We start from the raw sequence: 72089 nt of genomic DNA, 5'->3' as shown, positions 1-72089 counted from the left end.
ACACTGGCAATTAAACATGCCACACGACCACCTGTTCTAATGGAAGGTAAGGAAGCTTTTTGCAGTGCGATTGCAGTCTTGACAGTTTCATGGAGCTTTGACAACGTGCAGTTAATTAAAGTGTTCAGGAGTTAGTCTACCCGAGCCTTATTAGCGACACAACGTGAACCGCCTGAAAACAAGGGGAAAATACAAAACTGATTTATACCTCCAACACGTACACGTAATCTCCCACGGCTATTATGCAATGTGCAGCAATATGCACTGGCGAATTGAGTTATGCTAAATATTGACCGTTGAATATATTAAATTATTGTAATACTTAAAGCGTGTTTGATTTGTGTATACTGATCGTTATTAAAACTGAAATAACGTTCATATATAATTCGTGTTTTATAATGAATTGGACCGTGAGTATGTATTTAATAGGAAATTGTGTCTACTTGTGTAAAGCATAGTAGACCCTTACTCATAATCACCAAACTGATTCCATTATATGCAAGAACGTGTTCGTGGATATGCAAAACGTAATTATGCGTTGCACAGGTGAAATTAAATATTGCAGGCGGTTACGCAAATGGTTGATTTTGATCGTAAAATAAACTGCAATATTGATATTCGACGTACACAAATGGGTTTTGTACGCTGTATATGGTATTCATAACATCATGCATTACAGTTTTCGAGTGAACAGGAACATCATAGAACTTTGATCTTGAAGTTTGACCTTGATTTTTTAGCCAAAAAGAACAATATAATGACTGCGACTGGTTATGAACAATAAATATCATTTTAAAAAGTTATTCGGCGTATTTATAACCTGATTTTTAAATAAATATAGAAAATTTTCGTTTTTTATGTAATTAAATTAAAACAGATGTTTAAGTACTGTTCGAAAATACATATTTCAATACGTGAGATCACTACCTATGTGTCCTCACTTTACCTATTATGAATTTATTAATTTGCCATCGAAACAAGTTGATATTTGATTTAGACGCAGTTTTCTTTCCACACATTCCAATAACCCTGTTACATCCGTGTCATGCGAAAGTTGGTCTTATGGCATATGCGGCCAGCTTAGTTTAAGCCGAGCCTGCACACTTGCGCAGTTTCATCATGGACTACGCCTTCCTTTATAAAAATATCACGCAAGGTTTCGTGGTTTGCCCTGAGTAACCTCATCAGTATGCATATCCTGACAAGCCTGTGCCGATGTGCTGGCTGGGTTGGAGTTACCTAGCAGCATATTTCATAAAACCGATGTCCGCATGACGCGGGTCTTTAAAAATCTTATTGAGTCTTGTAAATGGAATATCCAACCAATAATCTTTCTTTTCAATCTGTGTTGTTTATAGCAATGACAAATGTCGGTAGCCTATTTTGGCTTGCATGAAAGATTTTCAGACAGACAGACCGCGTCAGTCAAACATGTGTAGCTAGATTATTAAACGATTTCGCTCCTATTTTGGACACTTTACTATTTTGGTGGTTTTGGCTCACTATATAAGACAATTAGCATTTACCGATAGGTTTTAATTAATTTCTTTCCCTAAAATTCGTGTTATTTGAAAGCAATACTGTGTTATGATTTACTAACCCAGCACTGACAATGATACGCCTTGGAAATAGGGATGGAACTTAACACTTATAAGTTGTTGCATTTGGGCACAACTGTATGGGTGATAAGTTGGTTCCTTTTTCCTAGTTCCTTATTCCTTTTTCGAATAAGAAATAAGGAACAGTTCCTTACTCCTTATTCACACGTAACATATTTGTTATAGGCTTTTAAAGAACAATAATGCAAACATTTCTGAAGTAAATCAAAACAAAATAACTCGAATACATTTACTTAATGTATTACGTTACATATTCATGTTTCTTCTTCGCGCTTGCATAGGATTTCTTGTTTAAACCGAACCGATATTTTCTAATTCGAATACTAATTTGACATGAACAAAACCTAAAGCCTATACTCTTATTTTACATGTATATTTTACATGTATGTGATTAAAAAATCAATCTTGTACATTCAAACATGTTTGTTTGTTTATAATCCAGTTCCTTATTCGAGGCTGAATAAGGAAAAAGGAACCAGTTTCTACTTTGTTTTATTTAATAATAACATAGTTCCTTATTCGGTTTGAATAAGGAATAAGGAACTGGTCCCTTATTCCTTATTCAAATCGAATAAGGACCTGGAATTTTCATACTAAACAAAATATTAAAATGAACCAAAGTGACCAATAAATCAATGAAAATCATTGTAAATGTAGGTTGGGTATCAAAAAACATTAATTGCAGCATATCTCTATTAAGTATCATTTAATGATAACATAGTTCCTTATTCTGTTCAAGTTTAAAGAAAATCGCACACAAATGTTACACACATCCTTTTCTGTGCAATTTAAAACAAAGTACACAAACTTCGGGCAAAGAATGCTCTTGCGAATTTAAATATTTACAGTTTCAGTTTATTGGCAAAATCAGCAAATACATGCTTTTGGCCAAATACTAAACAAATATACATAAAGATGACCACACAAATGAAATACTAAACAGAAAACAGTTCACATAAATGGATAATTAAATAAATATGTGAATACATAATTGGTTTTCAACGTTAACAAGAAGCAACAGAGTAGCTAGCAAGCAAGGTAATCATTTCGTTTTAACATAGCATTGTAAATAAATTTGGAAATATTTATCAAGTGTCTGGAGTAAGTACGGGACATCATAGATGTGAACTTGTTGACAGTATAAAATGACTGGTTAACATGATACTTAATTCTTAAATCTTGATAAAGCGTACATATACATAGGAAGTGATATTCTGTTTCAACCATGTTACTTTTACAGTTTGCATTTCCTGTTTTCTCTAGGAATGTTATTGTATCTGCCAGTTTCAATTTCTAAAGAATGAGCGCTTAGTCTAAATCTTGTTAGAGATTTTCTATGGCCATCATTATCAACACATTATATATATTTTTTTCAAATGTATAATCCTTTTTAAATTTAACATAATAATATCATGTGCACGATAGCACTTGGAGATAATTATTCTGTTAAATAGACAAACAGTGTGACTGATATATGCCGCAAAGGCACAAAATAGTGGAATCAACGTTTTCATGAGTAGTTTTTTGTTTGTTTTTTAAACAAAGAAATTATGTAATGATAAGCCATGTTTTGATGGGAGTGTTATAGTTATTTTTTGAACGGTAATTAAGACGAATGTATTTTCTCTGTCTCTGTGCATGCTGTGACGCTGTCAGCTTTATCATGAAATATTGCATTATGTTCTTATTAAATGATTCTATAAATATTTTGTATGTGTCTTACTCATCTCCACAATATTATTGTTATATTACCCAATTAATAAAATACAATTTAAATCACCTGAATGCTTCCTGAGTTGAGATCCTCACGATAAGAGAAGCACAACTAAAAATGGTCAATAACTTAAAAAATCTGTAAAGGTGATGTGTGATTCTTCTATTATTTACTTTGTCTTAATACCCTTTATAAATGTACAAAGTTCAATACCTCAATAACTAAAGGAGTTATAAACTTCCCATGTTAACTGACCAAATGGAAATCTTTACATTAAAAGCCATGTGATTCCCTTCAATACTTACCGAATTATACTCCGCACAAGAAGCGGGGCACACTCACGGACGAAATGACAATCGAAAGGACAAACGGGATGAAGGACGGACGGACGAGTCGATTACTATATGCTTCTAGTTTGAACCATAAAAATGGCAATATAGCCTACTCTGTTTGATAAATAGTATTAATATTGATTGTTGAAATATTTGTAACAATTACATTTTGCAACAAAAAAACGATTATTCATATAATCGAACTTATCCTTTGTATTAGTAATACAATACAACAACAAATACTATTTAATAATTAAAACTTTTATTTATTGCGGTAACATTGTTTGTTTTTGCTAAGACTAGCTACGTTTTCTTGAACTTTTATAAATGTTTCATTACATAATAAATGTTTATGTGAAGCCACCCACCATTTCAAGAAGAGGAACTGTTCCCTTCAGAACTCGTATGATAAACACTCTCTGATATATCATTATGTGTGAAAATAGAGCAAGAAGCTAAACATTTAGTTGGTCGTATTGCGGTCTTCTCAATTCTTTCTCTTCGTCTTGAGTATTTATCCCCACTTTTTTTGAAAAAAAGGTGGGGATATTGTGGTTATCTCCGCCGTCCGTCCGTCCGTCCGTCCGTCTGTCTGTCTGTCCGTCCGTCCTGGCCACTATCTCCTCCTACACTAAAAGCACTAGAACCTTGAAACTTACACACATGGTAGCTATGAGCATATGTGCGACCCTGCACTATTTGGAATTTTGATCTGACCCCTGGGTCAAAAGTTATAGCGGTTGGGGTGGGGCCGCGTCAGAAATTATCACTCATTTTTTTAGGTTATTTTACATTTACTTCTTTATTTCTACACCGATTCACTTCAAATTGATACTGGACCTCTCTTATGACAATACGGTCAATCTCAACCATGCATGGCCCCATTCCCAACCCTGGGGCACCCCGCCCACATAGGCCACACCCACCAAAAATTTCCATTTACTATATTTTTTTCATTTCTACACGGATTCACTTCAAATTGATACTGAACTTTTGTTATGACATTAGGGTCAATCTCAACTATGCATGGCCCCAATCCCAACCCTGGGGCGCCCGCCCACATAGGCCACACCCACCAAAAAATTCCATTTACTATAATTTTTTAATTTCTACACGGATTCACTTCAAATTGATACTGAACTTCTCTTATGACATTAGGGTCAATCTCAACTATGCATGGCCCCATAACCAACCCTGGGGCCCCGCCCACATAGACCACACCCACCCAAAATTGCCTTTACTATAATTTCTTCATTTCTACACCGATTCACTTCAAATTGATATTGAACTTCTCTTATGACAATACAGTCAATCTCAACTATGCATGGCCCCATTACCAACCCTGGGGCGCCCCGCCCACATAGACCACACCCGCCCAAAATTGCCTTTTACTATAATTTCTTCATTTCTACACTGATTCACTTCAAATTGATACTGAACTTCTCTTATGACAATACGGTCAATCTCAACTATGCATGGCACAATTACCAACCCTGGGGCGCCCTGCCCACATATGTCACACCCACCCAAAATTGCCTTTTACTATAACTTCTTCATTTCTACACCAATTCACTTCTAATTGATGATGAACTTCTCTTATGACAATACGGTCAATCTCAGCTATGCATGGCCCCATTACCAACCCTGGGGCACACCTAGGTCAAACATTCGGCGTGGGGATACGCGTCGGCCTCTGCCGCGCCATTTCTAGTTAAAGTTTGAAAAGCAGTTGTATTTTTGTTATATCCATTAAGTCCCTGTGCATTTGAAACAACAGCAGTAATTGCGGTAATTAAATAAACATTTAATGTGTGTTTATTATGCTAGTATCACATTAACATCTTGATGTTGATGAGCGATTTGACCAGATTTTTGTAACCGATGTGAGTCACTGGACGTTGCTATTAATTGATGCTTTTAGCAGTGTTTATTTCGTGGGATCATTGGTCCTAATTAATTTCTTGTTAGTTCTTATAATTGTATTATGACATTACGAGGAGAACGACATGGATCGTATATTTGTGGTAAAGACACACACAATCAGTAGTATGGCTCACACGGGTCAAAAATATTCCTCGGGTCGGCGTGTCAAAATTTTAATACCCGAGAAAATTGTATAGCATGTATTCTTAAATATTCAACTGTTTGTCAAGTATATTGTTTAGAATATTATACTTTTTATTGGTTTTATTTATTTCATTATAAATGAAATACCGAACTGCGTATAACTATTTATTATGTTTACACAGCGTTGTTTAACTAAATCAGCAATTGTAAGTATTACTTGAAATAGCGATATACAGTGCATGTATAAAAAACAACCTTTCAAGCAAACATTAAGCTTCTCTTATTTTGAGGGTAGAAGCCAAAATAACCTTCACTGCCTTTTCTACCTTGAAGTCGATATATTGTATTATACAGGTTTCGTTTTTTTCAACGTCGCCATTTTGGGATGTGAATAACAAATGCAACTCGACGTTTATGCTTTTGGTGCGTCACTTCTATATATTTATGGTTTTTTGTAATAAAAACACTGCTTAAAATGATAAAGGATGTGTTTTTACTTCACTTGTTTAAAGGAGATGATTTTACTACGCGTTCAACGTGTTATCTTGTACTTCGTAGCTAGTGACCCGAACCGGTATCGTTCGCAAAAACTTTTTTGACCCGCGGATTCGGTTTTTTTCGGGTACCCGTTTGAGCACTAATTAGTAGTGTCATGTTATAAAAAAAAACAACATGCGAACGACTTACTACAGACACGTTTTAGAGAAACTATCACAACCCAGACAAAGACAACCTAAAACTTGTTTTGCTTTGTTCTTATGTTGATGAATGTTAAAATTGTAAATGCTGTGCTATACCACGTATATATGCGATGTCTTCAATATTCTATTACAATTCGAAAATATTAGTAATGGAATTTCATTAATATAATAGTTGTGTTAACATGTGTACTCTTTGAAGAGGCTTAGTGTCTTAAAGGGACAACATAAAACACACATTCAACATTTCTGCGTGTTGTTTAAATCAAATTATTTTGAGTCGCGGCAATATCGTTAACGTTTGCAAATCGAAACTCATTCGTAAAGCGTAAATGACAGTGTTAAACGCTATTGCAAGACAATGTTTCGGAAGTACATGTTGATGCGGGTATCAATAGTGGAATATTATGAAACGACAGAGTTCTATCGGGTGATGAGTGCATTGATATGTTTTGTGTACCCAATAACTATAATTTTATACCCAAACCATTTTTCTAAATCAAATGGAACTATAATAGCTACGAACAGATATTAATGCACTTTTACTAACTAATATTACAAAATAAGGTCAGCATCAACCGCTTGTATCGATACATACCGGCAATTATCAGTCTGAGCGACGATATCGTCGTGTACGAAACTGGACACAGCGGATAGGTCACTATCTGAAACCAATTGGGAAATCAGAGAAGTGCCCTATGTCAATAAAGTAAATATGCAGTTGCATTTATTGTTCGAAATCATAAAACACAATAGCAAACGGGCTTTGGTTAAATTTGCCTTTTTATTCACTTGATTTAGTTTAATGTTTTGCCTACAGGCAAGAAGGTCTAGCGATCTAGCGAGCTAGCGCATCGAGCATAGTCGAGCTACGATCTAGCGATCGAGCGAGGCGAGCGAGCGAGAGAGCGAGCGAGCGAGCGAGCGAGCGAGCGAGAGAGCTATCTATCTATCTATCTATCTATCTATCTATCTATCTATCTATCTATCTATCTATCTAGCTATCTATCTATCTATCTATCTATCTATCGATCTATCTATCTATCTATCTATCTATCTATCTATCTATCTATCTATCTATCTATCTAGCTATCTATCTATCTATCTATCTATCTATCTATCTATCTATCTATCTATCTATCTATCTATCTATCTATCTATCTATCTATCTATCTATCTATCTATCTATCTATCTCTATCTATCTATCTATCTATCTATCTATCTATCTATCTATCTATCTATCTATCTATCTATCTATCTATCTATCTATCTATCTATCTATCTATCTATCTATCTATCTATCTATCTATCTATCTATCTATCTATCTATCTATCTATCTATCTATCTATCTATCTATCTATCTATCTATCTATCTATCTATCTATCTATCTACCTATCTATTTTCTATTTTTATCAAGCAATAAAGCAAACGCGTCTTCTCTTTCTCTCTTTCCCTCTCTCTCTCTCTCTCTCTCTCTCTCTCTCTCTCTCTCTCTCTCTCTCTCTCTCTCTCTCTCGTTTCAAAAGTAGGCACATATTAACACATATGACACAAGAATTAAAGCGTTGACGTTGGTGTTTTAAAAATATTTATGCAATTAACTTGACAGCGTTATATTTTGTAACTTAAAGAACATTTGCAAAAAAGTGAAGTAGTATTACCTGTGAAAGAATGCCGTGAGATTAAGTTTAGCATTTCTAGCATGTTTGTTGATGTTTTCTTGTATGTCTCATTTAAACTAATCCCGTCATCGATGTACACGTGTCTTCCATCACTTGAGAGCTGCTTTGGGATTGACATATCGTGCACGACATCTGTAGTATTCCATACAGTCAACACTTAGAACTGTCAAACACATCAAACGGATTCTAAAATCAGCAAATAAACAACATGTAGTAAGAAAATCAAGATTAATACACCTTTTTTTAAGACACCTGTGAATCTTGTTGATGACTTGAACACTTTTCGCGACTGAAAACGTTGTCAATAGTTATCTTGTCTAAATGAGTTTTCTTCGAGTACAACTAAATAGCCAATACTTGAAATGAATATATAATGATAATATGTAACGTGTTCCATTGAGCATGATTAAGGTTTACATCAATATGTCATATATTAAAAAATGAATACATTACATGACTTGCATAATGTTAAGCAAATATGATAGGTTACATAGAAAAGACACAGCTTCAATTAACTCTACAAACGTTCAAACTACATAAACAAATATATAGATAACAAGCAAATTCGTAGAATTGATATCCCCCGCAACATATGCGTTGTTTGAGGATGGGTGCAAATCGGACGGATGAACATACTGACAGATGGACGGACGGACGGAGGACAATAACTCAAAACTAAGACAGAGGAAGGTTCTTGAGCCTTCAAAATTTATTTAGGTGAATTAATAAGTCGTGCGTTTTCCACAAAAACATTCAATGTTTATATACACTCAATTTTCAGAGTGTTGCAGAGTGAACACGACATCTGTTATGTTAAAAAAGATATGGCTCCGGACACAACAGTGCCTATAGTAAAAAGCATTTTTTCAAGATACAAAGGGCCATAACTCTGTTTTTAACAGATGGTGTACAATGCCATTTGGCGTGCATCATCCTCTTATGCATATATATACGCATACGAAGTTTCAATGAAATCCGCCAAAGCACTTCCAAGATATGGCTCCGGACACAAAAGTGCCGGACGGACGGACGGACGGATGGATGGACGGACGGACGGACAGCCGGACGGACGGACGGACAACGCCAAAACAATATCCCTCCGCCTCTGGCGGGGGATAAAAAGGACGTCGAGATAGTAAAATGTATTTGAAACTTGTACAATTTATGCATTTTTGCATACGCCATTGATCCCAATAGTTTAAACGTGTATCATTAACATCTTACTTGGCCGTTAAAAAAGTTAATAAAATGTGTGTATCAAATTCAGATCGTATGAAATGTTTATCAGATCATGATTTAATTCATTAAACAAGTGGATTATAATTGATAGCTGCATGTTCAAAGGAAATTGTAACTAACAACAACAATTTGCGAGCTGACAAGGGCCGCGTATTTTAAATATGTGCTAGGATGCCAACATAAATTTGTTAAGTGTTAACAAAACAAACAATTTCCAGAAAACGATACTGAAATTCGACCCAAAAAGAAATGTCAAATACCATTTGTGAATGTGGAAAAAAGCAACACAACATAATACATGAACAATGACTGTATGAAACGTTTTGTTTCCTCAAAGTATTTATTCATTTGTAAACTAAATAGTGAGATCACCATTTCATAGTATAAAGGATAGTGATACTACATACCATAAAAAATTCAGTCAGCGCAATCAATTTCAATGTGCCTTAAAATAATAAAAGCAAGAAGTCACCAAACGGTTGAAACAATACTTCTGAATGCTTGTCCATCGTTTCGGTGAATTTTCAGGGCCATTACAATCACGAAACTATTAACAACCATTATAACTTAGCTATGTTCTTAACATCAATTCATTAAATGTAAATTAATATGCTTCATCCAGTTGGATCAAAGTCGTAGTTGCCCATTTCTCATAAGGAAACATTGCTTTAGTTTTTAAATTAAAAATATATACTCCGATTCCAGTCATTTAAATATATTCGTTCCATTTGAATATAGTTATCAATTCATTTAAATATAAATTAAGTATATTAATATTTAATCAAAGTGAATATCCACTTCCAAAAATTGGAGAGAAATGTATTTGAGTCCAATTTGTTTACAGTTATTATTGCATGTCTAAATTATGTGAAATGTGTTATGTAAAATAACCAATTGTAACCATTTCAAGAATATGTTACCGTTCGTTGACAAAAAAATACTTACTAGTATACTACATTAAACAAGGATATTTATCACTATTGAATAGGATTCGAAAATATTTTTAAAAAACACAAACGAATGACTGTGATCATTGTAATGCCAATAGATTGAATAATCTGCAAGCTCAAATGTTTTATGATGCATACTTTGACACGGTTTTGAGAAGCAATCTCGAAATATTTATGTTGTTTTGACTTCTTTTTTTTCTTTTTTTATGGTAGGTGTGCGATTATAGAGTACAACATTCGCTGTACTTTAGTGATTTGTATACTCTTAATCATCGCACCATCACTGTTTGTCGGTAGACGACATATCAGATCTGTTAATCTTGATTGCAACAATTCAACACTCTAAAAAGATTAAGTAGATCTACATCTTAATTTGTCAGATTGGAGATAATAACACTTTTGTGATCGCGCACTGTGATAGCCGATTTCCAATAGACTTTTATAACTTGATATTGTTGTCAACAACGAACTTATTATTCAACATTAAATCATATACCAGCATCTGCATATGTAAAAAATATAAAAGTACAATGAATAAATATATAAATATATATAATATATATAATATAAATAATAAAAATAAATTAAGAAATATGCAGAGTAAACGCCCAAAAGACTTCTGGAAATTTCTGAACAAAATTAATGAAAAAAAGTCCACAGAAATGCCAACATTAGAAGCCACGTATGAACACTTTAAACAAGCTAGCAATAACTATGATCATGACACGGATGAATCCAATATCCTAAATAACCCTAATATAGCTAATAACTCAGACAATATTCTTAACTCGCAAATCACCCCAGAAGAAATCACTAAATGCATCAAATCTCTAAAAAATGGTAAAGCAGCTGGAATAGATAACATTTTAAATGAATATATAAAAGCAACCAGCCATAAATTGTTACCCCTATATGTTAACCTTTTCAATCTGATTATGGACACGGGAATCCTGCCGATTAAATGGTCTCTTGGAACTATTATCACTATATATAAAAATAAAGGCGACCCACAAGCCCCTGAAAATTTCCGCCCAATAACCCTATTGAGTTGTGTAAGCAAACTCTTCACCTCTGTATTAAATAATAGGCTAAATAAATTTCTAGAAGATAATAATATACTTATTGAAAATCAGGCAGGATTTAGAAAAAGCTACTCAACACTAGATCACATTTTCACATTAAACTCAATTGTTGAAATATTAAGACTTAGACAACAAAAAAAGAAGTTATTTTGCTTGTTTATAGATTTTTCTCAAGCGTTCGATTCTGTTTGGCGGGTAGGGCTATGGCAAAAATTACTAGAAAATAATATCAATGGCAATTTTTTTAATATCATAAAAACATGTACTCTAATATCAAATCATGTATTTCCTTAAATGGTGAAAAATCCTCCTTTTTTGGATGCAATTGTGGAGTTAGGCAGGGTGAAAATCTCTCCCCTGTGCTGTTTTCACTATTCTTAAATGACTTAGAAGCATTTTTAGTAAATAGAGGTAACTCAGGAATAGATCTTCCACACACTGAAAATGAGGCAGAGCTCTTCTTGAACATCCTAATACTATTATACGCCGATGATACAGTATTGCTAGCAGAAGACTCCATTAAATTACAAAATTGCTTAAATGATTTTGTTCAATATTGTGATACTTGGAATCTGAATATAAACATAAGCAAGACTAAAGTTCTAATATTTGGGACAAGAGTTGACAGAAATTATTTCTTTAAAATTGGTGATACATCACTAGAAATTGTTAAAAGCTATAAATATTTAGGTACCTTTTTTGCAAAGTCTGGCAGTTTCCTCACAACCAGAAAACATCTTGCACAGCAGGCTAGAAAAGCTCTTTACTTACTGTATAAACGTATTTACAATTTAAATTTACCAATTGACCTAATATTCAAACTGTTTGATAATACTATAACACCAATTTTAACATACTATTCAGAAATTTGGGGATATGAAGATTGTACACTTGTAGAAAAAATCCACTGTAAATTCATTAGAAAAGTACTTTATCTCAGAAAAAGCACACCATTGTATATGTTGTACGCTGAATCAGGTCGGTACCCTATTGAAATCACTATTAAGATCAGAATGATAGGATATTGGAATAAACTTATTACAGGAAAACAAAGTAAAATAGTTTTTAGGATTTACAAATATATGCTTAATCTGCCAGATTTTGAGTCAAAATGGATAAAAAAAAAAGTTAAATCTAAACTAGTTGACACAGGGAGAAATGATATTTGGCTACATCAAAATGGTATAAGGGACACAACTGTTAAATATAAAATAAAAGATATCCTTTTAGGTCAAAATGTCCAAAGTTGGCATACATCTCTAGCTAACTCTAGTAAGGGTATAAATTACTCACTTATAAAAGACAATATGAATCTTGAAAGTTATTTGCTGAAATTAAGTAATAAAGAATCGATAAGTATGATAAGATTTAGAACTGGCAATCATTACTTCCCAATAGAAACCGGTAGATGGGAAAATATTGATATTTCAGAGAGAAAATGCACACTCTGTAATCTTAATGATGTAGGAGATGTATTCCAGTTTTTGCTGAAATGCCCATTCTTTGAGTCAGATAGATAAACATATATTAAGAAATATTACTTCTGCAGACCAAATATGTTAAAATATAAAGAATTACTATTAAGTTCTTCAACTATTGTATTAAAAAACACTTCCACATTCATGCAAATACTAATGAATACAGTTTCTAGATAATCTAATTATTTTCAAGTACTTAAAAATTACTTCACTAATTTATAAACATTGTTATATGTCTCTTCCATGCATATAGCAGCATATTATACAAGTTGAAATGAAAGAAAATGTCACACCGTGTTGTATAATATGATCATCTTTTCAAGTGCCTATGCACTACAACAATCCTATAGTTACAAGTATTGTAATATATTACTATGATTCTATTTTTTATATAATTTTGGCAAGAAAATGTCGCACTGTGTTGTATAACATGATCATCTTTTCAAGTGCCTAGGCACTACAACAATCCTATAGTTACAAGTGCTGTAATATACCTCTATGATACTATTGTTGATAAGTTTTGCTCCTAAACTTATGCGCATGCATAGCATGTATGTTTAACAGTGCATCCTTGTTATAGTGTAAGACACATATTAAGAACTACATGTACTAATTTTCTTTACCTATTGTGCATTCAGCCGCCGTTTGTTTTGTTGCAATATCGAGGTTGTAATATTTTGTACCATGTTCAATTACTTTTGTTGTACAGACATCATAACTACCTTTTCGGCAGTATCCTAGCTAGACTGCTACAAATTATCAATTACATGAGAATATTAAACTCACCCCATGTACAGGTCCAAATGTGGTGCCTCTGGTTAATCATTGAAGAATGTTCACAGATATATCCGGTAAAAATCACAAGATTATTCCACATGCTTTAAAAAAATCCTCCAAAATTGTTAAACAAGCGTGAATCGCATATGTCAACACATCTCTCATGCCTGTTACACTGACCTGATTAACTCACGTGACCATGCTTACGTCACCCGTCAATTACTTCTCCACGCGCTTGTAACCTATAGTCTGTTTCAATACTTGAGGTTACTATACATTTAAAATGTACTACGCCCATGTAAAAGTCCAATAACTAGGTCAAAAATCAACTGGACACCCCCCCCCTTTCCAATTCCGTAAATAATTATTACCTAGGAAAATGTATGTTACTTATCTTTCCTAGTAGATCTTATGTAACCATGTCATGTGAAAATTATGTTTATATGACAATATTGTTCTGTATACTCATATGTTGCAATTGTAACTTGAGTTAAATAAAGATATGTTCTGTTCTGTTCTGTTCTGCATGAAGCTCACAGTTTGTTGCTTAAATAAAAAAAAAGATTTGTGCAGTCTTGAAGTTGGTAACGACATTCTATTTAAAATTTTGAGCGGGTGTTTAAAATAAAGAACTTTTCACAAAAACCGCAACTTACACGTAATATTGTATTGTAAGGAAGAGATACAAAGAATGGCTACAAGCCTCTAGTTCTTTATAAGATGGTTATGTGTTGTATGTGGAAATTATATATTTAAGTTAATATCACTTAATTTCTAACATCACAAAACGACCTTTGCAGCATCAACTTATTTCAACAACCTTCAACTGCTAATTACTTCGATGATTTTGAACGAACTTTTATTGTATATTTCTTAGTAATGACGATTTCATAAAGTTTTATTGAATTGTTACCGGAAGCTGAGCTTCTTGTGACCACTATTAAACGCATTTTTTGTGTACGTGTATTCGTTATAAAGTTTCCTATTAAGTTGATATTAACTATAGCTATTAACTATATAGTATAGAAATTTATCGGATAAGAATTATAAGAATTAAACAAAAACAACTTATTGAACAAAATCATCAAAGTCCCACAACTTCGAGAAAAATACACTGACGTGGAATATCGAGCTGCCATGCACAAATCCTTTAACCTATAGAGCTTACTACGGTCCTCCATTGAATTTTGTCCTGGAAGGGGATTACTCTTGTTTTAGTGCACATCTTTTCTTGGTGATAAAACGTCCCATTTAATTTCATAGAAAATTATTGAAGATAAAATCAAATACAGGATAAAGGAACAGAGGAACGGATGCAAGTCTCAGTCGGCGACTGGACACTAACCCGAACCATACAGGTTCAATGGATGTACGTGTTTGTAAATTCGCTTTGATAGTATGTTCGATCATTCAAACACCATCAGAGCTCATCGCCGCACAATATAAGTTTAAACAATTTAAGATACAATACATTGTTTATCGCATTTTCCAGGGTGGTGATTTCAGCTTTATAAACAATAGGCGGGGAATGTTTATTTAATGGCCATTAGGTCCGGATTATTGCCCCTTTACTAGAGATCTGCTCTTTGAAGTTCCAAAGGCACTATCGATGATACAGAACTGAAGATGCCTGAGAAATACTGATGATAGACAAAACTACTTAATTTATTTACAAATGTGTGATAATAAATTTTTTTGAGATAATTATTTAAAACACTTTGATGCAAGTGATATGATAGTTCAACAATGAAACCCAGTCGTTATGACATAAGCTGAAAGAAGAACATCCGTGAAGAGGCTAGATTATTGCATTTTTGTTGAAAATTGAAATTTTAAGAAAAAGTATTTTTTGAACCGAATTTGTTTAGGCGATATTTGTACAAATTTTAATGAAATATTGTAATCAATGAACATTAAATTTTAGAATCTACCGAGGTTATTCACGATGACTTCATACAACAGACTACCAGTATAAAGATAAAGTGCAGTCGAACTAATCAGGGGATTTTTGAAAAGTTTGTCAGGCTGCGGATATGTTTGAAATATTCCCTTGTTTGAAATGCTTTAGCTTTTTAAGCACATATATGAATGTTTACAGTGGGTGTTTCGAAAATATTTTTAAAGCATTGTTATAAAAAACCGGATGGGTGAGTTATTGTAAATGGTTACCACAGCCGGATCTTGAGTAATGCGGAGTGTTTCTTTGCTGATGAGGACACATTCAGAGGTGTTGTTGTGTGTACTGGTCCTATCCACGTGCATACGTTCAATAAAAACATCAGCCGCTGCGCGATTCTGGTAAGCCCTCAACGTATCTTATACACAATGTATTATTTTTTTATTATATTGATTTTTTTAAATAATTATTTAATTTTATTGTATTATTTTGTTAAGTTATTATTATTATTATTATTATTATTATTATTATTATTTGTTTGTTTTTCATTTTATTTTGTGTATATCATAATGCTTTAAATAAGAATGATACCGTTTTAAACTCGTTAATATTGTTGCAGCTATATATTTCTCATAATATTGTTTCCAAGTTGCTAATGGCAAATATTTAAACAGGAATATAGCCTCAAAGAAAGGCTGTAATAAGTTAGATTATTACTGATTATATATCCTTATATTACTTTTTACATTTGATTTCGTATCACATAATTGTATTAACCATATTTAGAATAATTATAAGTTATTTAAGCTTCGTTTGATAATGTTATTATACATTTATTCAGTGTTAAAATATAACATTTGGAAATGTTAAACAAAAATAAGAATCTTTTACGAAGTACTTTATTTGTTTCCGAATTACGAGTTTCTAAGTTCTACTTTTTATCAACTCCACAGAAAACATTAAATAATAACTCAAAATTTAACATATCAGAAATAATTTTATTCTGATACAACGCAGAAATGCAATTACCAATTAGGAACAGAAACAATGTCCTTTAAAACAGCATGGAAGTACTAGTGTTACAGTTGCTCGGGAAAAACCACTTGTTATCGCCTGCTCGCTTCACTGGCATTTTAATGTGTGTTTGTTTCTCTGTAAATGAATTGTTCATGATTTAGTCTACCTGGTCGCCTATTGGCAACTGCGCGTGCCCAATTCGTAAATAAACGGCGATAAAAACGCAAATAAAATACCTGACAACATGAGGCTTCCTTCCAGATATTAATGGCTGAAGACATACATACGGTTAGTTAGTCCACCGGTGTCAAAATCCAAGAATTTATTTATGAATTAAATGATTGCATAAATCGAAAGGCATTATTAAAAGATCAAATACGATAGCATTTATCAAATTGTAACGGTTAGGAAGTTAAACATTACAAGGTCTTCTATTTAAATGTGTAAAAATGCTTTGTCCTTTATTTGTATGCGATTATACAAACACAAGCCATTACATATTTACACAAATTCATGTATTCTATATAAAATACATGTACTATATAATAACAAGATAATATAAAAAGACTTCGTTATAAAATATGTACAACACAATTATTGGATGAGTTTAATAACATAAGGTAAACAAATTATCACGAGTGACAAAAGTGTATATACGGTAATAAAATTATCAATCGATTTAAAACAAATTAACTTCTGTTTCTTCTTTGAACAATTCATTTCAATAGAATGCAACCTCGAATTTTTTAACTGACTTAACGAAGGATAAATCACCATTTGACCAAAATACATTCGTGCGATTTGTCTAGTAAATGATATTGTGTAAAAAAAACACTTTGAATATAATCTTTAGCAAACGTTAGTAAAATCATTTCTTATGGTATTTTAAATGGAAGAAACGTTCACTTTTTGTTAAAGAATCACTCTCTATACTTTGTAATATTTAATGTCCAAATTAAATATGCGCACTATAATTTTTATTTTATTTTTCATTTTGATCAATACGTATATATATAGGATCTGGCACGAGTTGTCATATCATACCGTATTTTATTAAACGAGTTCAGGAATTTTGTTAGTAAGCGAGCCTTTGGCGAGCTTACTAACGAATTTCCTGGACGAGTTTAATAAAAATATGTTATGATATGACAACGAGTGTCAGATCTTTTTTATCACATGCTTTTAAATGAGCAAATTAAATAAATATTTACGCAAACATAATTATAAATCCCGAATGTTGTTTACATTTCGTGACTTCATTTGACGTTGCAACGTCATTACAGCAAAATAACAAAATGCGATTGGTCAATAAACGTAAACTAAGCCAGTGAAAACGCTTAAAAATGTTGTATTACACATGTGTAATATAAAAAAATATGAAATGGTTATATTACATGGGAAACAGGATATGGCATGTGATCAAAACATTTCTGTCAAACGGACGTTTTTTATCGTAGGTAAAACGTTCTTAAAACTCTGAGTCATAAAAAAATTGTATAGTGTACTTTTTTATTATATTACAACGCATGTTTGTAAACAATACACGTTGAAATAATATTCTTCACTGTGAAACAGGGAAATTGAATTCTTAAACAAGTTGTTGTTTTACAGAGATTAGAAATTGAACGTAAAAATAATGCAAACAATACGGGAAATTCTTAACCAAACCGGTTTCACCGATGTATGGCTATTCCCAGAATTTTTAAACAAAGATCACTTTATCCTGTTTTTCAAAAACAGATTACGAGACCAGTATATCACTAACTGGAATGTCAGTGTGACGTCAATGATCCCATATAAGGAACTAAATCCAGTATTTGAAAGATCATCGTATCTTGATATTGTTGTAAATAAAAAATCATAAGAACATTATTGCTAAAATACGTTTGTCGTCTCACAAATTATCTATAGAAACGGACAGACACCAGAACATTGGTAGATATCAACGCAAATGTATATTGTGTAACCTAAATGACATCGAGCATGAATTTCACTTTGTTCTTAAATGTCCTTATTATAATGATGTTAGGAATGCATTTATTCCGAAATATTATAAATTCCGGCCAAATATGTTCAAGTTTATTAAACTACTTAATAGTTCAAACAAAACTGTATTATAAAAGCTAGCCATGTTTAGTTTCTAATGCTTTAAAATAAAATAAAATGTCATATATATTTAGTGTAAAATAGTAATACATTTTTTACAAAGAAAATAAGGTCAGAATTATGTAATTATTACTATATTTGTAAAAATATACGCATAACATTGTACGATCACTATGTATTAACCCCATCCATGTGCCATTCTCACGAAATATGTTCGCGAAATATGTTTATTTCGTGTTTATTTAGATTAACTGTTCTTTAAAATGATGTGTGTTTATTGTGTGTACTTCAACGCATGCTGTTATTTATTTATATGTACGTTAACGACGATGAGCTTAACATGCTTAAGTCAAAAATAAAATATTCTGTTCTGATCTGTTCTGTTATCAATCATTTGTAATTGAATTCCTTCAATCAACTTCTTATTCAATATAATATCCTACATATATATGTTGTGACAATAGCTTTTTCATGCAGTTAATTGTATAAAAAAACATGTTTTTACCTTCTATATTGTATCTTTATAAAATCGTGAATATTTTTTAATTTAATTTATCAATGAAATACTCTACAAAAAGTTAAAAATATATCTTAACTAATCGCACATAGGTCTTCCCAGTGCATAAATATATAAATTCATGTCAGACGTTTGCAGTCAATACCAATTACACAATGTTATTCAGTAGCAAATGTCAGACCATGTTTATCTGAACGACACTGGCAATTAAATATGCCACAGAACCACCTGTTCTAATGGAAGGTAAAGAAGATTTTTGCAGTGCGATTGCAGTCTTGACAGTTTCATGGAGCTTTGACGATGTGCATTCAATTAAAGTGTTCAGGATTTAGTCTACCCGAGCCTTATTAGCAACACAACGTGAACCGCCTGAAAATAAGGGAGAAAAATACAAATATATTGTATACCTTCAACACTTACACGTAATCATACACGGTCGTTAACAAACTGGCTAGATAGTTTTATGCACTTATGTTATGTTTATGATGACATGGGAGATTTATTTTCTTAAATATTTGAAAAAAAATGTTTATTTGTGTTCCTTTGAGTCAGAACCATTTATACTAAACACTGAGTGAAATGGTGTGCATATCTTGCCTTTTCATCGAAAGATAAGTAGAACAGACCTAACAACATAGTCATTCGGAAAAAACCATATATGCCATGATAATGACCCTGGATAAGATACACAAACACAAATATTGGTGTCGTATTAGTATTGTTCATTTAAAGAAACATAATATAATTTGAATATGACATTATTATTAATGAGTGAGTTTTTTGTCTATTTTTGTAAGGCAAAGTTGTCCTTTTTCGTAATTACCAACGGATGTTGGTGTTTGTGGACGTGTAATTAGTAATATTTTAAAGAATCGACATACATCCAGTCAAGTAATTAAAATAACCATAACAATGCAAACAAAAAACTGACAGTGGGATGAAATGAGATGACATGAGGTTGTCATTGGAACAAGCACACAAACTGAAATATAGTAAAATTATTATTATATTCATGCCTACGATAACGCCGTTTACCTTACGATTTACCGACATGATCGTTGAGCGGTGATGTATAATATCTTTAACTTAATTGTAATTATAATACTTTTACTTTGATATGAACTTATTGGTTATATACGCGATATTGTGTCTTTCAAAATCGAATACTAATTAGAGGGACGAAAAAAACGCAGGGTCAATCTGTCACTAGGTCGCTTACCTGTGAAATGGGGCGTTTTCAGTTTCAAACCCAGAGGCATGATTTAAAAAAAATATTTGTGTATAGGACCACAATGTCGTGTCACATACCAAATATCAAGCAGTGTGCTTTGCGGTTTTGGATAAGTTTTTTATCATTATGTTCTGTAAGTCAGTCAATATTAAACCTTTTTAACCCTACACCATCAAGCATTGCTGATTTTACTTCGTGGAATGATTTTTATAACATTAGTGGGAGACCACTATTTTTATGATGTAACATACCAATTATTATGCCTTTTGGTCTTGTTGTTTTCGATAATGTTTTAAAGTCATTTCAATATACAAGTCTATATTAATTATGTGACCCTAGAGGGGCATGATTTGACGACTTATCTACACAATATAACAGCGCTGGATTTTAAGATGAACAGTTTAAGGTTATCGTGTTACATACGTCTATTCAAATCAGATGCCCCCTCGTACTAGATTGAACCGAAGGGCATGATTTGATCAAACTTTGTAAGGACGACTGTCTGATGCTACATTCAAAATATCAAAGATCTTGGACTTGCGGTTTCAGTGAAGTAAATTATTTAAGTTATTTACTTTTAATGTCCATATAAACCGATTGACCCATGGAGTGTGGTCAGTTTTGATCCTAGAGCTATGATCCGAACGAACGTTGTAGAGGACCGCTATATGCTGTTGCACAGCAAATATGAAACCCTGACCTTTGCGGCTTAAGAGAAGATTTTTAAAATTATTTACTATACAAGTCTTTATAAATCATGTGATCCCTGGTGCTTTGCATGTTTTGACCCCAGAGCATGATCAGAACAGATTTTTGAAGGCCGTCTATCCTATCTTACATCCCAAAAGCTTTGAGATATTAAAAATTATTATTTACTGTTAAGGTTTTTATACAAAAAATATATTACTCTTCGGGCGTTGCTAGATTTGACAACTTGAACTTGATTTAAACAACGTAATAGCGGACCACTTTACAATTTTAAACAGCAAATATTAAACATATAATACATGCGGTTTCAGAGAAGATGTTTAAATCTTTTAAACCGTACCCGGGTAAATTGTAGTAAACTTAAGAGTACTCGGGGTATTTTTAAGTATTACCTGAGCCGACAATGACCAATCAAGCGTAACATTGAAGTTTAATCAACAAGTGCAAAATGATGAACGCGACTGGTCATGAAATAGTATCGGGTGGATATCGCTGTTGATTACAATGACCAAGTCTCGATTACTGAAATATTTGTCAACCACAAATCCTTATTATTCATTATTGAATTAAAATACTTATTATTCATTATTGAATTAAAAAAATATTTTGACAGCAGTAATTCGTATTAAGAGCAACTATACTATAAATATTATCGTTTTCAATAAATGCGTCTGAATACTAAGGTTTGGAATGTTAAATATTGAACTCCATGTAACTTCTAATTAAAATACAAACCCTTGTTTGACCCTATCTGAAATGGTTGTATACTGAGCACGGAGTCGTCACAGACCTATCATCGTCCGCCACGGATACATTTTTGTCGAAATAGTACAGTCAGAAATACCGATCGAATGGATTGGGCGTAGAAGCATGCGTATGTAGTTTTAAACAGAGAACAGTAACCCCTTACAAAACACAAACGCGAAACCTTGACATATGCGCTTTGGTTATTGCAGATTATCATTTTTTAAATGTTTGACAAAAATTGTACGCACAATTAAGGAGAATTGCAGAACGAAGATATAATTATTCTTTAAAAAAAAAAGATAGACAGAATGGTATATGCCGCTAGGACATACAAATAATGGAATTTACTTATTGATGTGCTTTCCATTTTAATTAATAAAGAAAGAAATTACGTGATGAAAGAAACAGGCTTTGGTGTGAGTGTGAGTATAGTTGTGCTTCGAAAGGTAATTAAGACGAATGTCATTTCCTATATGCGTGCTGAGACGCTGTCAGTTATTCCATCAACTATTTAACTATATCCTAACAGAATGTTTCTCAGAGAACTTAATATGTGTCTAACTAATCTTCACAGTATTAATATATCAAACATTCAATACCGTTCATGCATTCAAAATGAATTTAATCATTATAGTTATATTATGCTTTTGAACCGATACATATATTTGGTTCACAAATGCTCCTAAATAACGTATTAAAATACAAGTTACTAAAAGGGGTTCGACTGCAATAAAAGTAAACAGTTCATATCGGCTTGCAAAATGAGTACACTAAGAAAAATCTTGCATACCACATAACACAACAAACCCTTTGATACATGATTTATTTGTTTGTCAATTTTAAAACCCGTGGCAATATACGATGCTTATTTGATTCAAGGTATGAAGAGTATTCACAATAGAATCAATGACCTCAGGGGAATACATTAATGTCACTGCATTAATATGCAGTATTGCATGTTTATTTTATAACCTTGGCATTGAATGTTTTATAAGTCATGATGAACAATACTTTAATATGCGGCTAAAAGCACCAAAGCATCGTTCATCGCATTTTTACTCTGGGCAATTTACCAATTTAATTATACCATTAATGTTTTCATTTTTTTAGTTTTTAGCTTTATAAATCGTTTCATTTAAACTAAACTGTTTCCAGAACTAGCTGATTCCTTACATGCATGTTTTATAACGCTATAATTGTGTTTGTCTATTACATACAAATTCTTATCGCCCATAAATCCAAAGACATCATATATGAAACTGTGCCAAGTAATTTGAAACGCAGTTAGTACCATTATAGATTCACATTGAATGAATTAAAACTCAATAAAATGATGCAATTTGTATTTGTTAAACCCTTACTCTGCATAAAACATACGAAATTGAGAAACCATAAGTATCGTTTTTATGTAAGTATAACACTAAATTGTACAGTTTTCAACCAATAAATAACTAAGTAGAGCTATTATTAAATTGGAAAACAATATAACCGATGAAATCTTTCATTCGTTTAAGAAGATAATCATGTCCATGTCCTTATCTTAAATTATTAGTTTTTATTTCATACTTGACAAAAAATGTGGGAAGAATCCCACCCGTGTGAGCTGTGAACAAAAAAAAACTGTTTAAAAAAAATTCTATTAATAACAGTAACTTTGTTTGTAATCAGAAGTATGTCAACTATTCTACACACAAAAACACTAGAAAAAAAACACTATTATCACTAAATATTAAGGTAATTAAAGTTGCCAGCTTAAATAACAAGCTTTAGAAAACACACTCCTTGCACAACAATAACAGAATGCATATAAATCGGACCTGTTTTCAGATAAGCAAAAACGTTGAGTATTTTATAATAAGTGTTACATGTTTCAAATATGAAAGTACAGCAAAATATCATTGTTGAAACATGTACATGTTCCAGTGGAAAAAAACCTCATTTTTTATCAGTAACAAAAAATGTGTTGAAGCTCTTGTACTTAAGATGTAACCTAAAGCTTTCAATTATTATTTTAATATTCTATCTTACCAGGAATCTAGAGTATAAACTTCCAAATTTTACAAGCTATACATTTAAACACTATTTTATTAATCCACTGGCGGTTTTATCGTACAACCCTATCAGTTTACCCCACGTACAATGGATGAAACTTCGTATACATATATAAGGCAATAAGAGAATTATGCACACATGCTTTTACCAGTTGGCAAAGTACAAGATAATGATAAATTAAAAACAACCCTTAAAAAAATAATAAATCAAAAGTAAATAAGATATAACCATAGAACTTGGTACCCACATTGAGCTATAGATTTGCCATATGTCTGTCTGCCAATAAATTCCTTATATCAACTGTCCGTCAATCAGTATTTCCGCAAATGCTGGACTAACGTTATACTAAAATAGATCCTAAAGTTCTCAGAACATACTAAAGATATTTGGATAAATCGTGGATAATATGTGAAAGGCAATGTGAGGAAATGTTTGACTTTTGTTGTTATGAATTGTTCAAAGGCCAGGTCACTGTTACTTAAGCGTTGAAATATTGAAATTATTTAAGAAGTTCACGGGGCATAATCATAAAACTTAGTATACACATTGGGAATTTATGTTTTCAGTTTGTCTGTTTGTCTTCCATTGTAAATATGTCAGTTTATATGTCAATCCACAGCAACTAAAATTGGTCAGGAAAAATCTTTAATTTCTTTGTGCTTTCATATGTACATGTCTCCTGATTGATTTCAGTTGTGTTTGTTTTGTTTTAATACAGAATACAATTAAGGCTCTGAAATTAAGTCACATACCTAGGCTAGCATGAGGTACAACTTCAATTTATCTCCTATGATAAGGTCAAATTAAGAGTGACCATATAGATATCAAAATCTGAAATCAAACAAAACATATTCACGCTGGAAGTATAACATAATCAAATTATACATATTCGTGTTGTTTTTATTTATTTGATTTCATTACAAGCCATCCGAAAAAATTACTTTCCGAAAAAACTGCTCCACGTTTACCAACACGATAACAAAGTCCGCGAATATATAAGATGTAAGACAAAATAAGACGGGGAAAGGAATATGATGAAGATACCGTAGATCTTTGGACCACACATCTTTCGTTGATCGCACAATTTCGTCAGACTCGTTCATTTGCCGAGTTTAACAGCTGAATAGTGTTTTATAGTAGCTACTGTGCCAACTATTCAGCGGAGAAAATGCAGCATTGAAAGAATTGTAATTACTTTCCCATGGTTTGAATGCCATGAACATAAGATATGATTAAGTTTTATTTTATGATTGCTTAATACGAGGGATCGCGTGTTGAAAATTGACCCTCCTATAAAACGAAGATAGGAACGCAACAAGAATAATTGAAAACGAAATATTCTTGACCGAATTTGTTTATGCTTTAATCTAGACAATATTATCGTAAATATAAATATATAATGTCTTCTTCCGTAAAGGATGCTTTTTGTTCGATTTGATTATATGCGGATGTGTTATAAACGGAGTTAAATTCATATGTCTGAAAATTTATTTATTGATTCAGTGATTGTGTTTGGGTTCCGACCTAGATCACAAATTAGTGTTTTAAAGAGATAAAGCTTGAACAGAGAAAATTAAAAGGGGCATTAAACATATAAATATTGTTTATAATATCGTATTTTCAAATATTGATAATATAACACACACACCCAACCTATTCAATAAATATTTATTTGAGGCATTAATAGGGTGCAAGCAACAATAATCTTTTTCAATAATTTTCAATATGTTATGCTCTATTGGATCGGTTCACCTGATGAAGAATAATTACAAACCAGTTTATATTTAGGAGATAGATAAATGATATGGCGCTTAATTATGAAGTGTAACCTAATCTCGTATTCATAAAAAATGGCGAATGCACTAGTTGCGGGCATTGTCTCCCAACTCATTCTGTATATTTGTTTTGCGTGTTTGCTAATTACAAACCCACATTACAAGAAAATATTTCGTCCGATGTTCGAAACAAAACACTCGTATGAATCATATAAAATATGCCCGAACTAGGTATCAAACATTTACAAATGTCACATCCAAACTAACCAATGATTCCTTTAGAAATTTCCTTTTTGGTAAAAGTCATTATAAAATCACTATTAATATTTGTGTAGCGGCTGTACAAACATAGACCAATTAATAAACGTTTCTACAATACAAGACCTATATAACATATGTTGGTATCATTGTTGCGTTTTCTATGCAGTATTTATTTTTACATAATTTAACAAATATTAATTGTCATAAATAGTATATTATTAGTATATAACTACAAAAAGGTTACAAATAAAATGCATGTTGATCACTTAGATTCTAGGCACGTAATAATAAACAATAAAACGATACTTTGTGTGATAAACATGTTATGTTTAAAAATATGGGTATTGGGTTATTATACCTTTTGTTGTCTACGTTAATAATGGTTTCAGTACTTACTTAAATATACAGAGAGACATTTGTATATGGCTTTTCTATCCTACCATACTAATGGATGTTTCATTTATTGTAACCTCGTTAACGTTTCTTTTAACTATCTTTATTTTTTCTTTTTCGAAATCGTGTATTTCTTTCTTATTATCGTCATGAGATTCATCGTATCATCACACTTGTTCACACACGTTTAAATCATAACGAAATTATATATTATGCATTATGTGTCATTTTTTTCATGCTTAAAGTGCAACAGTTATTACATGATTATAAAAAAACACATTTTTAAATGGCTTATTTGCTTGAAGCATTGAAGGCTGTGTTTTATCACTGATAAGATTTAGCTGACGGTTAATGTGAACAATCCACAAACGATCTAATTGTGCCTCTTTACAATTCTAAAAACCAAGTCCCAGAGTTTTATTTCGAAATAAGAATGTTATTATTGTAATTAATGTTAAATGTAGGCAAAATCATAAATTGGAACAAAATAAAACGCCGTTAGTTTTAATGACATACTTACTTGAAATATCAATGTTAATACTTGTATTTTGTATACAATTTTAAGCAATATCAAATTTACTTCCCTAATCTTAATTGAATGCTAAACGTAAATATCACCTTTAACCAGTTTCTATGATCCTGTTTGATGTGCTTACGAAGTGCTTATTTTAACTCCTGCTGTTTTATTTTGCGATCTATTAAATCGTGTTGTGCGCAATCGCTTCCTAGGATACCAGACACGACCTTTTAATGGGAGGGACTATTAAGATTTGTTTAAATTTCATTATTTTGTCTTAAAAACGTTATTTCATTATCCAATCTACGGGTGACGACTCAGTGCATTACATTTTACAATTGAATACTGCACTTGTCTGCATAAGTAGCAGCAAGGGCTAAATAAGAAAGTAAGATTCATTATTTTTGTATGTTGGCTACAGTTCCGTAATTTCTGCCCGTGCGTTCGACCGAAAACCAGATCCTGCGATTTCTCAAAAAGAACTTAGTTACTTAGATAAAAAATATGTATACTTATAGACGGTCATGTGAGAATTATGCACGACCCCGTTTTTACCATAGGTCAAATGCCAGGTCGCTGAACTTAAAACAGAACAAAACTTATAATGTATATCTTACTAAGTGAATAAGATATTATAATGAAACTGTGATAGTTAATAAAAAAATACATCATATTTTCTTGTTTAACGTATGAATTAAATTATTAGATTCTTGATGCTGATTTTGTTGTTTTATAAAGGGAATGAATCGTTGACGGGTATCGTTTTTTCCGACCATTATTTCTTTTACAGTTTTTCTCGGATAAATACATAAATACATCAATTTACCGAATCGGTAGTTGAAAAACAAAACGCTTTGTATGTCATCTGTAGTATGTTTTATATTACTTAACCACATTATAAATTATTATGGAGTATGGGGGTATGTCCACTTTAAGACGTCTTCAAGAGGACTCTGATGCATAGTTATGTATAACAAATAAATTAACAAAGTATTATCGATTATCGTTTCTGTGCTTCACAAGAAAGTAAAGAGCTGACTAAAACCGCGAAGAAGAGAGGCTCGCACAATTTTTGTATACGTATCAATGTATCAATAATTTAGGTAGATATTTGTACAACACAATCTTTCGTCCATTCATAGCCGGACACCTTTCTGCATGACCGGACATTCCTTATGGCGGACATTTGAAGAATGTAACCCACGGGTAAGAATAACAAACGCTTCATTGTCGAACTGTGTAAATGTTGATATTTTAATTTGCATCTTTTGCTTACTTATTTCGCTTTGTGCGTCTTCAAAAACACACTTTTTGTAAAGCTTTTGCAATCGACGAGGTTTTGGGTCGTTTGTAGGATAGACGTTTTTTGTATAAAGAAATGTAGGAACGTCTTAGATTATTTCGATTTGTAGTTGAAATACATAAAGAATAACGTTAAAAACTTTCTCACGTGTTTATCAAAACTTGATTGACTCATACAACAGCACTTTTCATCGCCCTTGAAAATCCAGTGATTTGTTGATTTGATTATTGAAATTTTCGACAGACGATATAAACCATACAGCCTCGAATTTTGATGAGACGGACTCTAACAATTCTTTCGTAGGCGAGAATTACCTCGGTGAAAGGTTTATGATCACAGACGTATGTCATATTGCAGTAAGCGGGGCTTGTTCTGGAAATTAAATTAGCACCCGTTTGTGGAATAGAACAACATACAACAATGTATGACTGCAAAAAAGGTTGTGATGGATTTTACACCAATCCAGTGTATATTTAAGTGCGCGGTGCGAATTCTAATCTATAGCATCTTTTGAACAAAACGCACTCAATACATTACCGGAATATATTGCTTCGACTTATCTTTGAGTCATGATCTGTTTTCAGTCACAAATTATGTGGATTTGCTGTGTAAAACTGTATAATTAACGGATAACAATGTGAAAAAATGTGTTCTTTTTGCTATCGGATGTAAAAAAAACTTGCTGTAGCAAGAAACGTTGTTTCCCAAAAACATAGGCCTTTATTTTTTGAATTTTCATTACGGTAAGACGCGCGTGAAACAAACACCAAAGATATACACTGCAAACTGTGAGTAAATGACTTTTGAACAATATCAGCGAATTACATTTTCAAAGTTACTCTATAACACGTAACTTTTTAATTACGGTTTTTAATTCGAGTAATTGAACAAACAAAAACGTCAGAATCATATTACGTTTTGATACGTATCTTAGTGTAATTAAAACAATATCTACATCAAACGGTGTATCGAATTTTTCATTGGCCGATGGTAATCTATTGAAGTTTGCAATAGTTGTATGGGTGCAGGACATACGTGCAGTGATACCAACGAACGTATTTTCGACCCACGTAAACTGCCTGTTACGTCCGTGTTATTGAGTACCAAAAGGGTGTGCGGAAAAAGAAGCAACATTCATTGGATTAGTGGGTGCCACTAAATGCGATTCATAGGTTGAAGACGGTACGCAAGTTAACAAGATAAAACGGTGTTATAAAGAATTGTAATTAAGTTAGTGAAGTGTTCAGGGCTTTAATGTGCAAATTTACGCCAAGAGTACGAAAGATCATAAGCTTAAAACAGTGATCCAGTGTGCTCGAATAATTGCCTGTTCAGCATAGTTGTTCATAAATTTCGAATCTTAAGATGGAGCAGCTGAGAAAACGAAATTAACAAATGGATGGTTTGAAGACCTCGTATAAAATGTGTTGACGAGTGTTTTTTATTCTCGTCGGTTTTTCTTATTTGAAATTGCTATAAAATGATAAACGTGTGGCTTTGATATCAAAATAATAAAAAATAATAATAAATTGCGTTACAAGGAGTATCTTTTTGTGCTGACGTTAACTTGACTTAGTCCATAGTACATTTAAACAACCCTATTGCGATGTCATATGTGACGATGGATATTAGTATATATGCTCTTGTGCATACAGGTCTATTATTTTACACTGCATCCTAGCAGACCAAATGGAGGTCCAGCGATGGGAAATTTGTGTTTGAAAAATGTCGTGGTTACCATAGTAATCGTTCTCATACATCTGCAACTGGTGGCGTCAACGTGGTGGTGAGTCTTTAAAACTTATGGTACTCGAACAAAAAGGTGCATTGTTGTTGTAAAAATTATAGTAATAATAATACTAATAATAATAATGAAAAAAAATAAATAATAATTATAATAATAATAATAATAATAATAATAATAATTATTATTATTATTATTATTATTATTATTATTATTATTATTATTATTATGATAATTGTAATTATAATAATAATATTTTAATTTTTGATTATGATTATTATTTTTTATTTTTAATTATTTTTATTGACTGTGATATTACTCGTATTATTGGTAGTAGACGTATATCAATTTAAAGCAAGCTGCTAGTGCGTGCATGTATTTTTAATACACCTTTAAGGATACAAATTATGCTTATTTATTGTTATTATTGTATTTATAATAATTATTATCATTATCATAATTATAATTATTTTGTTTCTTATGATATTTAATACCGGCATATAACACGTGGAGAGGTGTCACGTACTAAGTAACAATGTATTTATTTCTCAGCGATACTACCATAAAATTGTCGTTAGCTTCATGATAATTACCGAGTAAACATTCCCGCGGACCCGAGTATTACAAACCATATTAGAGAAGTCAATTATGGGCGGAAATAGAAAACTATATTTGATACGCTAGAACAAAGGCTAGACGATATTAAATTGAATACAAATAGGGTAAAATTCGCTTGCAGCTGACAGGCTAGTTTTCTTGTTGATTACAGTTGCAAGTTTATCTCGGTATACGTTTCTGATTTTCATGAAATCGATATACCCTTAGTGTGTTTCTGTTCTTGTTCAGAAATAATTGATACATATCAAAACAGGCATTACTACATTATCGATCTATGGTGTTCATTCATGCTTTCTTTCACTGCTAGAACAGTTGTTCATTTATTTCATGTGTTTATTCGTTAGGTCGGTCGGTCGGTTTGAACAATTCTTTACATTAAAGAACATAGCATATTTACTCTCTTTCAGTTGTCTTATCAGACAATGTTCTGTCGTATTAGAAATGTTTGGGACTACGCTTATCTATTTATAACGTATTGAATAACTTTAGAGACACGATCATTATGTCATCCATATATACCTTATTACATGTGTTTGCTACTGTTCATCCATATATACCTTATTACATGTGTTTGCTACTGTTCATCCATATATACCTTATTACATGTGTTTGCTACTGTTCGCTCCCCTATTTACCGGTAAATGCCATTTTTGTTCAGCTTCCTCAGACTGGAATGTTTACGGATGCTTGGAAATATGGAAAATTTAACAATCTGAGCTCACTAGCATGTTTTAACTTAGGAAAATATTATATTATCACATCACTTGACGGTGTTAAATCAATATCTTTCAAAGGAAATGTTGAGCACCTAGACAATGTACATGTTATATAAAAAAATAAGTTAAAGCGAGGTTCACAATAAAAAGATGATGATCGATGTATACTGTATAATGATTGCACGCGACTGGAAAATGTGAGACTTATTTTTGGTGAGCTTGAACGCCAATATAGCGTTTGTAGTTTTAATAAATATCACTTTGTATGAGATGTAACCTATGTTTGCATGTTGACGATACACGTCCATGCATTATAGTCTAACAACTGTAAAGTAAAACGCCGATTTTCGAGTGATCTATGTATAATTTTGTTCATTTAATTTGTGATTAAAACTCAATCTCAAAGACCAACCGGAGTCCGAGTATTTTACCGATTGTTTTATAGGTATTCGTTGATAATAAAGTGTGATATGGTATACCATCTTCTGTTTGTTTGGGCTGACACCGCTAATCGGTGTATGTTTTAAGAGCTCAAACACAACTATTCATATCAGATTTTTAATTATAATTGCTTTAAATGGCGTACATATTCCCAGTACAGATTGGCCCTCTTCAGGTTTAGAGTTTCTGTTGTCACACGACACGTGTCAGTATGGCATAGACACCCCCACATTCCACTTTTGCCTCATTACTCCACTTATATCAAAACAGTGCGTTCATAGTCATATTTAACCGGTGACCTTTAAGTGTGACCTTGATCTTTGATGTTTTGAGACGTTAAATACACGGGAGAAATCGTCGTATGATGGTTGGAATTTGTTCTAAATAATCGGGTATCCATCAATAAATGGCAAAGTAAAAGCAAAAAAAACGTTTTTTTTTGTGTGTGAGTCAAATTTTATTTTTGACCTCTAATTGCACCTTGACCCTTTGTGATAAGGAGACGGGTGTTAGATGAGACACATGGTCTTATAACGCTTGGCACGTGTGTCGAGTCATTTTAAAGTCCAATAATATATTGCATTTTCTTTTCAAATACATGGGTATTGTTTGGTCTAATTTGACCTTTCACTTTTAAGTGTGACATTGACCTGTGAGGTAGGGATACGGGTTTAACACGGGCCACGAAGTCTTATCATGGTCAACATTTGCGATAGGTTGCTTCAAAATCCTTAGATATACGGAAACATTGGATGTAAAGATTTTGAAATTATAAAGTATTTCTATGACTAACAGAGCATGGACTGAAGTTCTCGTATATTATCGGGCTATGCTTGAAAACTCGATGCGTTTTCTCGATGTTCGTAAATCGAGGGGTGAACGGAAGACTGTTGTAACTCATATTAAATAAAGAAGGAGATACTGCAGTTTTCCGTTCAGCCCTCGAAATGTTAATTGTTATAATTTGACCTATGTTTTTGTTTTGCATATATAATTTTACATAAAAATTGTACTCTTTCATACATGCATGAAGATATAGCCTCAACTATTGCTCTGCACAATAAAATGCAACTGTAAATTACCTTATGGTATACCACGAAATGCGTGCACTGACATTAACAACAACACCATTTACATGAATATGAGTCTGAACTTTATTTAATGAGTATATATATATGAGAAATACATTTGATCTTTCATCCGAAGTATGATAGTCATTAAGATATATGCCGCGGTATATTTACAATGCATATAGTATTACTCGTAGATCAAATAATATTTGGATATATGAGACTCCGCTCACAGCTAAATTGCATGACAACAATTGTACAATGAATTGCAACTGTAATTGCTAGTTGACAACAATCGTAACCATTCTTTATGGGACAGACAGTCAATATTTGCATCAATGACTCGGACACAAAAAAATACCAATTTGTTCCATAAAAAGAAGTGTGTGTCGATTCCAAGCTCAGTCCCGAGCTAGTAAATATAAAATGTAACATGTGATACGTTAATGACAAATAAATGCCCTCTATTACGAGTAGAAAATAATCTGCCAGAAGCCCAAAATAAACCTGTGGAGTGAGCAATTATATTGGATCGTACTAAAAATGTACCCCGCGACTGAACATGACGTCAACGATTTTTTTTCTCTTTCAAGAATTTAATTATGTTAATGCTTTGTCCAAGTTACGTTTGCATGTTGAATTACGTAGTGTACATCCTCAAACACAATTAATGATGCATATATGTGCATCGGTAAAAATTGTGTAGCCTGATAAAAGAAGCGCCGTCAAAAGTATTATAGAGGGTAATAACGTGACAAACACGATGTAATGTCGACGTCCATGCCGAGACTTTAAACAAATTAATGAAAGTAATAAACGGTATTAAACAACGAAAAATACCTGTCTCCGCCTGGACGTCGCCATCTTGTTTGCCACGTGATATTACCCCTTCTGAAGTAAGGTTGATGTCGGTCAGGCTTTAATTACTGTGAATAAGTATTGTTGAATATGTTTATTTGTTGAATATATGACAAAAATATTTTAAGTGTCCGAAAACTTACAGTAATAACGGTAGATATTTTTTATGCACCATTCATGTTTTTTAAACATGACAAGTGAATACAGTGGATGGTTTAAATTTGAACTACTCGTATAGATGTATAGCTGTCTTGCTAAATTGTTTGTTGCAACAGGGTTCCTATGTCATCTGTATATTGTCATTCGTATAAACAAAAGAATGAATCCGATGTTAAATCTACAGCAGTGTGTATATTATGTCGTTGTTTGAAAACTTAATTTACCTAAATTTAAAAAAAAGTAAAAATAACGACTGTAAAGTTATTGTACCACGTGGTTAGGCTATCATCACGAGGTTGATTATGAAGACAGGGATTTGATCCAGCTATGCTGGTTGCAGTCAAAGCTCTACTCGGCGGTTGGACTAGATCACGGTTTTAAGTTGTTTTTCTCCCCAATTCTACAAAAACCGTATGATATGGTGCAGATTTATGATTTTACATACGTAATATTATATGTCTGTACCTTTCCTATCAGAGGTGGTGTTGATTTCACAAATTTTAAACAATAAATACGATTTATTGCTTATGGAGAAGGCATATAAATACAATTGGCTAAGGCTAGTATGATAAAAAAATATCAGTCTATTATAGCTGCATACAGATATTTTCTAGCTGCATATTGTTATATTATAGCCATAACTACACTAAAAATATTTTAACGCATTAAAGATTTATCTAGATTGAATCAGGAGGGGTGGTGAAGCTTGCAGATTCTGTAAATATCTCATAGAGGTAAAAGATAAACCAACAAATGATATCAGACATATATCATAAAGAATACCTCTTAAACGTGTCTTCTTGATTGTTTAAATATAAGATCTTACTTTTTAATTTAATACGTTTATACCGTGTCTATTAGAGATGGTGATTGTGAACATGATGACGTGATTGTGAACATGATGACGTGATTGTGAACATGATGACGTGATTGTGAACATGATGACGTGATTGTGAACATGATGACGTGATTGAGAATATGATGACGTGATTTTGAACATGATGACGTGATTGTGAACATGATGACGTGATTGTTCGGAAGAGGTACCCAAAGTCGGACACTTTTGCTAGTTTTTAAACCAAACTTTTCAAGATAATTGCATCGAAAAAAGTAAGTGAAAAATAACAGTATGGTTAAAAAAACATCGGTCAAACTGAAAGAGAAAATTGCTCCCTTAATATAACTGAACGATAGGTGAAACAAAGGCCTGTAACGTGCATTGTGTACACACCGGTCTTACTGACCTGTGTACTAACGCGAAAGGAATTGTCGGTAGCACTTCTTTTACTAGTGAAAAGTGAAAGCGAAAGAAGGTCAGGTAATCGTGCTTCTGATAATCGCTTTCAGTCTTAATAGAGATTTAAAATCACATTTAAACATAATTTTATAACATTTTTTTAAACAACATTCCGTTTTAAACATACAATAAAAAACGATTTTTCTTTTATTATAAACATTTTCATTCCTACGCAGAACTACTTTGGCGGAAGCATAATTCCCCAAACCAGGGGAATGTGATACGTCTTAGTATAGAGGTGACAATAACGTAGTGACGTCACCATCTATGTATAGAATGCTGTAACGTGTTCTAAAATACAACAGTAAATCAGAACACTCGTTAAATACACATAATTTCACAAATAACAAAATAAAACATTCGATTTATTGCTTTTGGAGAAGGCATATAAATAATACAATCTACAGCCAGTATGATAACAAAATATCAGTAAAATAAACTATTATAGCTCAGGGGCGTCGGAAGCAAATTGACATTGGGGCGGCGGAGGGGGTGGGTATGGTGTGGGGGTCCGCTGGGCCTCCCCGAGTTATTTTTCAAATTTTAGCATCAGATGGCGCATTCTTGTGCGTTTTTATGCTCGATAATTGACCTTATACACGTCAATCGCAGGCATATTCTGAATGACAAAAGTTGTGACAGACAGACAGACGACACAACAATAGGGATCATGTAACGTCAATACTGATTAAATATATGCTAAAAGTCAAATTAAGATGCTAGTATTAAGTTTTATTTGATGCATTTTATACATGTATGAACAGTAACAATATTACCGTATCGCATGAAACATACAACTATAATATCACAGGACAATCAAATGTGAACGCTATCGCAATCAATTATGGTAGAGCTCGACAACAAAGTCCAGATCATCCTTCATGGAAGAGTCACCACTAACACTTTTCAAAAGAAGATCTTCAAGATGTCGGTAGGATTTGTAGCCTTTCTGATCAAATCTGTCTTTGAAACAATTAATTGTAAGATCAAGTGCCTCAAAGTACTTTTGGCGATACATGTCTTTCTCAGACGTATGATACTCGTTCGGTGCATTTCCGTTTTCAAATCTCTTTGGCTGTTGTCGACGTCTGGGCAGGCTAGGTTCATTTACATCAAGAATATCGAGTTTGCTTGTAGTTTCCTCATAGAATATATCGTACGATGCTTCATCTCGCTTTTTGGTCAGTGTGTTTATCGTGAGCTGAGCTAGTTTCTGTCCCTCAGACGCAGACGTCTTCGTGTTGAAGTGCTTTGCTAAGATTGTATGGCGCATAACACCGGACATGTTGCTATGATAATAATAATTATTTTTACTAGTTTACAAAAATATTAATAAAACAATTATAATACATTTATCATGTTTATATTTACCTCATCGTAATGAAGCCGCGTGTGACTGGAAAACCACTTTGGGTTGAAAGAACGTTCTTCGGGATTTTTTTCCCGAAATTCCGTTTTGGAAATTTGAAATTCGTTGGTTGGTTTGGAGTTGACATATTGAAATGACAAAAATAAGTGGTAAAAAACATTAAATACGTTTTTAGAATTAGCGATTTACTTTGAGTTATTACAATTAATTCATGTGTCTTTAATTGTGTGATAATTAAGGACTATTGGATATCGTCAGATTTGTTTCATGTCATACTTTCCTTTATATTAATAAAAAGAAACAAAGGCCGTAGCGTGTCCGACCCCCCCCCCCCCCCCCCCCCCGCGAAATGTCACCCATCGGGACAAGTGAACACCGCGGACAATCGTTTTTGTTTAAGTACACGGTGCCTATACTGTAACATTTATTTATGATATTGACTGTGTACATCAGACTACTTGCTGTATAATGTATATGTATGTATACGTATTATGAATATGTAAACAAAGAAATAAAATAAAGATGAAAACTTGCCTCTTAACATATTGTAGGTAAATTTTATGGGCTACCAAATATTTGTATTGGTAGCCCAGTGGGCTACCTGAAAAATAAGTATTTTTCGGACACTGGCTTAGATCATACCGACAATTAAAGATTCCCAGGTTTAAATACTCAAGAATTAAAGGGAGTTTCGTTATAAAATCGTTATAAAAGATACCGATCAATTAACAGCATAATTGACACGTACATTACCGCGGGCGGGTGTTGACAATCAACAATACACGTGTCATAACCGCGAAAGCGTGATTACCTTGCTTTGTGGTAAAGATTATTTTCAAATATACGGGTATTGAAATGAAAAAAATGAAAAAAGTTATTTTCATTTTTGCCGAAAATATTGGGGCGGCGGCCGCCGCCCCTGCCGCCCCAGCTCCGACGCCTATGTAGCTATACTATGACTACTGTTACGTACTTAAGGTTAATCTTAATTGAATCAGGAGTGCCGGGAAGCTTGCAGATAAAGATTTATGTTATAAACGTAAATCATATAAAAATGGGAATTTTCATCTCGGATCAAATTGTTCATATGCACTAGTGATTCGCGACTTCAACATGGAAAAGACTATTGATCGATTTAATTAAGTTGTTAATAGTTTATTCGTTAAGTGAATCAGCATAACAGGTGTAAATTACATGTAAACGGGGCATATTGTAACACTCTGCCCCAATCATCATGTTATACATAACCCAAGTGCACGACACAAGTGAAGGATAGCCCATAGACAAATTCGATGCAAGCTGACTCGTTTTTAGCAATGACAATCTTTTAAATTGCAATCACCTTGATTCATATTGTTATGTATAATAAAAATAATATACATATAGTAAGTCAACATACGAACCTATTTAAAAAAGTGACTCAAATGCACAAAAATGTATTCTCTCCATCAAAAGTTAGATTTCAGTCGTCATTTCTTTTTCAAAATAGCGTTTCCGAATGTGCTTATAATAATATATTAATAATGACAATAACGAAATGATGCGCCGTCATATTAAGCAAATTCAAATGTAACATTATGGGTCGTGTTATATTTTGCCCCGGTTTACCCTATTGCTCGCGATATGTTGTTATTCAATCTATAAGACATCTGTGTTTTTATGGCATAAACTTTTGCGCGTGTGTCATGTTGACAGTATGCGATGGAAAGCTAAACATGTACAAATTGTCTCGCGTGTTTGGAATCCGTTTACAAACATACCGCATACACCATTTAAGTCAATCTCCACGCAGAGTTGTCGTTCCTTGCTCCAACATACAATCTCTGCGATAACAAGAAAATCCTTCCAGATTTATTTTATTGGTTTCAGTATTATATTCTGAAAAATAGTATCATTTTCTTTTACATTTTGAAAATAGTGTATACATTTAGGCGTTGAATAAGACCGAGTTCATGGAAATCGCTGCACAATTGATGAAGTAATGGCTGTTCGAAGCGATGCACCCTATATTCTGGTCATTTTGAGTTGATCACATTGTTATATATATATATATTTGATAATAATAATAAATTTATTTCACGGAGATAACACATTAAGAAATAACATTTCTTTTTTACAATCTGGTCTTCAAAAACAAAGTATATGTAAATATCACTCAACAATGTCTAGCATACTTCAGTCAGCCTTAAAATAATTACAAGAGCAACATATAATAAAAATAATAATAATAATACTAATGATAATAATAAATAATAATAATAATAATAATAATAATAATAATAATAATAGTAATAGTAATAATAATAAGAATAATAAGAATAATAATAAGAATAATAAGAATAATAATAATAATAAGAAATAATAATTAGGAGGATTATTATTATTATTAAGAAAGAATAATAATAATAATAATAATAATAATAAGAATAATAATAATAATAATAATAATAATAATAGTAATAATAATTATAAATAATAAATAATAATTATTGTAATAATAATAATAATAATAATAATAATAATAATAAGTATTATTATTATTATTATTATTATTATTTTTATTATTATTATTATAATTATTATTACTATTATTATTATTATTATTATTATTATTATTATTATAATGATGATGGTTATTTCATTCATTCATAACAACAGACAATCACAAAGCATAAAGAAGAAAGAAAAAAAACGGTATTTTAATCGATACAATCCACATACATATCAAAACAAGTTTTGCGTTTGTAGCAAATGATTTTTAAAGTGCCGTTTAAAGGAAATAATTGAAGGTGCTTGTCTTATGTTATTTGGAATGAAGTTCCATATATTTCTCGCACAATAGGCAAAAGTACGCTTTCCGTCATTGGTTTTAAATGCAACAGATGATAAATCGTTGTGGGTGGTGGACCTAAGAGAGTATGCATTGTTAATAGATACAAAAATAACGTCATCAAATAAGGAGGCATTGAGCCATCTAAAACTTTGTACACTATAGTCCCAACAAGAAATGCACACCTATTTTCAAATGACAACCAGCCCAGTTTATTGAAAATTGGAGTTGAAGGAGAGGAAAACGGTTTATTCATTATTATTTTTGCAGTTCGTTTCTGTATCGGAATTACCTTCTTTAAATTTGATCTTGTGGCTGAGCACCATATTGTACAACAATAGTCCATATGTGGTAAGATGTATGAATTGTAAAACAACTTCATTGTTTCATAATTTAGATAGGGTCTAATACGTTTTAATAAGGCCAGCTTTGAGTTGAGCTTTCGACAGACGTTATTGATATGCAGTTGCCAAGTGAAATGTTTGATGTTCAACTTGTTCAATAACAATGTTTTTGATTTTAAGTAATAAGGTGTTTGCAGATTTATTAGCACTGGATAATACCATGCATTTAGTTTTGTTTGGATGTATTAACATATTGTTAAAAGAGCACCAACTTGATATTATATCTAAGCCATTTTGCAAAGTACGTTGAATGTTTTTAATGTCAACATCAGCTACATGTAAGCTAGATTTTTTAGATAGTGTTTTTTTTTCAGAGAAAATGATTTTTCGTTTTAATTTGATTATTTTTCGTTTAAAATGATGTTTTTACTAATTATTATCATAGCCACACGCTAACATCCGTGAAGTTGATGGCAATCGAGAAGCTTGAATGAGTTTACGGGAAGAAATACATCTCTGATGAACAAAAATGTTGCTCGATTTTCCAGTGTTTTTTTACACGCACCATCACTTTTCACCGTTTGAGGTCTTGACTTATTATATTTGTAACGGTGCTTCTGAATTAACGTTCAAAATAAACACGTCAATAAATAAGGTACAGCGCTTTAAAAAGAGGAAAGTCGAGATGAAAATGTATATAAGTAATTGCGTTAAAACTCCCATTGGCACTATGAACGCGTTGATAAATATGATATGTCAGTAGTTTCAAATAAAATTGAACTTAAATGCATGAAACTACTGTTAAGCTCAACAAAATATTGTCCTGGATGACTCTCGACATTGTTTGCCAACTTTTCGAATTACTCATCACTTTTTCTACCAAATTATTATTGCTTTTGGTGCTGAAATATTAATTCAGTCGCACAATACGGTTTGCTCATTTTTATAACTATTTTACAACCGTTGATAATTGCATCGTTTATGCACGTTGAAAAGCCGATTTCAATATAGGTATTAGTATATTATCGTTTTTATATAATCTTCATAGTGTCAAAAATTATGGCAGAGGTATAGATAGTTCACGCAACTGTCATATCAAATCCAGAATTAATAGAGTTTTTGACAGGATAAGGAAAGCGATTCCCCATTTTAGTTTTCTCGCTAGTATGAATGAAAACTTGGAATAAGTGACCTGGACCTTGTGTACAAACTCATCGGCTTATGATGGAGAACATTTCTACAACATTACTTTGCATTCAATCCAGAAATATGTTGTTGACCGGACAATTATTTTTGGGGACGCAAGCACGCATGGACGAACATGGGGCAAAACTTTTTGACCCAGCACCATAATCGAATGGCGGGACAAAAAAGACATCATGCAACATTCGTGTTTTTTTTTCTAAATACAGTTTTCCTTCGCGTACATGTATTTCACACTACATCATTATACAAGATTGTCGTTAGAGAATATAGGGCGAACTGTGATATATATTGATATGCATTCGCACAGACTGGTTAGGAGGTATGCTGGCCGCAAATGGCACGAGACCCATTTTCGCTTGTCGCGGATCATGCGGTAACCCTCAATCTCCACGCAGAGTTGTCGTTCCTTGCTCTCACATACAATCTATGCCATCACAAGAAAATCCTACCAGATTCGGTAGGATTTTTTTTTAAGTATTATATAATGAAAAGAAGTATCATTTTCTTTGATATTTTAAAAATAGTGTATAAGTTTAGGTTCATAATAAAATGTAAATTACCTAAATTAAAAAAAAGTAAAATAGCAACGGTAAAATTATTGTTCCACGTGGCTAGGCTATTATCACTTGATTGGTTATGAAAGCAGGGATTTGATCCTGCTATGCTGGTTCCAGTCAAATCTCTGCGCGGAGGTTGGCGGTACCCTGTGTAACCAATGTATCAGGAGTCTGATAGCTTGAAAGCTTCAAACAATGCAAAAGAAATGATGTCATAACATACGTAAGCTATGTACATCCTTTTTAGGTTTATAAGTCAGTTGCCGCTTCACGCGGTCGGCGCAGGGGTGCTGTGTGACAACGTACCGGGACTGGTTGGCAGACAGAGGCGCATGTGCAGGATTCACCAGGTACGTCTTGTTTAACCCATTAATGCCTAGTGGACTCTCCCATCTTTCTAAATGGGATCAATTTATTTTCAAAAGTAGGGATTTCTAGTGTGTTTTTTTCTATATTTAGAATATTTCTTACCGAAATTCCTTAAAGCAAACTATTTGCCAAGGCCTTTTTTCTAGACGCTAGGCATAAATGGGTTAACGGCATGCATGGCAGACGCTTAATGTTGGTTTTCCAGTAAAAAAAGGCATTAAAATCTCTAAAAATAAGCAACCAGACAATCATGTTTAAACGCCATAAATTAAAAGTTTATCATTGAAATGTTTCGAAATTCCACAACAAACAACACAATAAATACCGGTATGCGACATTTACCGGTAAATATAAGTTGAATTAATTCGGTTAAAAAAAGTTACAAAAATGTCCATTAAAGTTGCTCAGCCATTAATCATAAATCCAATCTACCACGTGCATTGCTGGCGCGTTTCATAAGCCGATGGTGATCGTGGGGCACGGAGCGTTAGAGGGCGTGCGCCAAACCTTGCTCTGGGAAACCAGGGCTTATTGCATGTGCATTCACTTTCCGCATGAACAGAATGTTCGATAAAAAGAGTCTTCCTTTAAACGGAAAAAGTAAAATAAAATTGGAAAGTGTCGTCCCTGGTTAGCCTGTGCGGACAGCACAGCTTAATCTGGGACGACACTTTCCGCACGTGCATTAAGCACTGTTTTCCCAGAGCGAGGCTCACCATGTGCGTTTCGGGCTTGTTTTCAGGAGGCGATGGTGATCCTAGGGCAGGGGGCGCTACAGGGCGTGCACGAGTGCCAGCACCAGTTCCGGCAACACCGCTGGAACTGCTCCACCCTGGACCGGGACACGTCCGTGTTCGGCAAGGTGCTCCTCAAAGGTGAGTGTATCAGGAGAAGGTATTTCGACGTTTATGAGGTTCCTTCGCGCCTGATGCGGCATGATGTGAGGGCCCGGAGTGTGTCCCAAAACGTCTATCTAATTAACTGACTAGACTCACGAACGTTGAGGTTTTCAACTTTTTAGTTCTTACTGAAAGATTTTCGATGTTACTGTGGTCTTGTGTTGTTGGTGGCGCCGGACAACCGGGAGGAAAACCCACCTTTCCGATATGGTGACCATCAACAAACTTTTCATGCTTTCGGGAATGGGAAATGAACCCTAGGTGAGAAGCGCATGTACCAACCACTGCCCTTACTGGACAGCCGGTGTGTGGGGGAGGAATTGATAATTCATGTTCGATGTCTTAACGAGTCGTATCGACACTGCAAAAGGAGACCATTTCCAGTTTAATTCTCAAATTAACGTTTTTATTAAGGATGTTAAGTTGTGTGGGTTTTCTTATTTAAAATTTACATTTTAAAAATAGTAAACATCGTTAGTGTAAATTGCCTCGAGTTGTCGATTTCGGCTCAGGTACTTTTTAAAGGTACCCCAGGTACTCTTAATGATACTACAGTGTACACAGGGTACGGAAATTACGCTCAAAGGCACTCGGCATTACCACCGAGTAAATTTTAGTATATTTTCCGTACCCAGGGATCTTCGTTGTATACTTAAGAGTTCACGGGGTACTTTTAAGTAGTACCTGAGCCGACAATGACCAATTGAGCCCCTCTTGGGGAGGGGAGGGACGATAACTCATATTCGGTGTAAAAACGCATCGTATGGACACAGGAAAGGGAGACAATTTACAGTGTCATTCTAAAGTTTTTTCCGCTAGGATATTTAAATGTGTGGGTTTTCTTATTAAAAGTTAACAGATAGAACAGATTCTACCACAGTAAGAGATAATTTTGTTCCATTCTCGATTGCTTGTTTTTTTGCTAGGATATTAACGGGATCTTTTCACGGTTTGGTAAATTGACAAAATTGAAAAAAAGTTGTTTCAGATTCGCAAATTTTCGTTTTAGTTATGATATTTGTGAGGAAACAGTATTACTGAACATTTACCATAGTCTAATATAGCCATTATTTGTATCTTTTGACGATTTGAAAACCTAAAAATTATAAAGCGTTGCAACGCGAAACGATTGAATAATTTGGAGAGTTCTGTTGTTGTCGTTTAAATTTACGAAACTACGAAGATTGCTTATATAAGGTATAAAATAATTAAACTGTGTATTCTCGGAGGAATAGCCAAGAGGGCTAATGCGGTTTTACGAAAGACTAACTCCTGGACTCCGGGGGTCACTGGTTCGAGCCCTGGTACCGGCTACTTTTTTTCCTTTTTTAAATTTTATTCTTGATTTTTTAATGGAGCCTTTAAGATCCAATGTTTACATTTATCAATATAAAGCATTTAATGACAAACTTCAAAATATGCCAAAATCTGTGAAAAGGCCCCTTTAAAGGGATCTTTTCACGTTTTGGTAAATTGACAAAATTGAAAAAAGTTGTTTCAGATTCGCAAATTTTCATTTTAGTTATGATATTTGTGAGGTAACAGTATTACTGAACATTTACCATGGTCTAATATAGCCATTATATGCATCTTTTGACGATTTTAAAACCTAAAAATTATAAAGCGTTGCAACGCGAAACGATTGAATAATTTGGAGAGTTCTGTTGTTGTCGTTAAATTTTGTGACACTACGAAGATTGCTTTTATAAGGTATAAAATACGTCGTCTATCTATATTCGGTAGAATAGCCGAGAGAGTAAAAGCGTTTTAACTTCAGGACCTTTGCAGGACTCCAGTGGTCACTGGTTCGAAACTTGCTCCAGGCAAAGTTTTTTTTCCTTTTTTTAATTTTATTCTTTATTTTTTACTGCAGCTTTTTACGATAAAATGTTTACATATATATCAATAGAAAGCATTTAATGAATAACTTCAGAACATGCCAAAATCTGTGAAAAGGCCCCTTTAAGTTGTAGCTTACATTAACAATAGAATGTATTGATATTCTTGCTAGTCATTTGTGTGATATTTTTAACGGGATTTTAAATACGGGTTACTACCCAGAAAACTGGATGGAAGGCTTGATAATACCACTTCATAAAAAAGGCGACAAAAGCGATGTTAATAATTATCGTGGTATTACACTTGTAAGCTGCTTGTCCAAGCTATTTACTACAGTCATAAATAAACGCATTGATAAGTTTTGCACGGAAAATAACAGTATTTCGAACGCACAATTCGGATTTCGTAAAGGGCGTTCCACAGTAGATCCAATTTTTATTTTACATTCTCTTGTCCAGAAATATCTCAATGAAAATATGAGGCTCTACGTTATATACGTGGACATGATGAAATGTTTTGATTCTATTTATAGAAATGCACTTTGGTTAAAAATGTTTAAAACAGGTATTGGTGGAAAACTGCTAAGGGTTGTTAAAGACATGTATCAAAAAGTTAAATCTTGTGTCAAGGCATGTTCTACTTATTCTGAATATTTTAACTACGCTGTTGGTTTGAGACAAGGGGAGATTATGTCACCTCTTTTGTTTTCATTATTTGTTGAAGATTTAGAGCTTTATTTGCAGTGTAATATTGATGCAGGCTTTAGTTTTGATGATTTAACTTTGATTTTGTTATTGTTTGCTGATAATACAGTCGATTGGTGTATAGCGGATTTTAGTGAGTAACGGATAGCTTAAACGTTTTTTTGCAAAATACTTTTATTTATGTTAAGATTTATAGTTTTCTATTAATTGAATACAAAAAGCCTATCATTGTTAAGTCGATTCATGTTTTTGTTGACGTGTGTTAATGTTTACAACTGTTTCTTTTTTCGAAAGCAAAACAAGGTCACGTTATGTACGCACCGTTTTTGTGACGACAGTACAAGTGCAGACGAATGGTATCTTGAATTTTGCAGATTTTGTTTGGTAAACATAATGTTCATTGAAGTAATATTTTAGTATTATGTGTCCTTTACAAAAGTAAGAATGCTCAGAAACCAAATTGACGCGTACCATATAAAATAAGCATGAAAGCTGCAACTCGGGATTTAGTGAATAACGGACATGTGGTGACCCATATTCAGGAATGTGGGGATTGTCTCAAAATAAATATAAACTCAATTGAAGTTGTCCATGTGGTAAGCGTGTGGCTATGATATTAATAAGTAAAAACATAGTTTTTAATGAAAAACAATCAAATTATAACGAAAAATCGATTTCTCTTAAAACATATTTTCCGCTATCAAATCTATATATAGATTCAACTCAAAATGACCCGAATATAGGATGCATCGCTTTGAACAGAATTAACGGATTAGACGAATTAGACGCAAGAAAAATGCAAGCCAGTTGTAATTTCCATCCTATAATTTTATTTGTTGTCAAATAGTATAATCAATTGCAAATACAGCAAAGCGCCTAAAGTTATCAGCAGCAGATTGTAAAGCTAATCGAACATATTTAAACATGCAACAAATCATGAATTCAAGCCACTTGTTATTTCCAATATGTTTTCAGAGAAATCGATTTTTCGTTATAATTTGATTATTTTTCATTAAAAATGATGTTTTCACTAATTAATATCATAGCCACACGCTAACCACATGTGTATTGGACAACTTCAATTGAGTTTATATTTATTTATTTTGAGACAATGCCCACATTCCTGAATATCGGTCACCACATGTCCGTTATTCACTAAATCCCGAGTTGCAGCTTTCATGCTTATTTTATATGGTACGCAACAATTTGGTTTCTGAGCATTCTTTTATAGACACATAATACTAAAATATAACATCAATGAACATTATGTTTATTAAACAAAATCTGCAAAATTCAAGAAACCATTCGTCTGCACTTGTACTGCCGTCACAAAAACGGTGCGTACATAACGTGACCTTGTTTTGCTTTCGAAAAAAGAAACAGTTGTAAACATTGACACACGTCAACAATAACATGAATCGACTTAACAATGATATGCTTTTTGTATTCAATTCATAGAAAACTATAAGTTTTAACATAAATAAAAGTATTTTGCAAAAAACGTTTAACCGATTTCCATGAACTTGGTCTTATTAAACGCAGACATGAATTTCCTTTTTGGAAATGTTCATATATTGCAATTATTTTTTACAAATGCTGTGTCAAATTTCAAGAAATAACACGATACACATGTAATCCGATAAAGACCTAAGCGATCCGGTAATGGCTGAAGCAGTGTACCATGAAATTCGCGCTGTAAACAAATAACATTTTTCGGAAATTTAAAACCGCTGGCATGTTTCAATAGGAAAGACATGTGTCTATCTAGGTTTAATGGTTTAATTACTGAATGCATGGTGTTAACGTTGAAATGAGACTCGAAGTCCTTAGCTATCCGTTATACACCAATCGACTGTATGGCTATTATAGGTAAAACTCCTGAAGAAACTCAGAGGCACTTAAATCTTTTGTTTTCATACTGTTGTTCATGGGGTTTAACTGTAAATACTACAAAAACAAAAATAATGGTTTTTCGAAAACGCGGGGCATTATTAGCAAATGAAAAATGGACCTATAATAGCCAACAAATCGAAACAGTTGATGATTTTAACTATTTAGGAACTGTTTTTAACTACACTGGGAACTTTTGTAAAAACATTGAACATCTTAATGGAAAGGCCTTGAAATCCTTAAATGTTCTATTTTGTAAATGCAACGACTTTGGTCTTTCGCCAAAAAATTGTGTCAACTATTCGATGCATTCGTATCGCCAATTCTTAATTATTCATGTGAAGTTTGGGGTTATACCAAATCCAATGAATTAGAAAGAATACACCTTAAATTTTGTAAACGATTATTAAGCGTAAGAAGTAATGCGTGTTCTGCTGCAGTGTACGGTGATCTGGGCAGATACCCACTGTATATTCACAGATACATAAGAATAATCAAATATTGGTTAAAAATCAAAGACAGTGATAACATTATATTGAGAGTTGTGTATAACGAGGCCCTTAAAAATTGTATTAGTGGGAAGAAAAATTGGGTCATGAGTGAAAAAAAACTCTCCTGAACGAATATGGATTTGCGTACATTTTTGAAAATTACCAGTACCTTAATAATAATGCTTTTCTCTCTGAGTTTAAATGCAGAGTCATGGACTGTTTTAAACAACATTGGTTTCACACACTTGAAAGTCCAGTTTTATTTTTGTACAAAGAAATTAAAATATCATTTGAATATGAAAAATATTTAGATATCTTACCAAAAAGTCTCAGATTCTTCTCTTCTGTAGATTAAGAATGTAATGTCATCTATTTAGAATTCAAACGGGTAGGTTTAGTAATAACCGCATAGCTAGGGAAGAAAGATATTGTATTTGTTGTAACTCACGTGATATTGAAGATGAATATCATTTTATTTTAATCTGCCCATGCTAAACAGATATTAGGAAAAAATACATAAAATCTTATTATCTCAAACGGCCATCAGTATTTAAATTCTTAAGCCTTATGATCACATATAGTAAAGATGTTCTCATTAAGATGTCTTTTTTTTGTGAAAGAAGCTCTGATAATTCGGAAAGCCATATTGAATGTTGTTTAAATATCAGCTGAAATGTTATGTTCCGCGGGTTTTGTTGTGTGTATGTTTATCTGATTTCTTGTTTGTTGTATGTATATAATCCTCATAATGCAGTACCAGTACCTGCAACAATATGATGTGAAATAGACATGCGTGCTTGTGTTTCCGCATTTAATGCATATATATTATGTTTTTTATTATTATAATGATCCGTATCGTCTCTACTTTATTATTCATCTTTCACATTTCTCTAGACGACTAAAGAAATAATTAATATCTACTCGTATACAGATGTGAAATATACGTGCCTGATTGTTTAATTTGTTGCCATAGTTTAATTTGTGTAATTTTGTAATTGTTGTTGTAGACATTAACAAAAATGTGCACTGTCTATCAATATTATTAGCATATTCATCCACATGATATGCGTAAGATAATCCACTCTCAATTTGGTTTATTTTACATAAATATAAACAGCATGATAATCGATTGCCACCTGTCACAATAAGTTTTAACATTGCGATTGTTTCCAACCACTGTCATGTATTATGTAATACGTTATGTACACTAATTAATATTGTACACCCACTTTCTTTTTCACGTGACCTTTTGAAATGTATATTACATGGCTATGACAGACGATGTACTATGTACAAGTGGAAATAAAGTTCTGTTCTGTTCAACAACAAAAAAGAAAAAGTGTTCAGTTGGTCAAAAGCTATCGTTATATGTGTTCAGTTGGTCAAAAGCTATCGTTATTAGTGTTCAGTTGGTCAAAAGCTATCGTTATATGTGTTCAGTTATTCAAAAGCTATAATTATTAGTGTTCAGTTGGTCAAAAGCTATCGTTATTAGTGTTCAGTTGGTTAAAATCTATAGTTATTAGTGTTCAGTTGGTTAAAATCTATAGTTATTAGTGTTCACTTATTTAAACTATCGTTATAATTGTTCAGTTTGTAAAAAAGCTATCGTTATTAGTGTTCAGTAGGTCAAAAGCTATCGTTATAAGTGTTCAGTTGGTCACAAGCTATCGTTATTAGTGTTCAGTTGGTCACAAGCTATCGTTATATGTGTTCAGTTGGTCACAAGCTATCGTTATATGTGTTCAGTAGGAACAAGAGAAGCCGCCTTCGTCTACTCGATATCTTCGGCGGGGGTCGCGTATTCCATCACACGAGCCTGCAGTCTCGGGCACCTCAGCACGTGCGCGTGCGATCCGAACAGGAAGGGGCGTGGTCGAGACAAACAGGGAAATCCCTTCCAATGGGGCGGCTGCAGCGATGACGTCAACTATGGACAGAAGTTCGCGAAGATGTTCATTGACGCTAAAGAGAAACAACATATGGACGCGAGGGCGTTAATGAATCTGCATAACAACAAAGCCGGCCGTCAGGTGACTCATTCGTGTAGATATTTTGTAGCTTTGAAAGACTTAAATAGAACACTTGTTGGATACATGATATTGCGTTGTATACATACGTTATTGTGTCCTTTAAACCGTTGTGACGATTGGTCATTGTCGGCTCAAAACAAAAAATAAAATGCGACTTAAAATGTACCAGGGTACTCTTAAGTATGCTACAAAGTACCCGGTGTTTTGCCAATATTCTAAACCTCGGAGTATGGCCCGGTGTCGGGGTATATTTTTGTATACATTAGTGTATCAGGGGTACTTTAAACTAGTACCTGAGCGTACAACGACCAATTGAGATAACCAAGATTTTCGACTCAAGTACTACTCTTAAGCATACTACGAAGTACCCGGGGTACGAAAAATAAAAGTACTTCGGACTAAGGGCGGGTCCCTTTAAGCGTAGTTCCCGCACCCGGAGTATATTCTAGTATACTTACAGTGCCCGTAGTACTTTGAAGTAGTACCTAAGCCGAAAATGACCAATTGAGCAAAAGTTGTGTTTCTTTCTTCATAACGAGTTTTCACAGTGGGACACAGCATCTTTAAGTATGTCTGGTATGCATGTGTAGTCATGACTTGAATGCATCATTTAATAAATGCCAAGACGCTCGTTACCAAGACCATGTTCTCGTTTTCAGGCAGTCCAGAAGCAGCGGAAGCTCGAGTGCAAGTGTCACGGGATCAGCGGCTCGTGCGCCATGAGGACCTGCTGGCGGGCCCTCCGCGACTTCCGACGCGTCGGCACTTTCCTCAAAAATAGGTCCGTGTTTTTTTCACCATTTTATGGCATTTTGGTTTGGAAAACATCGCGTCATTTTGATTAAAATTGGGAAATTATTTTTTTTTTCTAACAAATACTTTAAATTATGAATAAGTGTTTTCCATATTATATTTACTAAGGTTCAATCCATAGACTGCAAAATGGAGTTAATTTATGTTGAATTTTATAAAATAATAATAATAATTTGGGTGGAAAAACCTTCCATTGGGAATTTAAGGCAGCCTTTTGGAAAATATATATACTTTTTATGTCTATACTGGGGGACATATTGTTTTTGCCCTGTCTGTTTGTTTGTTGGTTTGTATGCGTCAAACTTTAACATTGGTCATAACTTTTGCAATATTGAAGATAGCAACTTGATATTTGGCATGCATGTGTATCTCATAGAGCTGCACATCTTGAGTTGTGAAAGGTCAAGGTCATCCTTCAATGTCAAAGGTCAATTATATGGGGGGACATAGTGTTTCACAAACACATCTTGTTGACATTGGGAATGGGGCCGAATAACGACCCAAATTTGACCAAAATTTACACTGCAGGTACAACGGCGCCATACAGGTGATGATGAACCAGAACTCGGCCGACGCCGACCTCGTTGTTGCCAATAGAAACCATAAGAAACCAACGAAGTACGACCTCGTATATTTCGACGCGTCGCCCGATTACTGCAACGAGGATTTAGAATTAGGTAAACCAGTATGCTCTTGGGTTATCTTTTAAAATGTCATTATGCTGTATGGCCTTAAGTCGTTTGTTACCTTTTAAATGCCTTAATGCTTAAAGGCATGTAGTCTTAGTGTACCTTGTAAATGCCTTTATGTTTTATGGCCTGTAGTATTAGGTTACCTTTTAAATGCCTTTATGCTATATGGCATTTAGTCTTAATGTATCTTTTAAATGCCTGTATGCTTTATGGCATGAAGTCTTGTATGTTAACTTTAAAATGCCTTTATGCTTTATGGCATGTAATCTTAGTTTACATTTTAAATGTCTTTATGCTTTATGGCATGTAGTCTGACATTACCTGCTGAATGCCTTTATGCTTTATGGCCTGAAGTCTTATGTCACCTTTTAAATGCCTTTATGCTTTATGGCATGTAATCTTAGTTTAACTTTCAAATGCCGTTATGCTTTATGGCATGTAGCTTGAGGTAACCTTTTAAATGCCTTTATGGTTTATGTAATGTAGTCTGAGGTTACCTTTTTAATGCATCTTTGCTTTATGGCATGTTGCCTGAGGTTACCTTTTAAATGCCTTTATGCTTTATGGCATGTAGTCTTAGGTTACCTTTTAAATGCCTTTATGGCATGTAATCTTAGTTAACCTTTTAAATGCCTTTATGCTTTATGGCATGTAGTTTGAGGTTACCTTTTAAATGCCTCTATGCTGTATGGCATGTATTCTGAGGTTACCTTTTTGCCTCTTTGCTTTATGGCATGTAGTCTGAGGTTACCTTTAAAATGCTGTAATGCTTTATGGCATGTAGTCTTAGGTTACCTTTAACATGCCTGTATGCTTCATGGTCTGCAGTCTTATGTTACCTCTTAAATGCCTTTATGCTTTATGGTATGTAGTCTTAGGTTACCTTTTAAATGCCTTTGTTCTTTATGGGATGTAGTCTTACATTATCTTTTAAATGCCCTTATGGCATGTAGTTTGTAATTCTTGAGAGAAACTTGAATATTATGTACATGTATATGCATAATTTTACGAAGTAGCTTGTCTGATAGGGCTAAGTCTTAAGTTTATTTCCTCTACCAATGTTTCACTTGTCACATAAGTGACTATAACTTGGCCCCAAGTCTGTCTGTCCACAAAGCTTGAATGTGAAAAAACTAATTGCGTCACATGACTAAAAGAAGTCCATAATGGTCTTTACGTGCTCACATGCGTTCAAATGTTGAAGAATCCACCATGTGACTAGTTTTGATGCCACCTGACCCAGATTCATTCATGGCCTAGAAATTGTCAAGATAAACATTCTGACCTAGTTTCATTGAAAATAGTTTCATTATAAATGAGACCTATATATTGTCTCTAGAGTGGTAACAAGGCTTTTCTCTAAGATCAGAATATACATGTAGTTTTAAATCAAAATCTTTACTGATACATGTAATTGAGATATTAAAGTATGAAACGCATTGTGTTAAATCAGTCTCAGAGTGCATTTACTCAAATCCTGGACATTAGTTCCTACGCTAATTTGGACAAGGCGGACAATTTTCTATCTTATTTTGAAAACCTGGACAATCGTTCCTACAATATTTTGACAACCCGGATAATCGTTCCTACATTATTTTGACAGCACGGACAATCGGTCCTACATTTTATGAACACACTGAACAATTATTCCTACACTATTCCTATCCCAGATATTCGATTATATTTATTGAAATAAGTGCCAATTTTACAAATAGAATAAAACATGTGAACAGCAAAAGGAGTTGAACTTGAAATGTTGTTCTTTATTTCACTTGCCCTCTTGATATTATGCACACAAATGTAAAGAGAGTAAACGAGCAAATATTAAAATGTATATACATATATACACAATAAAATATGCAAACGAAAGCAAACAAAAATTATAAGAAAAAACATGTGTACATTCATACATACAGCTGGATGTACACGAGTCAATAATGATTATTTAAAACAATTATCAAAGCCACCAAGACAAATTTGGTGACCAACACTCTAAAGGAATTCGACCATCGACATGCTTACTATCGCATAATGATTGCACAAAATCTTTAATGCCTGTTGGTGGCTCACAGTTTCTTTCGCATACGTTTTGCCACAGACTCGCCCCCGGCCTTTGATCGGCCAGGGTGTCAAAATAATATAGGAAAGAGTGTCCGGGTTGTCAAAATAATGTAGGAACAAATGTAAGGGTTGTCAAAATAATGTAGGAACGATTTCCATGTGTTATGAAATTTTATTTTCCATAATTGTTCAGGTTCTCCGGGGACAGCAGGTCGGGAGTGCAATGCTTCTTCCATCGACACTGACGGCTGTGACATCATGTGTTGTGGGCGCGGGTACCATACGCATACTGAGAAGCGCGTGGACAAGTGTGAGTGCAAGTTCCACTGGTGTTGTGATGTGGTCTGCAAGAACTGCACGAGAACTGTAGACGTGCACACGTGCCTTGGGGAGCGTACGCAGCGAAAATATAAATGGGGACATTAACTGGACACTCTGAGCAATAACAGGTTACACAAACGCTTATTAACTGTACACTAAAGAGCGAGAACAGGTTATACAAGCCCTTTGTAAAATTACGACGTCACATAGTGTCCATAAACTCTAGGCCAAGTGTCGCACAATTAGCCAAGCAAGAAATATTCACAACGGTATGTTCGCTCTGTGCAAAGTAAAACATAAGAAGTTACCGTACCATGTGTGAAGAAAAACATTTTTTAAATTTATAATAATTGTTTTGCCAAATTAATGTACTTTAAAGGAAAAAAAATCCATGAAAAGTAGGTTAACTATTGCATAATATGCAATCAGAAATGGCTGTGTTGCACGCGGATATCTTCAACACCAAGAAATATTGGTTGTAAGCTTATTGTTAAGGTAAAATTGCTTCAATTTGTTTTCATAACTAATACTGGCTTTTTAAAGCGCGAGTGCATGTTTTGTTTTCTCTTCAATGTTATTTGTTACATAAATGTGATAAGTGATATACCTCATTTGTTTGTCAATAAATGCATACTTGTACTATATTGTTGAGTACCCTCTGACGATTCCCCGTTTCGATATTAATCAGAAATATATATATTTGCTTACATACATGTTACGCACATATATTTCACAATATTGAATTGTTTGGGAATTGTTGTCATGTTGATAAAAGCAACACAAACTGCAGATTGTATATGACAAGCATTATGTAATGAATATATCAAGTTCACTGGAATGGCTAAAGAAACCCAATTACTTCAAAAATTATTTCACTCTTTAAAATACACATACTTTGATCTATCTTACGTCATTAAATCTTGGTTTAGTAATAAGGTAAAACATGTAACTGTTACACATAAAGAAAAGATTTTCAAGCAATAAAACTATACTTTATATGTTCCATAAAAAAATCAAATTTATCACATTTACAAAACATGTGCATAATTGTGAAAAAAGAGCAGGTAGATATTTTGAGCAATGCATGTCAGCTGTTAACTCAACTATAATAACGATTGAGTCAGTGTATAAAACAGTTAGTTTGTAAAGAACAGATTAAACAAACAAACTGTGTATTCAATTACATAATTAAATACACATTTAGTCAAACAGTGTAATCATATTACTTAACTAAATACAGAACAAGTGAAATAAATGAACATACACAAATAGTATACCAAGTTGGCAAACACATGCACAAATGGAAACTACATAACAAATATTTACACTGGCATTTGATTCTCAAAATGACAGAAAAAAAAGCAGTGCTTAGTTTATTTTATTTTTAAATCAATAACGAATCTATCAAGACTATTGTCAAGCAATATGGTCCCCTACCGGTGAAACTCCACCATTGTCAGATTATTTTTTATTTATTTGTTGCCATAGCAACCAGAATTTTTAACGTAGGAACAAAATGAAATGACGTGCATAATCTCCATATTGCCATCTATCCATGCTTCAAGTTTCATGAAAAAATATTAAGAACTTTTAAAGTTATCACATGCTCCAGAAAAATGCGACAGACTGACTGACTGACTGACATACTGTCGGACACACAGAGCGCAAACCATAAGTCCCCTCCTGTTTCACCAGTAGGGGACAAAAACATGTCAGTGACAGGTGTCAATTGTTCTGGCTGAGAAACAATCCACACTACTCTATCAGTGAGACTGGTATTGGACGTATTGCTGTCAAACCATGTCTACGAAATGATACTGTGGATAATTTATGTAATAGCCGAAGAAGATGCGAAGATATCGTCCATTAGTATATGGGTTGCAACAACTCTTGGCTCATGTTTGCTTGTACATATCGTCATTGTCGACTGTATATATCTCAAGAGAAAACACGGTTAGCAACATTTCATATGTGTTTATATGCAGATCTTTTACTAAAAATATGTTATCAAAACATGTTGTCAAAAAATATGATTCGATTGGACCAACTATTGTTTTTTACAAAGACACTTTTTCATAACAATGAATTCTTATAATTAATATATCTAATATTGTTCAACAATATGTATGTTATTTCGTTTGGTTTTGTATACAGTCAGTATATGCATATTATATGTAGTATAAATATTCCTTTCTTGGTATAGTTTGACTTTAAATCAGATCATAATTTTGTATTATCACATGACCACCGTGTGACCAGATTGTGTGTAGTTTGGTTATAGTAAGTTCTGTTCCAGTTTAACCGTATTTACGATTTACTTTGCATTTATATTTACTTCCTGTTATAACATGACCTACGCTCCAGGAGTGAAATAGCGTAACGCTCAATTTTGTTTATTACACGGGTGTTATTAAACTAGTTATATAAATGTGAAATGACGTCATTTTTGACGAAATGACGTCATTATTCCGGCGAATTTCTTCAGTTAAACTCTTTTACAATGTGAATAAATGGTGAAAAGAGCATAATGATAAAAAGAAAATGTGTTGGTCATGTTATAAATAGAATCTTATATTCGTGGTCATTTTGTATTGAATTTATTAAACTCGTCATCTAAATAAAGATAAAAACTCGGCAAGCCTCGTTTTTATCTTTATTTAGATGACTTGTTTAATAAATTCAATACAAAACGACCACTCATGCAAGATCCTAATGCTAAAGTAAGAAAGGTTAAACCTAAGAAAATTGTATTCAAAGCCAGACATGTGCAGGAAAGAAGAGTAGCTTCTTCAAACAAGAGAGCTTTTTTGAAAAACAACAACATTACAGAAACAACAAAAAACAACCCAGATCATTTCCTGGGAAATTAAGAGACCTACTAGCACAGCCTCATCAGACACCAACAGTGTATTGTGAACTATATTTCAGAACACCATTACACATCTCCCAACAGTGTATTGTGAACTATATTTCAGAACACCATAACACATCTACCAACAGTGTATTGTGAACTATATTTCAGAACACCATTACACATCTCCCAACAGTGTATTGTGAACTATGTTTCAGAACACCATTACACATCTCCCAACAGTGTATTGTGAACTATATTTCACAACACCATTACACATCTCCCAACAGTGTATTGTGAACTATTTTTTAGAACACCATTACACATCTCCCAACAGTGTATTGTGAACTATATTTCAGAACACCATAACACATCTACCAACAGTGTATTGTGAACTATATTTCACAACACCATTTCACATCTCCCAACAGTGTATTGTGAACTATATTTCAGAACACCATTACACATCCCCCAACAGTGTATTGTGAACTATATTTCAGAACACCATTACACATCCCCCAACAGGGTATTGTGAACTATATTTCACAACACCATTTCACATCTCCCAACAGTGTAGTGTGAACTATATTTCAGAACACCATTACACATCTCCCAACAGTGTATTGTGAACTTTATTTCAGAACACCATTACACATCTCCCAACAGTGTATTGTGAACTATGTTTCAGAACACCATTACACAACTCCCAACAGTGTATTGTGAACTATGTTTCAGAACACCATTACACATCTCCCAACAGTGTATTGTGAACTATGTTTCACAACACCATTACACATCTCCCAACAGTGTATTGTGAACTATGTTTCAGAACACCATTACACATCTCCCAACAGTGTAGTGTGAACTATATTCCAGAACACCATTACACATCTCTCAACAGTGTATTGTGAACTATGTTTCAGAACACCATTACACATCTCTCAACAGTGTATTGTGAACTATGTTTCAGAACACCATTACACATCTCTCAACAGTGTATTGTGAACTATGTTCCAGAACACCATTACACATCTCTACAGAAGGGTCAGAAAACAAAATGACAACAGCACAAGAATACCTTGTGACTCGTGTCAAGATTGATGCCTTTACAGATGTGGATATCAACAAAATCTGGGCATCTACAAAAGCTTCCATCAGTCCAAATAGAACAAATGATTGCCAAGCAATATGGTCCCCTACCGGTGATACTCCACCATTGTCAGTATTTTTTATTTTATTTGTTGCCATAGCAACCAGAAATCTTGACGTAGGAACAAAATTAATTGACGTACATAATCTCCATATTGCCATCTGTCCATGTTTCAAGTTTCATGAAAAAATATGAAGAACTTTTAAAATTATGGCAGGATCCAGAAAAGTGTGACAGACTGACAGACAGACAGCCTGACGCACGGAGCGCAAACCATAGGTCCCCTCCTGTTTCACTGGTAGGGGACAATAAAGATATCACATAAGAGGGCAAAAATGACCAAATTTTGCTCACATGAGTACTATCACTGTAATTGAGTAACAATCGAACATCTAATCTGAAACTGTGGTTTACATTTCCTAAAATGTTGTGTTCAAATTTTTTGCTTAATAGGCGAATGAATTACATAGGCAGAATATGTTACAATTTACTTAAGTCGTTTACCTATAGACTGGAAAAATTAACAAATAAAAAGGTTGATTTCTTACACTAGATTTTCAAAATAACTGAGTAAAAAAGAATACATCAGACAATACTGACCACCATATCACCCCCTTGAACACTTTTTGAAAACATATTCAGGTGAGCTTAAAACAAAAACTGGACAACAACAATAATCTACACTGTAACATGGCTACCAACAAGAACAAATTATCATTGCTGCCATGTAAACAAGACTGGCACTGGGTAAACAGAGCATAATTCATGTGCATCAAGTGTTGTCCCAGATCAGCCTGTGCAGTCTGCACAGGCTAATCAGGGACACTGAACATAAACTGGATTTTTGCTAAGATTTGTGCTTTATCAAAAAAATTTATTTAAGTGGAAAATGTCGTCCCTGATTACTGGTAGTCTGTGCGGACTGCACAGGATAGTCTGGGATGACACTTTGCGCGCGTGCATTGAACCCCATTGTCCCAAATGTATTTGCACCTTCCCAACGTTAAAAAACAAAAGTATTCTGCTATCTACAAGATTCCAGTGCACATTTGGCACCCATTAAAGACAACACTGCACATGTCTGACTACCTGTAAATGTACATTTATTTATTGTATTTATGTTATTTTTTTTAAAACTCTTGGTTAAGTATTTGAGGTAATTGTATTTTTGTGCTTTTTTTATTATATGTTATTTAAAAGAAATATTTCATCACAGAAGGCATCCAACGGGATGTCCCTAAAGCAATGCTTGCTTAAGAGGCTGAACCATAATACCCATAATTGAAAAAGAAAAGGATCAAGGTTAAAGGACAAGGGACAAAAAACTGGACATATTGATAGTGTGATATCTGTATGCCTTTCTTCAGGGGCATTTGAAACTAAAGCTTTTTTCCTACAATGGACAGAAATACATGCTTGTTGTAGAAAACAAACCCCAAATCTTGAAATTGTGAAAATAAATCCTTGAAAAGTGATAAGAGAGCTGAAACAGCAAATTTAGCATTTGTTTTGGTAAAAATAAAAGAAAACAAGCAAATTCGTTGAATTGATATCCCCCGCCAATATGCTTCTGGACACAAAAGTGTTATATTTGACACTCAAAAAAGCATTTTTTTAAGATACAAAGGGCCGTAACTCCTTTATTATCCAATGGTGTAAAATGCCATTTGGCATGCATCATCCTCTTATCCATATATATACTCATACCAAGTTTCAATGAAATCCGCCAAAGAACTTCCAAGATATGGCTCTGGACACAAAAAAGCATTTTTCAAGATACAAAGGGCCATAACTCTGTTATTAACAAAGGTGTACAATGCCATTACGCGTGCATCATCCTCTTTTATCCATATATATACTCATACCAAGTTTCATTGAAATCCGCCAAAGCACTTTGAAGATATGGCTCCGAACACAAAAGTGCCGGACGGACAGACGGACAACGCCAAAACAATATCCCTCCGCCTATGGCGGGGGATAATAACTCTGAAACGCCTGACATGATTTAGCTAGTCATAGAATATGTGGTGAAGAATCTACATAAAAACATAAAAAAGCAGAAACGGTGAATTTCGCATTTTTGTACAAAGGGCAATTACTCTGAAGTGCCTAGAATGCATGGGTTGTTATCGAAATTGAACTTCATTTCATGTCAAGAATTTCGCAAAAATTTGTTTAACATTTGATAAAAAAAGTACGAGCTTGAGAGCTAAAATGGCACATTTTTGCAATGTTTGTACATTTGTATTAATAAGGACAAAAAACTCTGAAGTGCCAGGCCAGGGTTCTCAGCTTTTTGTATGAACAAAATTCCCTGATTTTTCCCTGATGGAAAATAAAAATTCCAGGATCATAATTTTGACCTTTTTCTTGTTTTAGACACCCTAAATAAATAGCAGTTGCAGACATAACTAAGTTACATGTATACTACAAAGCCACCATAGGCATGCAGAGGAATCAATTTGCTGTTTTAATCGTATGGACTTCTCGACAAAAGTCGAGAAAGTCTGACCAAACAAAATTCTCTGATTTCAGGACCTTTTCCCAAATTCCCTGACTTTTCCCTGATTGGAAAAAGTGAAAGTCTTTTTCCAGGTTTTCCCTGATTTCCAGGTCAGCTGGGAATCCTGCAGGCGCCCATTGACTGGTTATATAACGTGGCCTCAATTTTATGTCAACAACCATTTCCAGAATGTTTGGGGAATATTTGAGGCAAACTTTAAAACTCAAGAAAGCATCAACATGGAATGTGCTGCCAGCCCAACTGCCAAGGGTGCTCCCATAATATGTTCCATCAAGACATGGGCGTACAAAAACAACTGTTTTTACAAACAGGTGTTGGGCGTGTGACCAATTCAATTATTCACTGAATTATATATGTTATGAGATTTTTTTTGGTCAAAGTGATGAAAAATTTTGTTTTATGACATATTGATAGTTTTTCAGTAAATTGGCCACGCGCCCAACACCTGTGTTTTAACACAGAAAAGGAATGTACAATTATGTAATGCATTGTTCAAAATATCTACCAGCACATAATTTAATACAGTAACCACTGAATGTTTAAACCATTAATTTCTTAAGATTATTACCAAACCATTAAAAATTGCGGTGGAAATCTCAAACCATCCTGTATTTTCCTCCTTCCAGTGAGAGAATGAAATTAGTTCAACCCTTTCCCACTAGAAGCCAAGTGATAATGGCTTTGTGCTAACCGCATAAAACCAGAACAGCATGCGAGTAACTCGCAGTCTGTTCAGGTTTTATGCTGTTTGCTGCTCATCAGTATCTAAGGGTTGGAAATGAATCCTTAAAAACTAGAATCTAGTAAGGAAGGTATTAAATTAAATATAAGGGACTACGAATGCATTAAAACACGTATCTAAGTGGTAAAGGGTTTAACCTATTTATTTAAGCTCTAGTTCATAGAAAGTCAAATGGTTATTAGAACGCTCTCGAGTATGTTTCATAGGTAGAACCAATACTTGATGTCTTTGGGTTGAGATCTAAAGAACGTTCCCATGTCGGGGAGAGTGCACACACACCATCCAACAAAATGCACGATCTAATCTCGCAGCTGTTCTGTAAACCCTTCACTCTGTCAAAGAAGAACTGACACTCAATCATGGCATACATCAAATGTTCCGGCAACTGTCAAATTGAGTCAACCACCGAGTCAGTCTATGTCGGGAACACTGATGGGGTAGAGAGGGTTATGGTCCACTGTTTGATGAAGCATCAAGCCCAACACCCCCATTCTGTTGGCCAGTGCAAACCTCACATTCCTCTCCTGCTCAAACAGCTCATCTATCTTCATCCACTGAAAAAGTAATACACATAAAATATTCTGACTCAACTTTTGATTTTTTTTCCTCAATTTTTAAAATTCTGACTTCTTAAGTAAGAGTTTTTTCCCCTTTTTTAAAAAGAAAGTCATATATGGTTTCTCTTGGCCGCCTTGCATAGCTACACCCCCCCCCCACAATCCTAGCCCCCTATTAATGCTTTACTACAGGGCCCTTGCTACACTTTGGGGGAGTGGGGCTGGGGCCCTAAGAGGGGGGGAATTTCGCGACGTTTTGGGGGAATTTTCGAAGATCTTTACACCAACCATTCAACACCTAAAATTGCTATATTTTAATGTGTTAAACATAAATATACATTTAATCAAAGGTTAGTAGCACGATAGAAGCTGGCAGCATTGGTATAAAAGTAAAAAAAAAAAAAAAAGAAGGGGGAATTTTTAGCTGAAATAGGGGAAAAAGTATACTTTTTTCATGGGGGAAGCGGCAGATATTGGGCGGTAAAAAGTGCAAAACGAGGGCCCTGTTCTACCTGTCTGACCCTCTCCATGTCTATCTGTGCCCTACGGAACTTCTCCCAGCAGTGGTGCCTGTTGCACTTCCTCTTGGCCGTCTTACACAGCTCCCCAGTCTCCTCAAACACGTTGGTCACCAGCGGGCACCCACACACCTCCTCCGCACCCACCTGACAACAGTAGTTTAGTTTAAACTAATTTGAGCCGTGCTCTGTGAAAAGGGGGTTAAATGCATGTGGGTAAAGTGCCTTCCCAGATTAGCCTGTGCAGTCCACACAGGCTAATCAGTGACTACACTTTCTGCCTAAACTGGATTTTGACTAAGAAGAGACTTTCTGTAAATGGAAAATACCATAAAAGTGGTAAGTGTCATCCCTGATTAGCCTGTGCTGACTGCACAGGCTAAACTGGGACGACACTTTACGCACATGCATTAAACTCCTTTTTAATAGAGCATGGCTCATTTATTTTAGCTTAATTGCATCAAAAGCCCAAGGCTTTTTGAATACTCCAAGTCGATTTCCTGGGTAGAACCAGTTCTTTGCGTCTTTGGAGGAGATCTCAAGAACCTATTAACTCCTGGACCCCAGGGCGGACACGAATTTCAGTAAGCCACTGTGACCTTTACAACAGTACCATGATAACAGTTGTATTGGCTTTTTTTCATGTTTCACTAAAAGGACTGAACCCCAATGCCACAAAATGTATGGTTGATGCAGTGTTCTACTTTACACCATACACATATCTTATTATACGAGCCTCATTCTGGGAAAACTGGGCTTAATGCATGTGCGTAAAGTGCCATCCCAGATAAGTCATATTTGCCTTCTTTAGATATTTTTCGATAGTTCAATTTAATGACTCAATCCAATGTCATACAATTTATGGTTTATGCAGTGTTCTCCGTTACGCCATAAATATATCTTATAAAGCTATGACTTTCTAGCAACACACGATATTATTATCAGTAAAATATCTTATTTTGCTAGGGACAAACACAATCACAGTCCATGGGATTCAGCAAAATTTCAATTCTTTTGGTCTTCAAATTACAAAATTAGAAACATGTCAGTGATTTTTCTTTAATCATATTACTTTCATAAATTAAAGTTGAGTTCATTATTTTGTAGTTGACATTTAAATAAAAATACCAATGTGAGCATTTTAATCTGCTAGATTTCATTTGGCTGAAAAATAGTGTGACATTATTTGAGTAACATACGGGCCACGCTCTGTGAAAACAGGGCTTAATGCACATATGCAAAGTGTCATCCCAGATTAGCGTTTGCAGTCTAATCAGGACAGACATTCTCCGCATAGACAGGATTTTCATTTAGTAGATACCTTCTTTAATTGAAAAATTGAATTGAATTGATTCCACAAAAGCTGAAAGTGTTGTCTCTGATTTGCCTGTGCAGACTGCACAGGCTAATCTGGAACAACACTTTACAAACATGCATTAATACCCGTTTTTAGAGAGTGAGTCTCATATTGTTATTTTGCATAACCTACCCTCGGTTCCTTGGTGTGTTCAGGACACAGAACTTTCAGTCGTTTGCAGTACGTCCTTGACTGGCTATTGTAGAAATCACAGAACATGGAGCTGCCTTCAATACGTGTCTTGTAGATGGACCCAAATGATGTCTGTGCCTCAAACTGAAGATATGATGTACCAAAAAATCATTTATATTTGTCGGCATACATTTTAAAAATTTTTTTTCTTCAAAAACAAAAATATTTTTTTTGTGGACAACTAAATTTGTGGACTTCTGATTTTGGAAACAAAATAGAAATCTGTGTTGGTCCTTTTTTGATGTGTTTGTGTCAAATTCTTGGATCTGTACAACCCATAAAATAAACAACAAAATGTGTTTGTGAATGTCCCCCAAATATTTGACCTTGAAGGATGACCTTGACCTTTCACCACTCAAAATGTGCAGCTCCATAAGATACACGTGCATGCCAAATATCAAGTTGCTATCTTCAATATTGCAAAAGTTATGACCAATGTTAAAGTTTTCGGACGGACGGATGGACTGACTGACGGACAGTTAAAAAACTATATGCCGCCCTTCGGGGGCATAAAAATAAATGTCTCACAAATAATAGAATTTTTACAGTTACTGGAACTTATATTTTGACAAAACAAATTTTATTATCAGGTACATTTTTTTTACGAGTCTCACAGATAACATTTTAGAACACAGCATGGAATAAATTACAATTGTGCTCATGCCAAACCATAAATTTAACAACCTCAAAATAATGTATCATTATTCATAACATTTTTTGTCAAAAGCAGAATTAACATCTTAAGGATCACGTACCTTTGCGAAGCATTTCTCGAGATGTTTGAGAGCAGTTTTCTGGCTGATTTCCAGACCGCAGGTCACACAGAACATGCTGAACTCCGTCTCGTCTTCGCTCTCCGACACCTGCAGTATGTACAGTTAACACAAAATATGTAGTTCCGAACATATATACTATTCAAAATTTGCTAAGGATCACTTGTTATAGTATGTGTAATTTGAAGTTCACACCTAGCTAGATTCAGCCTAGCATCAATCATAAATCAATACATAAAAACAAATTTTCTAAAATAAAATTCATTTTAATTATTAAATACTTACCTGCTATCCCTAGCTATACCTTTTCAAGGTGGATTAGCTACTCCAGAAATCTTCAAGTGCCGGAATGTGGCCACCTCTCCTACTGAAAACAGATCAGGTTAAACATAGTATAACGTAACCTACCCGGAAATCAAGAACCGTAACTCATCTTCCTTTTCAACTTAATTATGAAAATATAAAACGATGAGCGGGGTTGGGAGGTGGGACTTACCGATAGCAGGTAAGTATTTAATAATTAAAATGAATTTTATTTTAGAATTTTTTTTTAATATCATAAATACATACCTGCTATCCCTAGCTGATTTTGTAGCTGTGGCGGGAGGTTCTCCTTATATTTTCCCATCACAGCAAAAACCGATAATCAGGTTTTTCAGCCAGAGATAGTCGAAATAAGTCCTCATACAATCTTTGTTAGTACAGTATTGTACTTAGTTTCTGGATAGCACCAGTACATTACGCCATGGAAGAAACTACTGTTTGAGCAACCACAAGAGGACCCAACACATATAAATTGTCCTGTTGACACTCAAGAGAACGAAGATAGAATGGGGAAAAGGTGGTCGGATTCCTCCAGAAAGCAGCTTGAAGCACCTCAGAAAGTGGAACATTATTAATATACGCTCACAAAGCCGAAAGAGCTCTTAATTCATGCGGTCTAATCTTAAACAGGGATAAATCCCTAGATGACAGAGAAGAGTAAGCCTTCCTTATGGTCGAGGCTACCCATCGAGAAATAGAAGCCGCAGACACATCCCCCCCTTTTAACGGAATGAAAAGTCTCTTACGAGAACCTCAAATAGACTTCACTCTTTTAAGATAGAATTTTAACGCTCATCATCTTCATGTCCACAAGTATTAGAAAGACTTGGAACTTTTAATGGTTAAGAAGCCATAGAGGGGAGTTGATTTTTAGCAAGGAATCCTGGCTGACATAACAAAGTTACAGATCCATCTGAGGAATCAAAACGAAGATGACCATCCTCGATAGAAAGAGCATGAATTTCACTTCTCCTTTTGGCTGAAGCCGTAGTAAGAAGGAAAACTATCTTCCAAGTTAGGAACTGTAAAGAAGCTTGATCTAGAGGTTCGTATGGAGCCTTAGTAAGAGAATCAAGAACACAAGCCAAATCTCATTTAGGTGAAAGTGTACGAGAAACAGGACGTTTGAGTTCCATAGCTCGAATAAGTTCCGAAATTGCTGGATCAGCACATTCTTGTGATGACTAAGGAAAGGCCAAAGTATGCTAAATCATAGATCTGTATCCTTTGATGGAGCTAAGAGAATGTTTCTTATCATCAAAAAGATACCGTAGGTTTCCACGTATAGCGCGCTCCCGTGTATAGCGCGCAGGCTGTTTTTTAAAATGCAAAAATGGAGAAAAAAATATTTAAAGACAATAAAACCACCAAATCGGACCGAAAATGGCCGCTATTTTACTATTGCACAATCCAATAATCCGGGGCATTGGAAAGCTTAATTAAGCATTTCAAAATAGGAAGCATCATTATGATTAGGAGCATGGGTTGCATAGCACTATACTTTTCTGACAATTTTGTAATTTTCTAGCAAAAGATTAACAGTCCATGTGCATTTCATAAAAAACGTGAAAAAAATAATAAGAATTAGTGTACATCGTGTGATTTTTTCCTTGGGGAAAGCATGGGCATTACCGGTAAATTTGAATGTCGCATGGGAGACAGGGATACAGTTGTTGAGGTACACCAATGTTGAACGTTCAATATTTATACACACAAAATGCAATTGCATATCTTCACGTTCTCAAGTGTCAATAAGTGTCTCATATGTCAATTAGCGTCTTAACAAGTCGTGGCACATATTACTCATTAACATCTGCCAATTACGAAGTGCAAAATGACCCCCTTTCACACCTACCGTTACCCGCAAAAAAGACCTCGTTCGCACCCACCCTTGCCTGCTCTTCGGAATGTCGACAACAATCCCCATCGGAATTCATCAATAAAGAAGTGTAAAAACACAAACAAAAAAATGTCCGCAAGTTCATTCAAACAAATTTATTTTTGACCAAAACTTCTTCTACTGCATTCATATCTACCAGTAGTGACTTCTTGTTGTTTCGACAATGGCCCCTCCGTCTGTACGATTATAGGGTGGTAGTTTTCTGGAAAAAAACATGGCGGCCATTTTGATTATTTACGATTACACAACATATTTTTTACCAATTTAGCAGCCAGGATAGCGATGTATCAATGTATAGCGCGCACCAGCTTTTTAATTTGAATTTTGGAGGTAAAACACTGCGCGCTGTACGTGGAAACCTACGGTAGATGAGAAAATCTGCTACACGTCTAGCAGAGGAATTGAGGGGATCAATCTTCCCTCGAATACACCAATTAGAGAAGAGTTTCCAGCGAGCATCATAGACTGCTCTGGTGGACTTCCTCCTTGCCGAAGCAACGAGGGTTGAAGCCCTGACAGAAAATCGTTTCTTCTGCAGGGATTTCCTGATAATGGCAAAACGTGTAAGTGGAACATTGCTGGATCTGCATGTAGTCTGCCTCTTTGAGACAGAAGATCTGACCTGTAAGGGAGTTTCCTGGGATAATCGTACAGGCGACTGAGAAGATCGTTGAACAAAGCTCTCCTGGGCCACCAAGGAGCAATCAGGAGTATGCGACACCCACTCACCCTGATTTTCGCCAATACTTGGGGAATCAGAATGGGTGGGAATTAGGCGTAGGCGTCCAGTTGGTCCCAATCGAACGAAAGCGCATCTACTGCCCACGCTAATGGACCGTACACTGGACTCGCATACAGTGGAAGCCTGTGGTTGTGTCTGGTCGCAAATAGGTCGACCAGAGGATAACCTAAAATGAGAAAGATCTGAGTGGTCACTTCTTGATGAAGTGTCCACTCTGATGGTAGTAAGTGGTGTTTGCGAGACAACCCATCCGCCAGGGCATTGAGGCGACCTGGAATATATTTGGCCAGAAGAGAAATATTGAGTGTCTTGCAAAGAACAAGTAATTCCTTGGTTTCCAAATACAGGGAGTGAGAATATGTTCCCCCCTGTGCCTTGATGTAAGTCACAACTGACGTGTTGTCTGTTGACACCATCACACACGAGTCTCGAAGACGTGACTGGAAATGAGATACTGCTAGAAAAACTGCTCGCATTTCTAGATTGTTGATATGTAGCTGTCACTCCTGATGAGACCACGACTCTGAAATTATCAGACTGAGTGGTTCCAGATGAGCACCCCACCCTTCCTTGCTTGCAGCCGTAATTAGGAATAAAGAAGGTTGCGGAGGAAGAAGGGGTACTCCTGCCAAGAGATTGTCCTCGTCTAGCCACCATTGAAGATGAGGTACTAATTCTGGACAAATTGGAATCTTTGTAAACAGATTGTCCGGAGACCATTTCCAACACGCTGAGAGGTAATGCTGAAGAGGAGGAAGGAACAGACGTCCCAACTGCACAAAATCTGCTACTGAGCTCAGGAAACCGTTGAGAGAGAGGAATTCTTGAGCTGTTATATGAGATTGGGACAAAACCCATTTGACTTTCAGTAGAAGGTCTGATATACGTTGACGTGAAACTCTGACCCAATTTACGGGAGTCAAAAAATTCATTCCCACGAAAGTGAAATCTTGAGAAGGAATGATATCTGACTTTTCCGGATTTAGGAGTCCTAAGGATAGGACTTGCTTCCAAGAGAATTCTAGGTGATGCAGAAGCAATTGACGATCGAGCTGGTGTAACAGCCAGTCATCGAAATATTGGAGAAGAAGGATTCCCTTCACCCGGAGGTGTGCTCCGACCGCAGCCATTAGCTTGGTAAAAACTAGTGGAGACGTTGCCAACCCATAATGGCATTGCTCGGAACTGGTAGACCTGGCCTTGAAAGGCGAATCACAAGAACTTCCGGTAGTTGGGATGTATAGGAACATGGAAGTATGCATCTTCCAAGTCCAAGGACACCCCCCAGTGCAGGGGTTTGAAAGAGTCCCGTATGAAGGACGGAGTCTCCATCTTGAAAGTTGGTTTGAGTAGATACATGTTGAAGGCTTTTAAGTCTATAACTGGTCTCCAGGAACCATTTTTCTTTTGAAAAAGAAAAAAACGACTGTAAAATCCTGGATTATATGGATCTTGTACCTTTTCTACCGCCTGTATTTCCAGATGAACACGAATGGACTCTGGAATATGAAGATGTGGAGATACCAGTTCTATGGGGCCGCGTGAAAGAGGTCTGTTCTCGAATTGAAAAGTCAGGCCTTTTGCAACAAGAGAATGAACCCAAGCGTCCGAAGTTATTTGAAGCCATCGATGTGAAAAATGCCGAAGTCTGGCTCCCACTGGTATTTCCGGCATCTGCGGAGATGGTGGTAGAAAGGGTAGTTTCCAAGGGCTGATAAGAAGGAGGCCCACCCCTGCCGACAGGAGGTTTGGAATTCCTCTTATCTAGCTGAGGTTTGTTCTTTTTAGCAGGGTTCCTAACAGAAAACCTCTGAGAAAAAGATGTTCGTTTACTTGGGGTAGATCTATTAGACCCTGACCTAGGATTCCAGGAAGGTTTTTTAGAGGAAAGATTAGTCCTCTTATCTTTCTTAACTACTGGACCTGCTGGTGGTCTAGAAGCCGGTCGCTTAAAGGCCCCTTGGCGTTGTCCAGAGTTATTTCTTGCAAGAGAAGCATGAAGTTGATCATCTTTATCAGCTGTGAGTGCTTCTTGTATCTTTCCACCCAAAAAAAATCCTGATGAGAGAGGTGCTGCCCTGAGCAAATTCATACCAGGCTCTAATAGAAAATCTTTAGGTAAAGAGGAAAGGATAAGATCTCTACGAATCCTTAACATCTCCGACATTGAAGAAGCAGCATTATGTGAAAGGTTCAATGTTGTTCGGGATAAATGTATCAATAAGTCTCGAAGTTCATCTGGAACCGAATCTGACCAATCACAAACAAGGCGCAAAATAGTTGCTAGCATTAAGTCTATTTGGTTTGATAGACCTAACGCTCTTCTCTCTCTTCCTTCCCATTGTTCTAAGATGGAATAAGGAACCGACACCGATTTTGAAGAACTAGGTATGGTAAGCAACAGTTTATTAATGTCAGGATCCTGAATCGGTAATTAAGAAAAATCTAAACCAGAATTCCGATCAGGTACTGGAGGCTTATAGCTTCGAGTACGTTCCTGAGTTTTTGGTTCGAAGAAATCTTAAGGTACTCTCCATATCTCTCCTCGTTTAGGAATCGTTGTATTGATTGATTCCAATGACTGAAACACAGATAAAACTGAAGCACCAATCAGAAGACATGTATCAAGGCGGGAACTCGCCTTAGTAACACTGTTAGGATCAAATGTACCAACCAACTGCTCAATGACCGAGATGGTCAAATTAGCAGACATCTCCACAGGTTGTGAACAATACTCTTCGCCAAGAGTCCAGAACATGAGATCGTATATCTGATGAATGAGTGCTAAATACTGATCAGTATCATTATCTGCATCCAAATCATGCTCACTGTCAACAACGCCAGAGGTGTGCAAAGAATCCATAGAAACTGTGGTAGGAATGATAGGAGGATTATCCTGCACCTAATGATGATTCTCCGGTAACGAAGAATGCCTATCCGCAAAGTCAACACACTGATAATTAAAACCGGAAATAGACGGTAAATTATCAGAAGTGACAGGTACATAATTTCCAAAGGAATCTTGAACCCATGTGTCACGCAAAGACGAGTAGCAGCCGGGGGTTTCCGACTAGGAATAGTAGTAGATACCCTCAGTGCAGACAAAAAAGACATTGTGGTGAGATGAACACCAGAATTGAAGGGCTGTGAAATCGGATCAGTCACTGCAACATATGTTGACATCACACTGGAAACTGCTGCATAGGGTATGGAGACATTTCAATCAGAAATAGGATAGTAATGTGACCGGACATGAAAGTCGGAACGACAATGCTTCCGTGAAGCTTGTCTACGACCTTTATTCCTGTGATGCCGAGATCTAGAACGGCTATGACGGTAATAACGTCTCCTCGAGTATAGTTTCCGTGATGATCAAGATGATCGATAATGATCATAACCATGACAGGAATGAGGACTGCTCGATGAATAAGAGCGTGTCCAACGTCTACCTCTAAAATCGGAACTAGTCGACGACGAATGTGCATTCGACAACGATGAAGTGGAATAATCCGATGAAGAAGAACGTCTGTTTCTGATCGTTGACAGGTGGCTGGCAATTGTTGACTGGTTAACAAGGGACAAAATTGTCACAAAACCAGGTTTTCATTGTGAAAAAAAAATCTGATAAAGGGAGAAAACTCAAACTGAACTTTTGAAATGACCAAAAAAAATTAACCCCCTTTGTAAGTTTTTTTTTTTTTTTAAATCTATTTTTAGTCGTGGCGACCTTGACATTGGAGATATTGACGTGATTCTTTCGTGGGACACACCGTCCCATGATGGTGAACAAATGTGCCAAATGATTTTAAAATCTCACAATGAATGACATAGTTATGGCCAGGACAAGCTCATTTATGGCCATTTTTGACCTTTGAACTCAAAGTGTGACCTTGACCTTGGAGATATCGACGTAATTATTTCGCGCGACACACCGTCCAATGATGGTGAACAAATGTGCCAAATGATTTTAAAATCTGACGATGAACGACATAGTTATGGCTCGGACAAGCTCATTTATGGCCATTTTTGACCTTTGAACTCAAAGTGTGACCTTGACCTTGGAGATATCGACGTAATTATTTCGCGCGACACACCGTCCAATGATGGTGAACAAATGTGCCAAATGATTTTAAAATCTGACAATGAACGACATAGTTATGGCCCGGACAAGCTTATTCCGCCAGCCCGCCAGCCAGCCAGCCCGCCCGCATTCGCCAATCTAATAACCAGTTTTTTCCTTCGGAAAACCTGGTTAATGATCGGTGCATGTTGACCGGTGTCCGGTGAGCGGTCGGTAGTATTGACCGGTGACCGGTAGAACTGACCGGTGACCGGACCGGTCATCAGTAACAGATGACCGGTGACCGGTGGGTCGGACCGGTCATCAGTAACAGATGACCGGTGACCGGTGGGTCGGACCGGTCATCAGTAACAGATGACCGGTGACCGCTGCTCGGTGGGTCGGACCGGTCATCAGTAACAGATGACTGGTGACCGGTAGGTCGGACCAGTCTCCGTTGACCGGTGGTCCTTGACCAATGCCATCAGGCAAAGACCGGCTGACGGTTGTCGCCATAAAGTCTGATGTTGATCGACTTTCCGATGGTAAAGTATGATCGCCATCTTGCCTGATACCCGGTGACTGATGCTGAAATTGATCATCTGACGTCTGTAAAGTCACCGGGCAAAAACCATCTGTTGATGGTACATCTGGTCGTTTCCTGCTCAAAAACGTTCTGCGACGTATTGCTTTCTGCCAAATGTCGTCGTCCCATGAACTACAAATAGAACATTTATGGTCAACTGTACACAAAGTGCATGATAAAAAAGTGTTGTGGTTATCCCACGACGCTTTTAAATGACCACAAACGCCACGTAGTTGAAAACTCATTCTAATTTCTTAATTAGAAAAAAGAAAAGAATTTAAGCAAGAAACAATATTTAGTGACAATTATGATGAATAAAACCGTTAA

The 72089-nt window shown here is 34.7% G+C and overlaps 2 protein-coding genes across 4 annotated transcripts in view; one reads left to right on the top strand and one right to left on the bottom strand.

The window, feature by feature from the left end:
* The first annotated feature begins 29715 nt into the window (after positions 1 to 29715).
* Positions 29716 to 54111, top strand: LOC127881845 (protein Wnt-2b-A-like). The gene is made up of 7 exons (XM_052429995.1): positions 29716 to 29951; positions 41622 to 41724; positions 42486 to 42618; positions 49316 to 49599; positions 50259 to 50380; positions 50941 to 51089; positions 53359 to 54111. Exons 1-7 carry the CDS (start codon positions 29803 to 29805, stop codon positions 53589 to 53591), a joined length of 1173 nt encoding a protein of 390 aa, XP_052285955.1. The 5' UTR covers positions 29716 to 29802; the 3' UTR covers positions 53592 to 54111.
* A 6768-nt stretch (positions 54112 to 60879) lies between these two features.
* LOC127831696 (CXXC-type zinc finger protein 1-like) overlaps positions 60880 to 72089 on the bottom strand; it is a 51318-nt gene continuing 40108 nt past the window's right edge. For all 3 annotated transcript variants that reach the window (XM_052356718.1, XM_052356719.1, XM_052356720.1), the window contains exons 13-16: positions 64133 to 64240; positions 63318 to 63461; positions 61823 to 61975; positions 60880 to 61307 (exon numbers count right to left, since the gene is read on the bottom strand). In XM_052356718.1, the coding sequence (XP_052212678.1) occupies positions 61164 to 61307; positions 61823 to 61975; positions 63318 to 63461; positions 64133 to 64240 (549 nt within the window). In that variant the 3' untranslated portion in view covers positions 60880 to 61163. The remainder of the gene's footprint in view (positions 61308 to 61822; positions 61976 to 63317; positions 63462 to 64132; positions 64241 to 72089) is intronic.

This window comes from Dreissena polymorpha, chromosome 5, assembly GCF_020536995.1.
Source record: "Dreissena polymorpha isolate Duluth1 chromosome 5, UMN_Dpol_1.0, whole genome shotgun sequence".
In the NCBI taxonomy this organism is placed as follows: Eukaryota; Metazoa; Mollusca; class Bivalvia; order Myida; family Dreissenidae; genus Dreissena; species Dreissena polymorpha.
This window is presented reverse-complemented; position numbering and strand designations above follow the sequence as displayed.

What these genes read in the sequence shown, in the direction of transcription:
- LOC127881845 (XM_052429995.1), top strand. Translation starts at nt 29,803, where the DNA reads ATGCTCTTGTGCATACAGGTCTATTATTTTACACTGCATCCTAGCAGA. An exon ending in CGGCAAGGTGCTCCTCAAAG is followed by an intron (nt 42,619 to 49,315) that starts GTGAGTGTATCA and finishes ATATGTGTTCAG; the next exon opens with TAGGAACAAGAGAAGCCGCC. An exon ending in CAACGAGGATTTAGAATTAG is followed by an intron (nt 51,090 to 53,358) that starts GTAAACCAGTAT and finishes ATAATTGTTCAG; the next exon opens with GTTCTCCGGGGACAGCAGGT.